The following is a 72,089-nucleotide window of genomic DNA, read 5'->3' as shown; positions in this document are numbered from 1 at the left end:
TCCTTAAAAAACTAAAAATAGAGTTACTGTATGATCCAGCAATCCCAGTCCTGGGCATATATCAGGAAAAGAAAAAAGCTCTAATTCGAGAAGATACATGCACCCCAAAGTTCACAGCAGCACTACTTACAATAGCCAAGACATGGAAGCAACCTAAATGTCCATCAACAGATGAATGGGTAAAGAAGATGTGGTACATATATACAGTGGAATATTACTCAGTCATAAAAAAGAATGAAATAATGCCATTTGCAGCAACATGGGTAGACCTAGAGATTATTATACTAAGGGAAGTAAGTTAGACAGAGAAAGACAAATATCATATGATACCACTTATATGTGGAATTTAAAAAATGATACAAATGAGCTTATTTACAAAACAGAAATAGACTCACAGACATAGAAAACAAACTTATGGTTACCAGAGGGGAAAGGGGGCGGGAGGGATAAATTAGGAGTTTGGGATTAACAGATACAAACTACTATATATAAAATAGATAAACAACAAGGACCTACTGTATAGCACAGGGAACTATATTCAATATCTTGTAATAACCTATAATGGAAAAGAATCTGAAAAGGGATATATATATATATCTGAATCACTTTTCTGTACACCTGAAACGAATACAACATTGTAAATCAACCATATTTCAAAAAAAATTGCTGAAGGCGCAAACGGCCCTGAAGAAGGGGAGTCTGAGAGACGCCCTCAGCTTGTTCCTACCTTGACACCCTCTCCCTAGAGCATTAGCAGCATAAAGATTCTTGTAGTCCCCCCAAAAGCCACATTCTTTTGTGTCTCAGTGTTTTACAGCTTTTTCGCATCTGCCACCTGCATACCTTCATCTAGGCCTCCACTCCCACCGCTCAACTATTTTCCTGGCAAACCATTTCCCTTTTAAAAAAGAATCATCTAATCATCTCCAACATGAGCCGGTTTTTTTTTTTTTTCTTTTTTCCTGGAAATCCCTCCCAAATTTGGACACGCTTTGTTTTATGGTCCTATTGCACTTGGCACAGACTTCCATTAACTAAAGAACATTTTTAAAGCCTTTCTGTGCATTAGTTTTCTCCTCTGATGAAAGGAATGATAAACTGCTTGTCTCTGGTTTTGAGGAGTAAATGGGTTAATGCATTTGTAACACTTAGAAAAACACTTAGAAATGGAGCATTCGATGCATGATGTCAGAAGTGGTTGCAGCCTGCATCCCTCTGAATTGCACGTATCTGGTTATTGTTCTTTCTTCCTTAATGCTCTATGGGAACCCTACAAATAACAAACATATTTTGTCCATCACCTGCTCCCCAGCTCCCAGCATAAGACAGGGCACAAATTTGATGTTCAGTTTGCTAAGGACTGAGTGAGTGAACAAGAAAGTTTTCTTTTTGTGGGAGGGAGCCAGCCAATCTCCATCTTTCTGGAAAAAGCAGTGAGGAAGTGGAAGCGGGGCTGCAGTGGAAGAAATGCAAACTGGAAAAGAGGAAGTTATTCAAGACCTCCCAATTCTCTCTCCCCAATCCACAAAAACCAACATTGACAAATAAGTAAGCATCTTTGTAACGATTACCTCTCTGCGTGTTTGGGGTGGGTTGAAAATCAGGGCATACGGGTTCTAATCCTGCTTTTGCCCTAGACTCTGTGAATGGCCTTGTGTGAGCCCCTGAGACAAGGCGTTAGCTTCCCAGTCCATAAAACCCAGGAGGATGGGTTGACTGATACCTTGGGTTCTTAGCATCTCACTATTTTTAAAAATAAATAAATGATAGAATGAAAACAAGATATTCTGTGGATCTAAGGACTCGTAATCTTCCTTGGGACTCAGAGATGCGAGAGGACAATCATGAAAGGTCGTAATTAGTGCCAGAGGGGCAGGCCTGATCCTGGGACAGTGGCTGCCTGGATCTGAGAAAAGTGGGGAGCAGAGGCCTCTGGATCTAGGCAGGCTTGGCACCTAGTCCTCACCTCGTCACCTGAGAACCATGAGCCCTTCACCAAGCTGTTGGAACTCTCCAAGCCTCAACGTTCTCATCTGTAAAATGGGTGGGGGTGGGATGGAACCCACCCCACAGGGTAGTTATGAGAATGATGCATGGACCTGGTACATAGTAGCCTCTCTCCCCATTGTGATTATTCATGGAGAGAAGAGTCCCTGTTGACTACAGTCATCAGGAGGTGAGATTTCAGATGAAATATGAAAAAAGGATACTGATCAGCTAAGCACAGAGAGGTGAGGAATGAGACACGTCTAAGGCTAGGAAATGATGATGATGATGATGTGATGATGGTGGTGGTGGCTTTCTATGCATCACACAGTCTCATCGGATTCTCAAAACAACCCTATAAAGCAAGTGCTAGGAGTTGTCCCCTTGCATGTTAGAGACCGAGGCTCAGAGAAGTTAAGTAACTCGCCCAAGGTCACACAGTGAGTACATGGCTGTGCTGAGACTGCAATGCACGTGGACCAGTAGTTGAGCACATACGTTCTCCCACCTCTATGAGAGTCTGAGAAAAGCCTTGAACACAAGACTAACACCTCTGAACACTTAGCTGCAGGGATGTGGCGGCCTTTAAAGAGCAGCAGAGAATGCCCAGGACTAGAGTCAGGCTCCAGACCCCTTGTCCAAGTGGAGGAAGGGCAGCTCAGCTCGGAGAAGCTTCTACAATGCCGGGGTCGCCTGGTGCTGAGTCACAGCTCTCATGATCCTGGCTGGCAAATTGGAGACACCCTTAATTGGATGCTGAAAAAACTCCTCCTGCCGCACAATGGCTCCAACAGAAGAGTTATAGCTGTTTACTGTAACACACAGACAGTCCCATTAACAAGAATGATGGGAGGCTGCTCGCCGCCGGCATTACTCTTAGCAAAAGACTTGACAAATATGCTTTGTAAATTAAGGCGCTCCAACAGAGAAAACATATATAACACTCCCTCTCCCCACCCCCACCCACCGTTCCCCTTTCGAGGGAGACTTCGCATGTTGAGTCCTTTATACATTATTCAAGGCTCCATATTCTGACTGCGTTCATCAATAGTGGTGCCGATGGCAGGGAGAAGCTTGTATCAACTGACAAATGTAGACAAAGAAGGCTGCTTAACCCAGGAACAGTGGGTCAGAGAACAAACAGGGAAATTGACGGAGCCCGCCATATTTCTGTGGAGACGCAGAAGTAAACGAACCCCATACGTCACAGCTTATCAAGTACAGTAGGAGGCGATCGTGAAGGGAGCCGCATGGTCTCCTTAAGGGATGCTGATGGATCGTTCGCACACAGCTTTTGTTCTAGGCTGGGGTTTGTCTTATCTACAGAGGGTCAGAGGCATCTTCAGGGTGAGAGTCACAGGAAGCGTGCCCACTTCAGGCACTGGAGCGGCCTCTGCTGCTGGAGACTGATGGAGATGCTCAATCACCCTGGCCACTGGGTACAAGGACAAGTGTGCCCCCTGGACCAAAAGAGGTAGGGGGGTGCAGTGGTTCTGAGTCTGGGCTTTGGCATCGGTTATATTGGGTTCTTCTCTGTCATTTAGCAGCTTGTGGACACACTGGTGGACCAAGCCTCTGATAGCTCATCTGGGAAGTAGGATAATAATAGTACCTGCCTCACACGAGTGGAGTCAGGATTGATTTAACGTGCAGAGCCCTTGGAAGAGAGTGCGGCAACCCGTCGTACTCAGCAAATGCTAATTAATACGCATCTCGTGAGGCGGTGAGCTTGCCTTTACTGGAGGTTTTAAGCAGAGGACGACCTGCCTTCCCGGGGCAATCCTGGGAGGTAGGGGTGGAGTGTTTAGGATGCTGGCGTTGGAGTCCTGTTTCTGCCAGATCGCTGTTCACGGGAGCTTGTCAAGTCGCATGATCTCTGAGATTCAGTTCCCCTTCTGTCAAATGGAGAAGTACATAGATAATGTCTATAAAGTACAAGGTGGTGTGTTCTCCCTAGAGAAGGCCTTCGGAGACTGGTGGTCATTGATATTTTCCAAGTGAGGAGAGGAGCTTGGGGCAGAGCCCTCCGAGTTGTCTTCAGCCCCAAGAGCCCTGGATGCATGGAGAAGAATTCCATTGATTCTCTCGGGACAGTGGCAGAGCTGTCGGAGATGGGCATCCCCTTCCTCCCAAGCCAGAGCAAATGAAGAGGACGATGATAAAATAAAATAAAAATACAGTGCGTTAAGGACCTATTGTTCATTAAACTCCTTCAATTTTCTCATTCAAAGCTCACAACGATCGCATCAGTTGTTATTACTACCCCCGTTTTGCCAACTATCGCCAACACCAAAAAGCTCTCAAGCAGGAAAAGTAGGGGAGAACTAGTAGAGTTGATTCTGAGTCCAAAAGGGACCACAGAAGGCTGATGGCCCCATCCCTGGCTCTGCCCCTGTGGAGAGAGATTAAAAGTCTCCGTCAAAATGTCCTTTTTTCCCTCCCATCAGCAGGTTCAGAACGGCCCATTTTAAGCGAGGTTGGACAAACTCATTCTGTTCCCAGCCAGACATCAATACAAAGTAAAATCTCCCAAGTTTCTGCAAGGAAAATTCGCTTTTGTCTTTTTCAGTGAGCTCACGCCTAGGAAGGAAAAAGGGTGCTGATGTCAGAGGCAAGGCCTGCGGTTAGCAGGTTAGCACAGGTCTGTTCCTGGCAGGAGCCTGGGCTGGGGTGTTGGGGAGGATGGAGGGGGTGCACACACTCCCGTGGGCTGAGGGGTGATGGGCTGACAGCCCAGAGAGACCACTAGATTATGGAAGACACGCTCTGACTCTCCAGAAGGGGGGAAGGTACCCATGACTGCAAAGACCACCAGGACACCCACTGTATTTCATTAGTACACGGCAGGTGAGACAGACTACTTAACGTCAATACGTGGTCTCAGGCATTTCTTTCAATGCCCTCTCGGGGAAATTAACATCCTTTTCGCCGCAAAGGACGCTCTGGACCTCCCAAGTTCACACAGCCAACAAGCAGCGGACCCAGGACAAGGGCTGCTTCTGTTGCCCTCACCCGTTGTGCTTGTTTTTCTCTCTGTCTGGAGCTGCACCGTCCGTTGGAAATAGAATGCGTCCCACGAATGTGTGCCATGGAGGCAATTTTTACATTTTGTAGTCGCCACGTTAAGAAAAAGAAACAGGAAATTCATTTTAGACCTATCTTTTATTTCACCCCAGTTATCCAAAATAGTATCGTCTCAATATCTGATCAGTATTAAAAATTATTAATGAGATATTTTACATTCTTTGCTTCATACTCGGTCTTCAAGATCCGGTGTCGATTCTACACTGATGGCCACCTCAATTGGGACTGGCCATAGGGCAAGTGCTCAGTGGCCGCATGTGGCTGGATAGTGCAGGTCTGGGCCTCTCGGCTCAGAAGTCACCCCCTCAGAGAGCCTGCCCTGAACCCCCTAACCAGAATGCTGCCCCACTCTCCTGTGTCCTCCATCACATCATCCTATTTAATTGCCTACTGGTGCAGGTCCCTTCCTGCTGGTGTTGCTATTGCTGTATGCTTGTTTTTCCTTTTATTATCTGTCTCCCTCAACAGAATATAAATCCCGAAAGGCAGTTACTGCTGCGTCCCAGGCGGAGAGAACAGTGCATGGGACCCGGGAGGTGCTCAGAAAATAAAGTATGCGTTGAACAGGTGAGTGAATGGACAGCTGAATAAAAGGAGGTCTGAATCCGAGGCTAATCGGAAGGGCTATGTCAGGACCCACCACACCATTGAGTACGTCCCCCTTCCCTGCACCCACCCCCACCCTGGCCCCCCACCAGGTAGCATCTCCTCACTCCTGTAATTTATAAACTGAAGTTTCCCTCCCCCAGCCATCTTTCTTCATATTCCAAGAGTGGATGGCCTGTTGCCTATTCTAAGTTCTTTCTGAGCTGGTACTTAAACAAAAAGAAAGATCCAGGGTCTGTGTGTATCTATTCCTCATCTATGCTAATTTGCCCATTCTTATGTAATTTGTAAGGTGGCAAAGTCCTGCTGTACTATCTCAGTCTGGGGAGCCAGGGCTGTTTATCAACTGCTGTCTGCTGCAGCCATTGAATAATTCTTGGCTGTCTGTAAACAGCAATCTACCAGATTCATTAAATCTGATGCATACAGCCATTCACCGTACAGATGAACCTAGTACAACAGCCTGGGATGAGGGACCCTACACATTCTGTATTCCTGGAGTCACTCTTTGGCCCTCAGTCCACGATGAAAGGAAGGGTAAACTTCCTCAGGGGAATGACAACCTTTGCTAGTCAAAGCTTGAACTAGAGACCTGTCCTATTGTGAATGCAAGTTGTCCAGCATGGTGATACATATATGATATGGATGTCTCTCTGGGATTCCTTCTAGCTTAGAAACCTGTATTGGATATGCAGGTCTCCTTCATTGGACCCTGAACTCTTTGTGGGATCATCTTTGTAACTACAGCTCCTATCCCAGGGCCTGACACATAGGATACGTTTGCTGAAAGAATAAATGAACCTGGTGAGTCTACAAACCATTCATTCATTCATTCATTCATTCATTCTTTATGGTCTTTATTGAGCATCTACTATGTGCTGAATCCTGTTCTAGGCATCTGAGACAAGTCCCCTCCCTGTCCTCTTGGAGCTCACCTGCTTGCAGGGAGTTGAATTTACTTTGTGAAATAGTTTTTCTCTTTTCCAAAGGAGTACCAAAAGGTTATTTTGTTCCTGTTATTGTTGCTAACACCCCTGTGACCATTTTGCACGGTAAGAGCATGGACTCGGCCGTCTGACACCCCTGGAGTCAGATCCTGGCTCTGTCATTTACCCTCTGGTCCGCTTCCCCATCTATAAAGGGAGATAATGATAGTTCCCACATCAAGGTGTGGTTGGGGCATGGAATGAGACAGTGCTTCTGAACTGCAGAACGTGGTTCCTGGCCCGGGCATCACAAGCATGAGAGGCATGTTTTGACACTAGGTAGGATCGTGTTTGGTAGGAAATGAGGCTGAAGAGTGAGTTTGAGACTGGGCCAGAGGAACCACAGACTGACCCAGGTGGGTGATTTCCATAGACTGGGATTGCCGTGTGGGTCTTGGGAAGAGGCCAAGAAGGTGCCATGAAAACAGTTGCAGGATTTCTGGTGTTAAGTAATTAACACTTGGATGCCATGAAGATGCAGAATTGCCAAGAAACAGGACAGCAGGCCCCTGTGACCAGGAAGAACCACAGGAAGAACCCCTGTCTGGACATTCCCAGAGATAGTTGTCCACTGGCTTCTGATGGGGGAAGGAGGAAGGGTGGGACACCCCCTACCAGAGCTCAGTCCTCTCTCCAGAAAAATGTAGATTTCCAGAACCCCATGGGACTAGGAGGGCTGCCCCAGGATGGCAGGGAGAGCAAAAGTCTTGGAGTGAGAATGCAATATGGCACAGAATGTTCCAGAGCATTCTGGAGTCTTCAGAGCCTGTGCTCTGAAGGCAGATTATCCAGGTTGGGTTCCTGGCCCTGTCACTTATAACTGGGTGACTTTGGCAAGTCACTTACTCTCAATCAGCCTCAGATTTCCCATCTGTAAAAAAGGAGGTAATACCCACTTCGTGGTGCTTTTGTGAGGTTAAAATGGAATAATTTGTATAAAGCACTTACGACAGTGCATTGTACATAGGAATCCCCCAATAAACCCTCTACAGAAGTCCCTTTCCCCATAATCTCTCATCTTCTGTCTTTTGTATCCCCACCTCTCCACGGTCTTCCCTTTATCCCGATAACCCACCTTGGATTCAGGCCAATGAGTCTCATTGCTGGGATCCTCAGAGTTTCTTCAGAGAGGTGCAAATACAAGATGGATAAATCTTTATCTTGCTAATATTGGTAACTGCTCATAGCATAACCTGAGTATATTATTGGGCTATAAGTTTCCCCTGCCACTGCACCGGCCCCCCCGCTGGTGGAAGCTGTGGGGTGGTGAAGGAGGTAAAAGAAAAATCAGGGAAAAATGGATCCTCTATTTCAAGTAAAAAATAAATAATTGCAATTCTCTATTATATATACTGTTTATTATTTAGTGCCACACAGTTGCTAACAGCTTTAGCCAAATTGGAATCACAAGTGATGTGTGTTGTATTCTTTTTATCAAATTATTTTCGAAACATCCCAACAATCATATTTTAGGAAAGAAAAAAAATGTGTATTAGTGAAAGGTTCTCATGAAGGAAATTCAGCTGAAAGGATAAACTGCTGATTTTTATTTTAATTAAGAGAAAACAGTAAAGACATTTTTAAAAAAAGGAAGCCTGGGACCCTAAGATAAAATGGGATGATAAACTGGCAAAGTTTCAATTTCTCTGTTGGATTTTGGATCTGGCTTTTATTTTTAAGGCTGGTGCTGAAAGCTGGCATTTTGACAGGAACATGGAGTGTTTGTCACTATCTGGGAAAGAGATAGATGTTGAATGACATTTTGGAAGAAATGTATACATTTTGGGTCTAAGTGCTTTCTCCTTACCAGGAAAATTCCACTAGCAATAAGTGATTGGTTATCTTTTCTTAAAAAATATATATATATTTTTTATTTTATTTATTTATTTTTGGCTACATTAGGTCTTCGTTGCAGCGTGCGGGTTTCTCATTGCGGTGGCTTCTCTTGTTGCGGAGCACGAGCTCTAGGTGCACAGGCTTCAGTAGTTGTGGCACGCAGGCTTCAGGAGTTGTGGCGCACCGGCTCAGTAGTTGTGGCTCGCGGGCTCTAGAGCACAGTCTCAGTAGTTGTGGTGCACGGGCTTAGTTGCTCCGCAGCATGTGGGATCTTCCCGGACCAGGGATCGAACCCATGTCCCCTGCATTGGCAGGCGGATTCTTAATCACTGCGCCACCAGGGAAGCCCTGATTGGTTATCTTGAGTTTCCAATTCTCATGGCTATTTAAATGAAAACAGAATTAAAGTGTTTTTTCTTTCTCTTTTACCTTTGGGGAAAGTGGAAAGATTTCTCTATGGGCAGCATCCTTTGCAGATAAGGGCAAGGCTAGAAAAACTCAGTGGAGCCTTCTCTGTCCCCAGAGGTGAAGTAATTGGGCGGGGGGTGGGGGGGCATAGAATACACTCCTCGTGGGGCAGCTGAGGTCCACGATCAGGGAGGAGATTGTTTCTGTCTCCAAGCCCCACTTATTCATGCAAATAACTCAAGCGAGAAACATGGCAACAGTAAGAAAGGATGTCAAGAACGTCACCCAGGAGACCTGGGTTTCTCAAGCTGTGCTACTTTCCAGCTGTGAGACACTGGGCAGGTCGCTTCCCATACCTGGCTTCTTTGTTAAAGTCAAGTATAGTGGAATAGACACTCTTCCCCTTGCTGTGAGGACCAAGTGTGCTGAAATACTGGGGACACTCTAGAATACAATGCAGATATATGCAGCTGTGATTATGGCGCTGTTTGTGGCGCTGAAGGGGCAAGAAAAAGCCTGCAATTAGATGGAGGGACAAACAAGAGGAAGATGAAGGCCAGCCTGGGGATGCAGGTTGACTGCTCCTACTTTCTGGTGAGTAGAGGGGTGGCTTATACCTGTTACACCGAGTTAGATTTAGGTGTAGTTTCTTTCCTCGGATTTTACTCTACCAAAAACTCAGACACTGCCTTCCTTGTCTAGATTGCTGAATAGTTATAAAAGGTTACTGACCTGCCGTAAATAAGAGGTCAAGGTCTCTGCTCGTGGCAGCCTAACTTCAGGGGTTGCTTTGCATAATGCCCACTCTTGGCCTTCCACACATGGTTTCTCTTTTGCTGCCCTGAGCTTCTTTCCCTTGAGCCATGACCTCCTCTAGCTCCCAGGCAGACCAATAAAAAAATGCCAAACCCAAAGCCATTGAAACTTGGGGAGGTCATCCTTACAAAGACAAGAGTCTCCAGGGAAAAAAGTCAAGTGATGATTCCAGCTCCCAAGCAGAGAGGTCAGGCTCAGGAATCCCTTCATTTCGATGAACAGCAGTGCTTTGGATGTTTAGATGTTAATATTTTCTTAACTGAGTATCCGTGGCAAAATTCCCTCAAGGATTTTTGGTAATCATTTTCAATGTTCTTGGGCTAATTCCTGTGTAATATTTATGAAGATCCTGACAATGTTGAACTTTCTGTGAGCCCTGTACTCCCTAGAAAACAGTGATGCTTAAGAAATACTCTCACCCTTTAGTTTCCCAGGGAAATGGATAACCACAAAGGACTACCTTGCTCTCGCGTGTCCCAAGATAAGCCGCACCCCGACTTCCCTCAGTGACTCAGATATGACCGTTCCCCATGCTCTCATAATTCTGTAAGACTTGTGAATGACTTCTTTGCCTCCTTGCCTTTGTAGAACCTGAGACCCCCTTCCTTTCCAAGGAGACATTCTCATTAATGAACATTCTCCCTATTGCAACAGCCTGAATGAAATTGTCTCCTTAATTGCCTGGAACATTTTGTCTTTGACAACCCAAGTTGAGTAATTTTTTCCAAACCAGAGGGAAATTCAGGTCCCCATCAAGGCCATAAGAGACTAGAAGCAAGAAGGTTATGGGGAATCAGCAGGGAAGTCCTTAAAAAAATGAGCTACAGCTAGATAGAGGAAGGAACAAAAGGAAAATTTGCATGCAAATGGATCAGCACTCAAACCTTTCTGTTTTAAGGCAAGCATCACATCCTTGGCAATGAGAAGAGAAAGGATGTGGGGTAATAAAAGATCCCTTGTTGGTACATACATTTTTCTCTATTTTATTACAATCATAAGTCCTACGATATATGTCAACCTTCTGGGGACCCTGGACACCAACGAGAGCATCAGACTGGGAATTGTGGAATATCTCCAAAGTGTTTGACTTTGGGAGCAATGCCCTTGGATGCTAGAGTTTCCCAAGATTCCAATCTGAAAGCCGGAAATGTCTGGGAATTTCACCCCTCACCCCAATGGCTGCTGCCAATGACTAGTGAGAAAATACGAAGTCTGGTGCCTTTGACTCAAGGCCTGGGGATGATTTTTGGTCCAGAGAGGGGTATGGGTTAGGGCTGAATTTGGAACTTCACCCACAACTGCTCCTTGAAAGCTTTTTCCCCTTCCCTGTTGTAATGTCTCCACTCCCTTATCGGACCCTTTCCTTAATGAATCACGTGCCCTTGAATCTTTGGTTTAGAGTCTGCTTCTGAGTGACCTGACCTAAGACACTCGATTGACCCATCATTTTGAAGGAAGGAAAAAAGGAGGGAGAGGAGGGGAGAAAAGAAGGCAGGACATAAGGGGTAAATACTTTCTTCACAGGAAGACAACTGTGGGGCAATGGGAAGAATCCTTGATTTGCCATCAGCAGCCCTGCTTTCCAATTCCAGTTCTGCCACTTTGCAGCTCTTTAACGTTGGTCATGTTGCTTCCCTAACCTGAGTCTCAATTTTCTCTCAGTAAAGACTTCACTGACTCAAGTCTGGTGCCATAATTAAGTAAGGGAATGCTTTTGAGTGGACCCAGCACCCAGCCAGACCAGCTCATTCAAACACACCATGGTCTTTCAAGTGAAGACCACAGGAGAACCTTTCTTCTCTAGTGTGACATTGATCCCAACATTTCCCCCCTTGTTCCGAAAAGAAGTGTTTACCTACATCTTTCTCCTCCTCAACTATGACCTGTGGGTCTAGGTAGTAGAAACTAAAGCAGAGAAAAACAGTGTGGACGTGGTTCAGTAGATGTCGAAGTCTCAGGGGCACCAGAATCACCTGGGGTCTTTGTTAAAAATACAGATTCCCAGGTTCCCCCAGGAGATTCTGGTTCAGGGGATATGAGCTGGCCCCAGAAGTCTAAGTTTTTTATAAGCTCTCTGAACCCAACGCTGGCGGTCCATAGACCTTAGTTTTAGAGGCTTGGCCCTAAGTTCAGAGACCAACTGTTCACCAGCCCAGCTCTCTCTGTCTCTGATGTTCTGAGTTCTGTTTGCCTGTGTGCATTGCAGTGCCCGGCCAGCTCTTTCCAGCCCAGGCTGGACACTCAGTGTCACTCGCAGACCCCAGCTTCTTTGCTGAGCTCTCCAATCTGGCTGCCTCTCGGTCTATTGGGCCCCGTTGGGTTGACACTTTGTTCTGCACGTTGATGAATTCATTCCTGGATGTCAATGAGCCCTTGTCCATTTAGGGCAAAACAAATGAGCTGATGTTTCTGAAGAACCCTGAGATGACACAGACGATCAATCACAGCACGCCGTGGGTCCACCTAGCCTTGGAAGGTGACAGATCCATTACAGCTGATTAAGACCAAGAATGACAAGAAGACAAGGCCCGGCCTCACCTACGACACCTGTGATGTGGCCAGAGTCCAGCCTCTGACTTTGACCTTGAATGCTGTCACTGTTAGTCATCACATGTTTGCACACCTAGGCATTTACGCCTCAACCAGTGTATTGGGTCATTATATTCAATGCTCACTGCAGCTTGGTCAATGGTGTCAATTTCCTGAAGTTTCCAAAACACAGCCTCCTTTCCCATCCACATCATCCTGCTGGTCATAGGATGGGAAGAAAATGCATTTATTGTTCATAAGACTTTCTTGTTTACAGGTTATCCATTGAGAAGCACTGAAATCTAGTCCAGAGGTCAGCAGACTTCTTCTGCAAAGGGCTAAATATTTCAGGCTTTGTCAGCCAGATGGTCTGTGTGGCAGTTTCTCAACTTCGCCATCGTAGCACGAAAGTAGCCACAGACAACGGGGCTAACAGAAGTGGGTATGGCTGTGTTGTAATCAAACTCCAGGCGGTAGACCAGGTTTGGTTCATGGGCCATAGTCTGTGACTATCCCATCTTTATCCATCTTTATTCATTCAACAAATATTTATTGAGCATCTCCACGTGCACCAGCATCTCCAGGCACTGTCTTAGGCATTGGGGATACAGCAATGGGGCAAGACTGATACAGTCCCCGCCCTCCTGGAGCCTATCATTAGATAGTGGGGAGCAGATAATCAATAATCATACAGTGAAATGTTTAATCGTTATTGGTGCAGGTGCTCTGAAGGAGAAGAGCAAGCTGGGTTGAAAGTGAGTAACAGGAGGCATGGGGGTTTAGAGAAGTGATGGCGAAAAGGAGGGCAAGCAGGGGATGGGCCATGATGTAGGAGGAGGAATAAGGGAGGTCCTGAGGGGGAAGGAATTTGGCTCTTCAAGAGACTCAGTGCAACTGTTGCCCCGAGAAGGAGGAAGAGAAGTGTCAGATCCAGAGTTTGGAGCGTCTAGCTAAATGTTTTATACCTTCCCCTTAGAAGCAATGGGAAGTCTCCAAAGTGTTTTAAAGCGGGAGAATGGCACGAGTAGAATTAGGTTTCAGAACAATTTATCTGGCCACAGTTTGGAGAACAGACAGGGGACAGTAATAACTCCAAGATGAAGGCTCCTGCAGTACGTGTTCAATTTTGTTACGACACAAACTCTCACTCCTCCTTTTTGCCAATCTCACTCTTGAAATCCGGGATTAAAGTGTCTATGTCTGAGGGCACTGCAATGAGGCAAGGCTGCCCACTCACTGTGAATGCACATCCTTGGTGCTGCTTCTGGTCTTGGGAAACAGTGTTTCTGTTGTGCTGGGCACAGGGTTCCGATGGGGAAGGGTGGGTGCTGAGGCTGGAGAGCTGGGCTGGAGTCAGATAGGGCAGAGCCTGTTAATTATAAGGGATTAGACTTGTAGAAAACATAGCCCTTCCCTCTTGCCACCGTGAGGCTCTGCATTTCAAGGCCACCTAGACCTTCTAAAGCTTTGCTTATGGCCAATTCAAGTAATGATCATTTTGCTGATGTCTTTCGAAGATGCTATGAATATGAATATGCTGCAGAGTGTCTGCATATTCTAAGGCGTTTAATATCTCTACTTGGAATGCACTGATATGTAGATCATTAAGCAGAACAGACCTTCTTGCTGAAAGGAGTACTAATTGCAGTTTTCGAATGCCATTTTCATTTGCCATTTGGCAGGGATACTAGAGTCACGGTCTTCCTATTTCTATTAAGCACAAGGGCTGGGACAAAGTCATCCTAGCTTCTTGTAGGCGAGCCTGCATTTCAGTCTGTCAGCACTGTGACTATTTAGGCAATCAGGAGAGATGCGAAGCCAGTCTCTGAGATGGCCCCCAAGGATCACCCCTCCTGCTACTTACACACTTGTGGTGCGTCCTCTCACACTATACCAGGGTTGATCTCGGACCACCCGCGTTTGGCCGAGGTGATGATCTGTTACTTCTGGGACTAGGTTATAGAAGAAGATATCACAGCTTCTATTTTGGTCATGCTCTTTCTCTTGGATCACTCACTTGGGGAAGAACTGGCTTCTGGCTCGTGAGTGGTTCTATGGAGAGAGAAACGGGAGCCTGTAGCCCACAGCCGGGTGAGGGAGCTTGGACCTGGACCCCAGCCTCAGTCAAGTCTTCAGATGACAGTAGTTCCAGTCAGTGGCTTAAGAGTAACCACATGAGAGATTTCTAGCCAGAGGCAGCCAGATAAGCTTCATCCAGATTCTTAGCCCTCAGAAACTATGAGATAATCAATGTTTGTTGTCTTCAGTTCTAAGTTTTGGGAAAACTTGTTACACAGTAACAGATAAGGAATACAAGAGACAAACGCGTTGGCACCTTCAACAATTTATCCTTGTATGGATGTCCATGACAAGTCTGGCAAGAGGACCCTCTTGTCTGGAGGGTGGAGACTGAGGCAGAATCTGGGGCAGGGAGTTGGATGTCCTTACTGTGGCTACTAAGAAGTTGGGTGGCCTGGGGCAAGTCACTTTCCTTTCCGGACCTTGTTTTCCCTTGTTATAAAAGAAAGAAGTTGGACAAGATGAGATGCAGAGTCCCTTCTTTGATGCTTGGGTGTTCGGTTGGTGGATGTAACAAATAGCTGTTACCCCACATGGGCACACAGGCATGTGTGTGCACACACAACATGGGAAGAGTTAAACTAGCAATGAATAGGTGTTAAGCTACAGGTCAGGCATTTATCACACAGGCATTACCAATGAATCTTCACAACAACCCATAAAAGTAGGTGGTTCTATCACCATTTACTAGACCAGGAAATTGAGGCTCAGAAAGCTTAATTTTAATCAGGGACTTCATTTTCTATTGCTTCAAAACACATTACCATAAATTTAATGGCTTAAAACAACATCCACTTATGACCTCACAGTTTCTGTGGGTTAGGAGTCTAGGCATGGGCCCTCTGCTCAGGGTTTTAGAAGTCTGTGATCAAGGTGTCACTCAGGGCTGCATTTTTTTAAAAATTTATTTTATTTTATTTATTTATTTTTGGCTGCGTTTGGTCTTCGTTGCTGCGCACGGGCTTTCTCTAGTTTCTGCGAGTGGGGGCTACTCTTCGTTGCAGTGCGTGGGCTTCTCATTGCGGTGGCTTCTCTTGTTGCAGAACACAGGCTCTAGGCCCACGGGCTTCAGTAGTTGCGGCGGGCAGGTTCAGTAGTTGTGGCACACGGGCTTAGTTGCTCCGCGGCATGTGCGATCTTCCCGGACCAGGGATTGAACCCGTGTCCCCTGCATTGGCAGGTGGATTCTTAACCACTGCGCCACCAGGGAAGTCCTCCAGGCTGCATTTTTATCTGTGATCAGGGTCCTCTTCCAAGCTCTCCCAAGAGACTGGGGGAACCTAGTTCATTGCAGTTGTAGGACTGAAGCCCTCAGCTCTCAGAGGCAGCCTTTCCCTGTAAGCAGTTCGTAACATGGCTCTTTGATTTTTCCAGGCCAGCAAGAGAGCACCTCTCCCTCCGGAAAGGACTCAGTCCTTCTTTGAAAGACTTCCACCTGCTTAGGTCAGGCTCATCACAATAATATCCCTTTTGATGAACTCAGAACCAGCCGAGTTTTGATCTTAATTATATCTTGAAAAACCCCTTCACCTTTGCCATATAATGTAACCTAATCGTGGGAATGACACCCCGTTATACTCGCAGGTCCTGTCCACACTCAAGAGGAGGGAATAATCCAGATCGTGGACCCCGTGAGTATGGGGTAAATCTTCAGGCCGTCTTAGAATTCTGCCTACCACAGACACACAAGTAGGAAATGGTGAACCTGGAATTCAGATTCAGGTCTTTTTAACTCCAATGTTCGTGTCTGAAACCACTGACCATAGATTCTCGACTGAGAGTTTTTGGGGGCTTTGTCTTGGTATACCAAGTGCTTAGCACTTAATAACGGCTCCAATATCTATCATAGTCCTGCTCAGGATGCTTTCGATTGCCAGGGACAGAAATCGAAGACAAGGTAGCTTAAGAAACCAAGAGAACTTGACCACTAACTGGGAAGTCTGGGGTCAGATACAGGGGTGTGAGCAATATTCCCGGGTCTCTGTTTTTCTCATTTCTGTGCTCTGCGGCTGTATCCTGACGTAGCCTCTCCTCATGTGGTGATAAAAAGGGCCACTGGCGGCTTATAATCTTACATACTCATGGCTCAAGATCCAAAAGGAAAGGAGAACTTTTCCATCACAGTATCCATATATCAAAATTTATGGGCCTAGAGATGGTCATACTAAGTGAAGTAAGTCAGACAAAGACAAATATTATATGATATCACTTATATGTGGACTTGAAAAAATAGTACTAATGAACTTATTTACAAAACTGAAACATAGACTCGCAGACATACAAAACAAACTGATGGTTACCAAAGGGGAAGGGTTGGGGGGAGGGATAAACTGGGAGTATGTGATTAACAGATGCACACTACCATATATAAAATAGATAAACAACAAGTATTTACTGTATAGCACAGGACACTATATTCAATATCTTGCAATAAACTATAATGGAAAAGAATCAGAAAAAAGAATATATATATATATATATATATATATATATATATATCTCCAAATCACTTTTTTGTACACCTGAAACTAACACCACAATATTGTAAATCAACTATAATTAAAAAAAATTTTAAAGAAGACTCTAATTGGCCTGAGTTATGTCCTTTCTGGATCTAAACTATCTGCAGGAAGAAGTCCTCTGATTGGTCAGCCTCAGTCCCATGATCACTGTCTAGCGGAAGGAAGGGCAGTGAAGGATACCACGATTAACGGTTCCCAGGGACAACGTGGAGTATCCAAAGTGTGGCCCCTGAAAGAAGAGGTAGGCGCTGTTACCAAAAGGAGGAAGCGATGTTGGGCTGATAAGAACACTGGCTACACACAAAGCTGAGAGATAAAGCTCTTCAACCTTGTTCATTGGGCAAAATGGTTATACAAACACCTCTGAGTGCCTATGGAGACTTAACCTTTCAATCATACAAAACTGAGAAAGTGAATACACATTTTTCATTCTGTCTTTCAATTCTTAAGCATCCAGATTACTGAGATGAGGGTGGGGATTGGACTCAATGTGTGGAATGAACAAACGGATGCCCTCCCCAGGGCTAATTATTTCAGAAACTTTGTAGGTGAGTTCATTGCCAAGGTTTAGATTCGTTAAACTTATCTTAGCCCTGGGGAAACTTCTCCATGACATCCTAGGTTTTTAAATGAGCATAACTCCAGGTGGACCACATTAGCACACATTCTCTGTGTTGTGGTGGTCTAACCCCAAGGAGCTAATACAACTTAATAGTATGGTTTGGAAAAGGTGGAACATATCCTTAGGATGGGACTAACCTTTATTTTATGAGCATTTCCATAAAGTGATGGAAGAATCCATCAAAGAGGGCTCATGGCAGGCTCAGGATAACTAAATCCTCTCTTCACCAGGAGAGGGTTCCCTCTGCAAATTATCCCCCCACCCCAACCCTAATTTCTGGGAAGCACCTCATTTCTACCTGTTTGCTTGTGTCTCTTTGCCTGTGTCTTTATTTCTGCTTTATCTAAATCACATGGATATTTTATCACTTTGCTCTTAAAAGCTTTTCACTTCATTTGGGCTGCTTTTAAGGCTTCACATTTGGGAACCTCTCTAGAGAAAGAACTCAGGCTCCTCCAAAATCTTGTCTGAAAATGATTCAACAGTTGTGACAAGTCAGAGATCTTTCCATCTTTTGCTTCCATGGGGAGAGGGAAGTGGAACCATGACCAACTTTCTATGAAATTTAATTTTCCAAAGGGGTGACTCCATCTTGCAGCTAGGCATGCAGGAAATATGCAGTGGGAGATGCTGAGGTATTACAAGGACAGCTTATAATACCTCAGCATTATAAGGTAACCCAGGGCTTACCTTTGCCTTGTTAATCATCCAAAACTCACTGCCCTCCTTCATTTCCTGCTGTGCTCACTCTCTCAATCCCATCTCACCTACCCCACCCCAAAGTCATAGGAAACAAGCATGGGTGGGAAAAAAAAAGTCAAATATGCAATTGAAATGGGAAAATATAAAAGAATGAGCACCGCCTGTTAACATGTTAGTCCAATGAATTTGATAGAGTCATGAAAGCTTTTTCATAGTCCCTGGTATTGTGGTCAGCAGATTTTAAGTTGCCCCCAGTGATTTCCACCTCCCGGTATTCATGCCCCTGGGTAATCTCCTCTCCTCAAGTGTGGACTTGACCTAGGGACTCACTTCTAGCCAGTAGAACAGGGCAGAAATGATGGGATGTTACTTCTGACAATAGGTTACACATAGATGGTGGCTTCTGTCTCCAGCACACTTTATAGGCTCACGTGTCCACCTGCCAGGATGTGAGCTGCCCTGGGAGGCCGTGTGGCTAGGAATTGGGCCTGGGCTCTGGCTGACAACCAAGGAGGAGCTGAGGACCTCAGCCCAACAGTCCAGGGACTGAGTCCTGGCAACAACCCTACTATAGAGTTTGGAAGTGAATCCTCCCTCAAGATGAGATTACAGCTTAGACCAAGACATTGATCGAAGCCTTGTGAGGGGTCTCAGGGCAGAGGTGTCCAGCTGAGCTGCACTCAGATTCCTGACCGACAGAGATGAAGAAAACAAATGAGTATTGTTTAAAGCCACTAAGTTTTGGGATACTTTGTTATGCAGATACAGATAATCTATCTATCTATCTATCAATCATCTATCTATCTATCATCGTCTATCTATCTATCATCTATCTGTCATCTTCATCTATATATCTCTCTATATATCATCTCTCATCCATGTATCATCTATCTCTCATCTACCTATCTCCTAGCTATCTATCATCTATGTATCTATCATCTCTCATCTATGTAACATCTATCTATTGATCTGTCATCTATCTATCTATCTATCTATCTATCTATCTATCTATTTATCTATCTATCTGACATCTCTCTTTCTCTCTCAGTCTACACACTTGTCAGGTAAATATGCTTCTCTTTTACAGAAACTGAGGCTCAGGGAACTGAGTAACTTGCACCATATGACATAGAAGAGAGGGGTAGTATTAGTTGAGACTCTACTCTTTACGTGACACTTTATTCTGTGCCCCCATTCTGTGCCCTTGATGAATCCTCTTCTCATCCCTGTGAGGTATTTTTATTCTCCATTTAAAAGTGAAAAAACTGGAGATAAGAGAGGTTCAGTATCCTTCCTAAAGCCACATAATTCGTACATAGAGTAGCTAGGATTCACAATCTTCATTTACTTATTTTGGTGGGGGTAGGGTGTTGTACTGATTTTAATCCTTCTTCCATAAAGAGATGGCCTCATTAGCCATTTCTTTTTGGTGCTTTCCTTCCCTCCTCTTCATGCTCTAAGTCAGAATTGGGAAACGTGAAAATCTTTCATTTCAGAAAACGCTAAAAGAGGAGACGCAGTGTATTAAATCCCAGTGTGCATCCTCTCTTCTAATGAAAAATGAAACTAGCATTTGGGCACTTCCTGTGTGCTCAGTACTATGGTTATCCTCCAATTACAGAAGAGAAAACCGAGGCTCAGAAGTTTATTTGTTTCCTAGCTTACAGCCAGCAAGTGGCAGATTTGGAATCAAGCCAGACTCAAGAACTGCCGTGCTATGTAGCCTCCCTCCTCCTCCTCCTCCTCCCCTCTCCTGAGCATCCTGTTCCCAGTGTCCCAAAATGGGCGTGACTCTCAAGGAGGGTACCCTGTGAGGACCCTCATTATTCACTACCTGTCAGACAACTGCGTTCAGGGGAGGACTAGGAGGCACAGATCATTTAAGAGAGTTCCCGTGAAGAATAATCCGATACAGTGTGACCCCTTATGAAGACTATCATTCTGTGAAGAAGAACTTGCAAGAGGAATTCCAGGCTGATGCTTCTCAGACAGAAACAAAATAATAACTACAATAAATACGAGGTCCCTGCAGGCAAACGCAGACCCAATTCCAGTTGACTAGACATGGGTGAACATAGCATCCCTAATGTATATATTTCCAAATCTCAATACACATCAGGCCCTGGGTACCTACTGTGTATACATCACTGCGATGGATACCAGGGTAGAGAATGGACAGTGAGCTCCACCCTCTGGGAGGTCAGAGGGTATTGGGCATCCAGCAGAGGCATATATCAGCAATTTAGCACAACATACTTAAAATAATATGTAAGCTAGAGCTATAATATGTAAGGAGACTAATTCCTCCTCTCAACAGCCCCCCTTCTTGTTTTCCCCATCTAGGTAATTGGAACACTCTCTACTCTGCTGCTCTAAATGGGAGCCCAGAAGATTCTCATTTAAGTGTTGTTCTCACTCATGAACTTGAGTTGGTTTCTGTTTTCCTAGTTTTAGGCACTCTGGTTTCCCTGGATGGGCCCAGAGCTTGCAGGTGATGACCTGCACCAAAGGTATAGTGAAGTCCTGATGAAAGCAGGGGTGGTCATAAGCGCTAAATCTTCTTACTGGTTCTGCCACATCAACTTCTGGAAAGAGGCTCACTGGTAGTAAAGTCTTCTAACAAAGAGAGAAACCTTGGGCCCGATAAAGAAGAAGTAGGTGGGTGTGGACATTTCTAAGATATTCCCCAGGTTTTATTTTAAGTGAAATAAAACTTAAAGTTTTATGGCTCTTTACCAAAGATTCTGTGTAGATCTGCTTTCTTGGAAAGAGCCACTCATTGGGTTGGGTTTGGGGAAATACATCTCAGTGTGATACACATTATACTAGAGATAAGCCCAAGGTGCTGTGTTTAGAAAGGCAGAATCGGGACACATAAGCCAGCCTGAGGAGGTAGGAAAACCCCTGGAGGAACAAAGGATACTGAATCAGTCTCGAAGACTAGAAGTCCGTAAGTCATGGAGGTCAGCGGAGGGTGTTGGAGGAAGACGGAGCAGTGTGTACGACAGTTTGGCAGCCTGGTCTTTAGAGAGGCAGTGGGAAGCCATTGGATGGTTTAAAACAGAAGTGTTCCATGATCAGACTTCACATGGCAGGAACATCATTGTGTTGGTTATTTAGGGACTGGCCTGGGCTGGCGGGGGAGACTGGAGAGGAAGAGAAGAGGAGACCAGAGAGGCATCAATTACAGGTGAGAGATGATATTGGTAAAGGATAAAGATAGTGGGGGTGGGGAAGATGGGAGGAATAGAGAGATTTTGCTGGCGAAATTCACTGAAGTTGATTGACATCATGATGTCTTGTTGATGACCATATTCCTTTATGGCATCCCATAAGAGTTCAACACATCTGTAGTAAATGAATGAAAGAATGAATGTTGGGGCCATGAACTGGTAGATCTTTAGACTGGAGATGGTGATATCAAGCTGTCCTAGTTCAGTAACACAAGCAATTAAGATGACTTAAAAAAATTAATCCCTCCCCGCCCCAAAAGAAATCAGTCCCTCCTGGGTGCCATGTTTATTGAATAATTTTCTAATTTTTAATTTTACTTGTTAATTAGCATTCAGTGATGAGGTGTGGAAAGTCTTATTTCTTCTTTTTTTAAATTAATTTTTATTGGAGTATAGTTGATTTACAATGTTGTGCTAGTTTCTGCTGTACAGCAAAGTGATCAGTTATACATACACATATATCCACTCATTTTTAGATTCTTTTCCCGTATAGGTCATTACAGAGTATTGAGTAGAGTCCCCTGTGCTATACAGTTCTTATTTCTTATACAAGAATCTACTGACATCTGGTTTTTACATGGAACCCTTAAGGATCTGGTCATGGGGGTACTGGGCATCTTTGGGTACCCCCACAGGTGAATTGTTGTACTTAAGAATATCAGGCCCTATTTAGGTGACTAGTCAGGCTGTTTCTCCATTGTAATCTAGCTCCATTATTTCTATGATATTCCAAGGAACTGACAGTAAGTTTTAACTTTGCAACTCTGAAGCAATGATTATATCACTCAAGGAAGGACCACTGTTGGGAACATCTTAGAAGAATGGACTTAAGAAATGGTAGTGGTCAGAGTGAAGGGACATAACCTAGGGAGTTCTCTATCTAGATTCGTCACAATGATTTTCAACTAGGAGTAATTTTATTCCCACCAAAAGATATTTGAGAGTGTCTGGAGACCTTTTTTTGTTGTCACAACTGGTGGGGAGGAGTGCCACTGGCTTCTAGTTGATAGAGGCCAGGGATGCTACTAAACATCCGACAGTGTAAAGGACAGCCTCTCTCAAGATGAAATTATCTGGCCTCAAATGTCAATAATGTCAAGATTGAGAAACCCTGATCTAGACATACATCTGAGAAAGAGGAAATGTTGCATTAAAGAAAGAAGGTCCCGGGGCTTCCCTGGTGGCGCAGTGGTTGAGAATCTGCCTGCCAATGCAGGGGACACGAGTTCGAGCCCTGGTCTGGGAAGATCCCACATTCCGCGGAGCAACTAGGCCCGTGAGCCACAACTACTGAGCCTGCATGTCTGGAGCCTGTGCTCGGCAACAAGAGAGGCCGCGACAGTGAGAGGCCCACGCACCGCGATTAAGAGTGGTCCCCGCTCGCCGCAACTAGAGAAAGCCCTTGCACAGAAATGAAGACCCAACACAGCCAAAAATAAATAAATAAATAAATAAATAAATAAATAAATTGATTAATTAAAAATAAAAGAAAGAAGGTCCCAATACTGGATTCTAGTCCAACTCTGACACTAACTCACTGTGTGACTTTTCTAAGTCATTGAACTTCTCTGGACCTCAGGGTTCTCACCTATTGCCTGGGGAGACTGGAGTTCCTTCTAGATCCTCGATTCTCTCCCAGTTCTGAAATGTTATGAATCTGTGACTGCCTCCAGGGTCTTCTCATTATCTCTAAGAAATCTGCTTTCAGTCTGGCTTATAGATTGTTTTGAGGAGAGATCATGTCAGGCACTTCCCTTACTGATGGCTTGACCCTCAAAATTACTTTGAAAAGTTTTCCAAATATGTGCATCATGCAGAAGGACATTAAATGCAAGGGCGATAAGTTCTTTCTTTGGAGAAAGTGTTGTTTCACATTTTTTCTTCTGAAATTCAATAGCCTGAACTCAACCTCACTACCCAGGAGAAAATGAGGAAAAAAGATTAGAAGCCAGAAGTAAAATCTGAGAATCAAGGTTTGAAGAGCCAAGGATTCTTCAGTCCATGTTTCCATGCAAAACAGGGAATTTAACATTTGTTCTATTTACTGCCACTCAAGAGTTGCTGTTAAGATTAAACAAGATTTTACTCAAATAGTTTCAATAAACATTTATTGATTGAGAGCTAGGTCCCAGGCATGAGTTGTATATTGAAAAGAATTTTGGATAGTGTAGAATATTGAATAAACATAAGAATCATTACTAACCACTTATAAAATAATGTGCAAGGTGTGAGGAAATGCCAACTGATGGGCAAATTAGTTAGAGTGCAATTTATAAAGTCCTCTCTTGTCCTCCTGGGTCACTTCACACTGGGATGTATGATCATTAAATATGACCCTCAAAGGCACTATGTCTAGAGGAGGGGATATTACTTAATTTGAAGACAAGATTTTAAACAAGGGCCAAACTGTTTTATCTGCTTGGATTTGGGTCTCTAATTACACCCACTGATCGTCAAGTAATGAATCTAACAATGACCTCATAAATTGTTCAGTGGCAATGAGTTTCCTTTCTGTCCTTTTTCATCATAAAATGAGGCTGATGCCTTTTCCAATTAGTTATGGCAATTCTATGTCTATCACAGAGATGAGACAAAGGAGGAGAATCAGGCTGTGCTCTTAGGGGGACTTGGATTAGAGTCTCTGGTGTGCTGAGCTGTGTGTCCCTAAACCTGCCCTTCTCCCTCTCTGATCCTTGTTGGAGAAAGTATGATGCTGCATCAGATGATTTCTCAAGTCTTTTCTAACTCCCCAATTCCAGGATTCTAAGTAAAATTCATTTGTGACATTGAAAACAAGACATTATGAAAATGGTCAAACCCTGCATTTCTCCCAATGGAAGATTATTTTCTATATTGTTCCAAAGTAAGGTGATATAGTTAAGCCACATCTAGTTTCTGGTCATAATAAATAGTAAAATAGGTTTAAATCATAGCTTGGGAAATTTGGGATAGAGAAGAAAGGCCGTCTTAATGGTAATTGTAAGGAGGATAAGCCATTGCATACCTTCCCAAAGATGTGGTGTGGGTTTTGCTAGTTGAAATTATTAAAGGGAAGCTAGAAGATTTTTTTATTATGTATCAATATTTGGCTAAGTGCATGTTATGGACTGCATGTGTGTATCCCCTTAAAATTCATATGAGGAAATCCTAACCCTCAGTGTGCGGTATTAGGAGGTGGGGCCTTTGGGAGGTGACTAGGTCATGAGGGTGGAGCTCTCTTACTCATGGGATTAGTGCCCTTATCAGAAGAGACCTGAGAGTTTGCTTGCTCTCTGCTTTCCATCATGTGAGGTCACAGCAAGAAGATAGCCATCTGCAAACCAGGAAGTGGGTTCTTACAGACATCGAATCTTCAGGCAGCTTGTGAAGAAATAAATCTCTGTTAAGTCACCCAGTCTGTGGTGGTATTTTTGTTATAACAGCCTGAACTGACTAACAAGGTGCATTTCTTTCTAAATGGAAGGAAGAAGGTTGGCCACAGAATAGAATGTGGAAAATTTTCAGTGATGCAGCCCAGCCCAAGGACCACTAAACCAGCTCATAATATCAGATGAGCTGCATTTGAGAACCAGACCTTGCTGGATCCCTACTTGCTTTTATTTTCTCTAAGAACTTGATGCTGTGACTTTAGTATCTATTCCCAGCTTCCATCTTCTCCAGAGTTGTCCCTCCTGGAATCCAGATCTTACATTTCCACTATTTATGAAACCTAGTTCTTTTCATGTCTCAAATCCCTGGAATAACTAGGCCAGCCCTGGTTTCCTGGAACCCAACCACCGCTCCTGACGTTAGGTCACAGAGGAAAGCAAAGAGCCCATGTACAGCTCGGAACCATCCTGGAGTAAAGGAAGCTCTTTACCACAAGTTTGTCTCTTACTATAAACTCTTTCTTTATAAAAGTTTTCAACTTAGTCTTTTGAAGATTTCTCCACCCCTCCCCGCATTTGAATTCCTGTTCAATTTCATAATGGAAGTCAATGGAAAAATGGATTCATCTGCAGATCACTTCCTGGGAACACCTTTATTCCGAAAAGCAGGATCAAAGCAATTCTAAAGTTGGACATCTGTAGTAAGTAAAAATATCTAAAATTGTTACACTAGGTTATACTCCTGATTTATTGAAAGGCAAGCAGGAAAGTGAGCTGCCCAACACTATGGCATGTTTCTTCACGGAAAATATGCATTAGGTTAAATAGGGTAAATGGAGAGAAAGAACAAAAATGCAGGTAGAAGCTACCTTTTAATTCTTTTGCCAACCCTGTTGTTTTTTCTCTTCCCTTCCCTCTAGCCCCTCCCCTCTCCTCTACCCCCTTCACTCTTCCTTCCCTTCTCTTCCCATCTATTCTCAAGTTTATACTGATTTTATTTTGAGAAACTAATTGGAGTTGGGAGCAGGGAAACAGGGAGATCAATTAAAAGCCCATCAAAGACATCCAGGTGAGGGATGATGGCAGCTTGGCTGGGGAGGTAGCCGTGAAGTTGAAGAGATGAGGGTGGATTTGAGCAATCTTAAGATTACACGGAGGGCACTTGATAATGGATTGGATATGGGAGGGCGAGGTAGGAGGGGAAAGATGTGTTGAAGTCCAGCTGCTGTTACCCACCCCGGAGGCCGCCCTCACTGCCATGCACACAGGACCTGGGAGGAGTCTAGGGCTCCCCCACCCACAGGAGCAGCTCTAGGAAATACAATCTGAGGGACCCTCTGTAGCCCAGGGCTTCCGTGGGAGCCCTTCCTTGGCAGAGAAGCTCCTGGTTCTCCCCTCTTTTGAGAGTGGCTGCCTCATTTCAAGACATCAGACAACTAGTTCTCAAAGACACCTCTGGTGAGAGGAAGAAAACAAGGGAAAAGAGGAAGAAGGACAGGAGGTGATAATTCAATTGATTATGGATCACACATGCAAACACAAATTGTCCCAGAGAAAAACCTGATTAAAACCTTGTAGTGACTTCTCATAGGGTTTTCCTATAGCCCATAAGACCATGAATTGCAAACTTAAAATTTGTTAGCTCTTCCAAAAATTCCCTATAAGAGCATTTTGATTCAATGCACATGGATATAACACCTCTTATGTGTCAGACGTTGGAATTACCTAGATGAACACGACACAACACATCTGCCCTGTAGGATTATAATCCGATAGTGTGAACAGATGTGTAAATGACTATTTGACACTGTAGTCTAATACTTGCACAAAAAGACTTATAAGGTAATGAGGTAGCTGAGTGGTAACAGTGATGAAGTCTGCCAATGGTGTAGCCGGGGGGAAATCAAGGCAGGCTTTATGGAGGAGGTGACATCTGAGTGGGTGTCAGAGGTTGAATGGATATTTTTATGTCAATCGAGGCTTCTGAAAGGTATACTCTTTCTTTCTTTTAGTATTCAAATTTTTTCCCTTTTGACCCTGAAATTTATTTAGGGGTTTTCCTTGATAAAATAAAAAATTCACAAGTGTGCAAATGGTTGTCCAAAGATGTTCTTTGCAGTATTGTTTATAATGAGAAGCTAGAAACCACCACCTAAAATGCTCATGAATGGGGCACAGAATTGTATAAATCATAGTATGTATGTAAATCAAATACCTAAGCTAAAATGGTATAGATCTATATTTACTGCAATAGAAAAATCCCTGATAAATTTTTGACTGAGAAACAAGCAAAGAAATAACAACACAAACCCAGCTAACAGAAGAGTATGAGTGATATGAGACCATTTATATAATGTTCTGGGCATTTCTTTGATGTTTTATGGTATTAAGAGAGAGGCCAACTCTTTCTGAGCAGGCTTTTGGACTTTCCAAGGGGTCCTGAATTCCTAAAGACAGAGGGCGGGTGTCCAGGGCATATTCAGAAAATTTAAGATAAAAGGATAAAAAGCTATTTTTGCAAATAGCTTGCAAAAATGGATATAATCGGAAAGCAATTAAATGGTTTTGGTTGTTCTCCGGGACTGGAGCTGCCCCCGATTTCAGCTTGAGAAAACACAGCCTTGGTTGACTCGGCACTTAATCCCAGATGAAGTCCATCAAAGTGGAAAATTTCACTGTGATTTATTTTTTTCCAGATGTAAATATATAGCAATAATGCAGTTATAAAACTGGCATTGTATTAAACCATAAATTATATTTGACACATAATAATGCTGAATTACTATGGAAGTCCATCAACGTGCAGTGGCATTGCCAACACACGGGCCGTTGCTGCTTGCACCAGCACTGTTGCTTGCTCTGCAATGAATAAAGTTCTGGGGATTTTTGCTGTCAGGGTAAAAATGGAATAAACTCCAACCGAGATGAGATGTGTCAGAGTCGGGCTGGGGCTGAGGGCCCCAGAACATGGGGATTCATTCCTTTGCTTATTTATTCATTCAGTCCATCCTTACTGAAGACTGGACTGTGCAATGCTAGGCTCTGAGGGTGGAGAAGACAGACCCGATTGGCCTCTGCCCTCCAGCAGAGAACACAGGGATTCAAAAATGAATTGCACGACTCATTACTTAAATACGGTAAATTTGTGTAGTCATTCCTTGGAGATTTGGTCCCCTCACTGGCACTGGCACTGCCAATAGTAAAGTAAGGCTAGGGACCAGTCTAGATGGAGAGGGGGAAATTAACCAGAGTGGATGGAACTAGAGTTCAAGAACAGGAATGTTGTCTACACAGCTGCAGTTCAGGTCAAGGAATCTGAATTAGCCCACAGATTGAAGGGGTCAGGATGAGGCTAGTTAAGAGATGCTTCCAGACCAAGAACTTTAAACAAGTTCATAATAGCTAGCAGCCCATGAGTCCACACCCGCTTTTTTGGTTGCTTTGTTTTAATTTCTGATTCCCCATTGTCAATGCCAATGCCTTGCTTAGGGAGCATTCGATAAGCAGTTATTGAAAGAATGAATGAACTAAAAATGCAATAGCATGGAGTGCTAAGTATTGTTATTATAATATTATAATGACGGTCACAATGGGGGCTTAGTCTGCATGGCAGGAATATCTGGACAGATCATCCAGGGGTCTGTTTATGTAAGTCTCTCACTAAGTTTCCTGGGAAAGGGGTGCAGGGAACTCTGGAGCTGACATCCAGCTTTCCTAGAGGGCTCATTAATAACACTCTTAGAGAGAGAACCAGAGACCACAGAACTCCCAGGGATGAGCATTTCACTGTGAGGCATGAATTGTGACACCAGTCTGGCATCGTTTGTGGTCAGCGGAGAGGCAGGGGGACATTTTTGAGAGTTTTAGCTTTCTGGGGAAAGCACTTCCTGTCTCTTCTGAGAAAGAAAACTATGACATAGAAGGACCCAGGGGGGCACCCTTTGGAGGAGAATATAAACAGAAATAACTTGAGAGGAAACTCTTCTCTGTGACCACTTCTTCAGAAGCAGAGCATTGAAACAGCAACTAAGGACCGTGGAGCAGGACTGCAGGGGCACCGGGTGAGTCTGGAGGCCAGTGGTGGGAACAGAGGTGGCACACACATAGGGACTGTATATCAGGTGCTGGGGAAACAGAAGTGGATAAGGCACGAATGGCCCCTGCTCTCCAGCTGAGTGTGGTCCCACATTGTCGGGCTGCTCTCAGTGTTGTGGAAGGAGGGGGTCTCTAGTTCAGTATGGCGGTGGGCACCTGGGGAGGGATATTAAGGGAAAGTTCCAAAAGGAGGTGAGGGTTGGGAATTAAGGGATAAGCAAGCGCCAGCTGAAGAGAAGGGTAAGGACACTTCAGGCAGGGAGATTACATTTCTGAAAGAGGGGGAGTGGGTGAGAATCAGTATGGCTTGTGGGAGGAATTCTAAACAGTTGATGTTGCTGAGAATAAAATGATAGAGAGAGGAGGAGGTGAGGCTGGGAAGAGAACAAGGCTGGTTTTATTCAGTCTGCAGGTCCTTCGGGGCGTGAACTGGTCTAGGAACCGGAGATATCGCGGAGCTTAGAATCCAAAGGGAGTTGACTGCCATGCTTAGGAGTTTGGGTTTTCTCATGGGGCAATGGGGAGCCACTGATGGTTTAAGCAGGAGAGTAGTGACATCATATTTGCATTTTAGAATCATTCCTCTGGCTGCAGTATGGAAATGGGGTATGCGGGGGAGAGATGGAGGTGGGAGGCATAGTCACTAGAAACCAGCAAGAGAGATGACGAGGATTTGAAGGAAGGTCTCCCCACACCTCTGGTTTCCCAAGGTGGGTGTGGACCTGAGAAACAGGGCTGCTAGGTGACTGCAGGCAGAAGGATGAAGTCCCATCCTTCAGTTCTGGTTCTGTAGGAGCGACAATTAGGTGCCGAGGAAAAAGGAAAACATTTATCTGCCCCATCTCCTTGGCGGTGCTTTTGTGCTGCGAAAATTATGTAGTCAATAAGAGGCAGGTGTGATTTATTTCATCTGGTACTCCCCAAACCCGGGGTGGTCAGGGCAGCAATGCAGACCGCAAGCTGGCTAGAGGAGATGAGAAAACCAACCCCAATTTGGGAGGCAGGTTACTCCTAATTGAACTGTTGAGGGAATTTTGATTAACGACCCCGCCAAAGCAGTGAAATGAACAAATCATGCTTGAGGCTGAAAGGCTGTTTCCAGAGGGACAGTAACAGAGCTCAAATCCCATTGATGCTGGTGGTTGGGAAGGTGGCTGGAGCACGAGCGGGAAGCTCAGTCTCTCTCCCGTCTCTGGGTGGGTTGGAGGAGCAATAACCATGGTTAGCGTGGTCACCATTCAGTTCTTAAAAAAGCAGAAAAGAGCTGTATTCTGTGAGCAAGGAGAAAGGACCAAGCTGCTACCTAAGGCTGAAGGTTAAAGACATCCTTTTCAGCCACAGCGATGGGTGAATGGATTCTAATAGAGAAGACAGCGGCCTGCACGGCTGCTCAAACCAAACGCCAGGGGGGAAATGAGGGGCAGGGCATTTTGTTCTGTGCAGTGATCTTTTTTTCTTCTAAGGGTTAGCACCCCTAGGATCGCTGTCTGTTCAGATATCCTGCCCAGCCTCCTGGGCTCTAGGTTGGTGCCCCCCCATCCCACGGAGTCAGAGCGTTTGCAAGAAAAAGCCCATCAAATCCAAATTGGCACAGGACCTTTCAGGGCACTAGGGGACCAATTCCAACTTCACGCACTCAGCATCTGTCTTTTTGTGGAGAAGAACAGAATGAGCTCTCTGGGAAAAGGAAACAGATCTTAATGGTCGGCATTACCGTCCCCATTTGACAAATGAGGAAACTGAGGCTGTGATTTTGTGATTTAGAATAAGAAATTTGTATTTGGTCTTCTTCCTATTTCTGGCACAGAGCTCCTAAAACCCTTGGAATTTCCTAGTGATGGAGAGCATTAAAGGTGACTCTTGTTATGTTAATAAGGTGACTTTGGGACCTCACCCAGGGATGGGAGCTGGTTGCCAGGGGAACCAACCATGTGATTAGAGGGTTGGAACTTTCAGTCCCACCCTCCCTGACCTCTGGGTTGGAGGTTGAATCAGTTGCCAACGGCCAGTGTTTTAATCAATCATGCCTGGGTAACAAAGCCTCTGTAAAATCCAAAAGGATGGGGTTTGGAGAGCTTCTGGGTTGGAAAACAAGGAGACTTGGGTAGAGAGGGCATGGAAGCTTGGCACCTTTTCCCCACACCTTGCTCTATACGTCCCTTCCATCTGGCTGTTCCTGAATTATATCCTTTTGTAATAAACTGGCCATCTAGTCAGTAAAATGTTTCTCTGAGTGCTGTGCGTCACTCAAGCAAATTAATCAAACCCAAGGAGGGGGTCATTGGAACCTCGGATGTATAGCCAGGTGGTCAGAAGCACAGGACTTGAGATTGGCATCTGAAGGTGGTGGGGGGCAGTCTTATAGGACTGAGCCCTTAACCTGTGGGATGTGATTCTGTCTCCATGTAGACAGTTTCAGAGCAGAGTTGAATTGTAGGATACCCAGCTGGTGTCGGAGAGTTGCCTGGTGGTGTGAAGGAATCCCCCCAACGCCACCCGCCAACCCCCCCCCCCGCCCCGCAATATACATTGTAGTTGGTTCCAGAATCTTAGTTGGTGATCAGAAGTGAAATCAGAGTCAGAATCTTCAAGGCTAAGAGAGGTTAGTTAACTTACCCCATGTACATTTGAGGCATTGACAAAGCCAGGGTAACTTTAGGCACCTTAGTATTAACACTGGGTTTAGGAAGGCAAAGGGGGCCTTTGGTATGCCTCTTACCATCCACCCAAGAGAGCTAACTGCTTCTTTCAGGAATAGGAAGGAACAACACCTTCAACCAGCGCTTTTTGGCAACCCATCACCCCAGGGCAAAGCAAACTCTAAAAAGGAGATTTTTTTGACTTAAAACAAATTAGTGAGCTCTATTTATACTCAGAAAATTTCCTTGATGACTCTTCTTTGGAGCAGAAAGGATCTGAGAGTGGGATGACCTGCCCTTCTGCCAAGGGAAGAATTTCTCTTTGTGCCAAGACAAGAGGAGGGGGAGGAGAGAGTGGGGATGGTGAGATGGGTTTGCTTATTACCAGTAGCACAAGTGGTGGTACACAGACCTCCCTTGGGCATCCACACGTCTTCCTTAACTGCCACCAATAGCTAGCATGGGATGCTGGGAGTGTGTCACCAGAGGAGGGGCTGTGATTTGTGCAGGACGGATGCAGAACAGAACAGGTGGTGGGTCTGTGCAGAAGCAGAGAGAAACATGAGGAAGTGGTCTCTAGAACTCTCAGAAATCAAGGGGGGCACTTTGGGTTATCATAGCTCATGGTACTGGGGACCCGTCCGCATTGAAACAAATCCCTGGGAAGGGGAGCAGGGAGACACCAGCCCCAGTTTGGATTATGTCAATTATTAAATTCATGATTATTTTGAAGCATGGTAGGCAGGTGAATTATATACAGTAAGGGATCTGACCCAGACTAGGGGTGGAGATCAGAAAAGGCTTTAGCTGAAATGCAATGAAGTAGTAAGAGCTGAAGCAGGGCAGGGCTGGGGAGAGGTGATCAAAGCAGAGGGGGCACGTGCAGATCCCTGTGGGGGTGGGGGTAGGAAGAGAAAGGTCCATTCTAAGAACTCTGAGCATAAACACAGAAATGTATAGCTTGCTTTTCTGCCTACATGCATCTCCTCCCGTTCTACAAATCAGGTTAGATGGAAGGACAGAAACCTCTGTGTTCAAGCTGGGGGAGACCCTCTGCCATCAATTACCTCTTCTGTGCTTAGGGAGAACAGGCAGGTAATTTAGTAATTGCATTGGCTAAAGCCAAAGGACCTTTGTGTGTGTGTGTGTGTGTGTGTGTGTGTGTGTGTGTGTGTGTGTGTGTGTGTGTGTGTGTGTGTGTGTGTGTGTGTGTGTGTGTGTGTGTGTGTGTGTGTGTGTGTGTGTGTGTGTGTGTGTGTGTGTGTGTGTGTGTGTGACAACAAATCTATAAATATATATTCCTGACTTGTACTTTCAGATTTCTCTGCAGTATTGGAAAGGGACAAATATAGCAGATGAACAGTATTTGTATTGTCATATTTAAGAACTAGTGAATACTTTGGTTCAGAAGTTTCTAGTTTTTATTTTGTGCTTGGGTAGGCATTTTCAATTCTCAGATGGGCAATGGGATGAAATCATAATTTGCTGGTTACATCCGTACAACAGCTCACAAAGCATTATCTTGCAAGATGCTCTTGACCTCCCCGTGATGAAGGAATTCATTAATACAGGCATTCATTCACTAACTCATTCAACGAATATTCTTTGAGCTCCTACTACCTGCCGGGCATGTTTTTCAGTTCTGGGATCGGGATGCATATAACAGAAAAGGTTCAGGTCTTTGTGGAGCTAGAAATCTAGGGGGGAGTGAAGGTAGATGATTAAAACATAAGCAAATGAGTAAATGAAATGGATGGTGTGAGATGATAGCCAGTGAGTGGAGGAGTGGGTGATTGGGGGTGGGAGGGAGTGAAGCCAGGGAGGTGACATTTGAACTGATATTTGAAAGGTGAAGAGGATTAGTTGGCCATGGGAAGCTAGGAAGAGTTGGATTGTTCCAGCAAGAGTGTTCCAGACAGAGACAACATCAATGGGAAATCTCAGAGAGGTTGAATGGCTTTCCCAGGGTCACACAGATAAGGGATGGGTTTGCTCAAGATTCTACACTGAGTCTTTAAGTCAAGGGCTATTCTCCTATGTTATCTTCCCAACGGTCTCTGGCCTAATATTCATATTGCAGGATTATAGGGTGCTATAATATTTATTCCATTTTTCATTATTTAAACTTCAGTGTTTGTCATTTTAGGTGGTGAGGCTGATAGTTAGAACATATAACGTTTCTTTACTGGTACAAGTTATGGAAACTCATGGAGATGGGGATGTAGAGAAGGAGATCACAGCTTTCTTCCAGAGGGGCTGATGGCTTCCCAAGACCCCCAGTCTTCCCTGCAGGGAAAATCCCCTTTGTCGATTCTTTCTGTCTCCTCCCACCTAACTTTTCTGGAAGGTCTGGATACCTGTCTGTTCCAAGTATCTAATGCAATAAACCTCCAGAATGTTCCTGAGTTTGCTGGGAGAACAGGTGATGCAAAGGTAAATTTCCTACAGCAATTTAAATCATTGGTTTGCAAACTTTCTGTAAAGGGACAGATATAAAATATTTTCAGCTTTGCAAGTCCTGTAGTCTCTGTTCTAAAGACTCAACTCTCTCATATGGACATGGAAAAGCAGCCATGGTCAATTTGCAGATGAATGGGGGTGGCTGTGTTCCAATAAAACTTTATTTACAAAACAGGTGGTGGGCTGGCTTTGGACTGTGGGCTATAATTTGCTGACCTTTGCCCTAAATAATATAACAACTCCATGGGACAGGGAGGGATGAGGAAACTGAATAGTGAAGAGTCTAAAACATGAGCTAATGAGCTGATAAACTGTGATAAACCACAATGTTTGAATTAGGAATTAGGAGACTAGCTTCCACTGCTTGGCCATTAACTTACTATGTGACCTTAAATAGGTCTTTTAACCCCTCTGGGTCCAGTTATCTACACTGGCAACTTGGGCATTGGATTAGCTAAATTCTAAAGTCCATCTCTGGCTGCCATATCCTTTAGCCCATTTCAGACTGAGGGCAGTGGGCCTAAGAGAGGCACTGGGGTAACTGAAACATTTCCCAGAATTTATCTGCCATCACGCACTGCGATTTCAATGTTGGTTTAACTCCAGCAAAATATGCCACATGGGTATCTGTATGCAGATGCTGCTGTGATTAGCAAAATGCAAAGTCGTTTAAACATTTGCAGAATTCACTGTAGCTTTCTGCGACGATGCATTTTCTCAATCAATAGACACTGAAAATGCAACTCCTACTACATGAGGGTCTGCTCAATTTTTAGTGCTCTACTCAAAGTCAGGAATGCCAGGGCACTGCACTTGAAGTCAGGCAAACTTGGACTGGATATCCAGCTCCGCCCTGCATGGGCTCTGTGGTCTGGGGTCAAGGCTCTGTGGTCCACCCCTTTTAAGCCTCCATTTTTTTATCAGTGAAATGGGGATAAATGTTAAGTAGTTCCTAGTTTTATTTTTGGAATTAAATGAGAGAATATAGACAAGGCAATTAACATAGTGCCTGACATATAGGAAACACATATTAATGTTAGCTATTATTTTTGATATGATGATGATTATTAATATTAATAGTTATATATTACTATAGTACAGCAATAGGAGTAGGAGTGGTAATAAAACTGGAAGTATCAAGAGCTATTCAAGGTAATAAGAGTAGCAGGATGTCATAGGTGAATGTTCTGGACAACTGGTGACTTAATTGAGATACCACTAATCTACTGTAGTTTTTCTAAAGACCCATTTTCTCTTAAACACCTGAACTCAGACCCCTAGAGTCGTGAGATTTCTTTGAAAGTCTTTACCCATCATTCTGAAATCTGTGATTTGGAAAAGGACAGTTGGATATCATTCCTCTTGTGCACCACTGCTTTAACAGAAGAAAAGCATAATTGCAGTGAGTTTCAAACAAAAATGAATATATTACTTTATAGTCTAACACGGAGATCAGTGGGAGACCCCAAAGGCTGCCTGTTGACTTCCTGAGCATATAAAGAAAATAAATCATGGAGGACGCTGATAAATGAGCCACAGAGGGCATCCAGCCTGCCTGAGTGAAGCAAGCAGTTCTGCGTGTGGAGAGGGGAGTGGCTCGGAGCCTCTCACTTAAAGACTGGAATAGTGGATCTTAGTCTTGGAAAATTTCCTCCATGAGTTTCTTTTTTCCTCCATGAGTTTTTGTTTCTGTCAAGCTTGAAGGCCTTAAGATTTTGTTATACATTTTAAATCAATAAAATGCCTAATTGAATGGGGGCTGGAGTGGGCACGTGCATTTATATATTAGAACTCTGGAGTGCCCGGTATTTATTGTGTGTCTGTGTGTTAAGCACTTCATTTTACATCATTTTATATAATCCTTGCAACAAGCTTTCAAGCTGTATCCGTACCCCACTATTCAGACGAGGAATTGATCAGGACGCATTGAGCCATATGACGTAAACGTCAGAGTCCAGATTTGACTGACCCCAAAGCTGGCAACCTTCCTAGCATTTTCGAGTTTCTTAACATTGACGTGATGACCATTTGTGCCAAATTCCCTGGATTTCTAGTAAAGATGAAGATTACCGCACCCCACCTTACATTTACTGATTAAGAATCTCTACCAGGCATCTGCATCGTTAGTAAATTCCCCAGGAGATTCTTGTACACACAAACATTTGAGAATTACTGCACTACAATTTCTTATCTTTTAAGATATCTTCCACGTAACCCTGTGCTTAGGCATATGGGAACTGGCAAAGTTCCTTAGGTTCTCGGTTACTGTTAATCTTCCTCCAGCCAAGGAAATGGGAAACAGGACAGTTTTTCTTTTTCTCTACTCTGGAGGATTATTAATCATATGATGTCAATGGCTTTATTACATAGTAGGGTCAAGAATATTCTAAATATTTATAGTATATGGTGCTGTAGGATATCTCCTATAAATCATTGAAAATATTACACCTTGGAAGTAACTACACAAGAGTAGAGAGTTCTTTAGGATTATCATGAAGCAAAATTGCTAAATCAATTGGATATTAAATTTAGGGGTTTATAAGGTTAGATGATTTACTTAAAATGCTATACTTGTAATTCAAGTGAGTTGCCACTAGGAGTCAGGGATGTCCTTTTTATATATAATTTGATGATCAGATAAACAAAGTTTTTCCTTTGATAAGTTAAATTGAGAAGCATAAATTGGGATAATAGAATAATGAATTGCAATAATAGAATTGCAAATGGTTAGGGCTTGATGGGGCCAAGGAATCAAATATGAGAGTTGATGGAAATCTGTGAACAACAAATGATTAGTGAGCAGAACACAGTTTTATGAGTCTTAAGTAAAACTCTGAACTCTGTTGCCTAAGCAGACAAAAGAGTGGGACCCTAACTAAAAGTGGCTTCAAAAGTTACTCAAGAATTCTCCTCTTAGTCTGCCTCCCTTTCCATCTTTCTCTTTCTGGGTCGTCCTATCTGTATGCCTTAGTTTACTCTATCTTCTCCTCCATCTCTTAGTATTTGTTATGGGCTGAACTGTGTCCCCTCTGAATTCATATGTTGAAGTTCCCAGCCCCAGTACCTCAGAATGTGACTGTATTTGAAGATAGAGTCCTATAGATGTAATTAAGTTAACAAGAGGCCCTTAGGGTGGGTCTTATCCAAGATGACGGGTGTCCTTATAAGTAGAGAAAATCTGGACATCAATAGGTACAGAGGGAAGACAACGTGAAGACATTGGGAGAAGATGGACATTTACAAGCCAAGGAGAGAGGAAGAAACCAACCCTGCCAGCACCTTAATCTTGGACTCCCAGCCTCCAGGACCGTGAGGAAATACATTTCTGTTGTTTAAGCTGCCCAGTCTGTGGTACTTTATTATGGTAGCTGGAGCAAAACAACAATATTTCTCTGTACTGTCATTCTTTCTGGGTCTCTGTGACTTTTGGTTTCTCTCTGTGTCTCTCTGGGTATCACTGTGTAGTATTCTCTGACTCTGTCTGTATTTCTGTTTCTCTGTCTTTCTGTGTATCCCTCTCTATATATCACATGCTCTCTTTCTATGTCTATTTCTCCCCCTCTCTCTTTGTCTCCTTTGTTTATCTTATCATTCTCTTTCTTCCTTGGATAAAACATGATAACTCATGTGAAATGTTTAGAACATTGCCTGTCATATAGAAATTACTCAAAAAAGCTGATTCCTCTCTATTCTTTCTCTCTCTCTCTTTTTTCTTTCCTTCTTCACTATTTCCCTTCCATTCCTTTTCACTCACTCCCTAACTGGACATAAAATAAAACTGGAATTTATTTTTCAGGATTTATTGTCTTTACTGAATAAAGTTTTACAGCCCCCAATTCTAATTTTAAAGCAACTCACTTGGCTATTTTACATTTCTCAAAGGGGGAGAGAAAGGGTGACTAAATTGAATTGCCTTTTGTAAGTGACCTCGGTTTGATTTTGTTTCTTCTTTAGCTCCTTCTGAGACCTGCCTAAACTTCATTCATTCTAAACAAAGAATAAAATAAAGCCAAGCTTCATTTCAAGAAGAGGTTTGAAAATATTACTTCTGAGTATCAAGTTCCGGATTTTTTTCCTTCTTCACTTCTTTTTTCTGATGCAGGGAGCCCATAACTTTTAATCAGCCAAGCAGAAAGCTGACATTCACTTTCAAACAATTTAGGTAGGTGGAAAGGAAGAGTGGGACTTGAAAAATTAACAGTCATTGACTTACTTCTTTGGCACCTGTTTTGATTATTGAATTAAGAAAGTTCTGGCAGCTACAACTGGGCCTGCCAGATGCTGAAGAGCACATTTCAGGGAGGATGGAAAGGGATGTCAGAAGATGTGAGACTCATTCATTTAAAAAATAAACTGTCCGGATCAAGTTCTGTTTAGGCTGTCAGAACTGATCGCGAGCGTAATGAAACATCAAGAACATAGCGGCGAGGAGACATTGATAAAGCCCAAATACATCGTGAAATATAAAAATTTGCTGATTTTTAAGTCAGCACCCCTGAGTGTCAGTTTATCAGCTTGTGGAAACCACCGACATGTTGAAAGTAGTCCATTTTTCCGGCAGTTTCGTGCAGATTCGTCCACTGCTTTTCTGGAGGCTGTAAAAAATGCTCTCAGGGGACTGATCTGTCAGCCTCGGGATGAAGGGAAGGCCACAGCACCCGAGAGATCTTTGGGAGATAGATGGGGATGGGAGAAAATGCAGGCTCTCTGTCAGGGGTGGAATCACTCAGCATCGTTCTAGAAGAGGCAGGCAACTGCTTCCGTGAACCCTGAGCATCCATTACACACACATACACACACACACACACACACACACACACAGAAACGTACACTCCTGCATCACACGCACACACGGACACACATACGTGAAACGTTCATGTCCACACACACAACTATACGTGGACGCACACACATTCCTCCACTACAGACGGCAAACAAAATCACACGTTTGTACACAACCACGTTCAAGGGCAATGCCATACACCGCGTGGATCAAACACCTTTCCCGACCCCTGGTCCAGCCTGCTGGTGAGATGAAAAACTGGAATGCCTAACCAGAGCCAATAGGCACATTTTCCTCTGGAATGCTGGGGAGTTATTCCATTAAAAAATTGCTCTGCTAGCACAGACTTCCATTCATTTCCCACCTTTCAGCACAAATAAGGGCCTAATTCCACCTGTCAGTCATGTCCTGCATTGGTGGATTCACATGCCCAGCATAAGTATTTTGTGGACCAGGAGGCCTGTCCGGGGAACTTGGCAAGGACCTTGCAAGGCTGAACTGGATGAAATTCCCCAATATCATCTATACTTCATCTTGACCATGCTGGAGCTGTGTGTCCATGGAGGCTAGTTGGTGGTTTATCTGAGATTATGCCAGACTCCAGAATAAGTACAACACATCTTCCTAAAGCATGAGTAACTATATGTAGAATCAAACAATTTAAAACATCATCTTGTCTCTTGTCAAACAGTTTAACCAACTGTTTATATTAGGGAGCAGAATGTAAAATTTACATGCATTTTTAAGGGGAAAGTTGACAGGGCCTGGTATATTTTCTAATGGAGGGGGTTTTTGACTATCGTTTACATTTCACGCTATGAGTTTTCCTACTTCTTCTAGAAAGAATTTTTGCCATTTCTATTTTTCAGATTTGTTTATATATGTTTACTCAGTATTTTTTAAAAGACTTTATTGTTTTAGAGTAGTTTTAGGTTTAAAACAAAATGGAGAGGAAAGTACAGAGCTTTTCCATATACCCTCTGCCCTCACATAAGCAATAAAATGCATATATGTTTACTCTTCAATAATTTCTGGTCAATGTACACATACACCTATGAAACCACCACCCCAGTCAAGATATAGAATATTTCCGTCACTCAGTGAATTTCTTTTATGCTTCTTTGCAGTCTTTCTACCTCTTTTTACCCCAAACCACTGATCTGATTTCAATCAGCATAGTTTACTTTGCCTGTTCTGGAATTTATATAATAAAACTATAGTATCTGTATTTTTTCAATCAAGATAATGTTTTTGATTGAAACATTTTCATATATTTTGTTTTATATATGTGTGTGTGTGTGTATATATATATATATATATGTATATATATATATATATATATACACAGTTTAATTTCAAAGATATATATCCCACGATATGTTTATCCATTCACTGATGGATGGGCATTTGGGGTTATGTTCAATTTTTGACTATTATGAATAAAGCTGCTGTGAAAAACCTCAGGACAAGTCATTTTTGAAGATGTATGTGTTCATTTTTCTTGGATAAATACCCAGGACTATAATTGTTGAGTCCCATTTATGTTTAGCTTTGTAAAAAATTGCCAAGCAGTTTCACAAAGTGGTCATAAGATATTGCATCCTAACCAGTAATGTATGAGAATTCTATGACGAATCCTCATCCTTGCCAACACTTAGTATGGTTAGCCTTTCCAGTATAGTGAATATGCAATGATCTCTCATTGAGGTACTAATTTGCATTTCCTTGATGATTAAAGTGTTGAACTTTCCCCGTACTTCATATATCTTGCTTTGTGAAGTGTCCGTTCAAGTCTTTTGTCCATTAAAATAAAGTATTGTCTTTTTGTTATGAAGTTATAGGAGTTCTTTCTATATTATGGATGCAAGCCCTCTTTCATGTAGCTATTGCAAATATTTTCTCAAAGTTGTTGGCTTGCTGCTTTTATATTTTTAAAAGTGTCCTTTGATGAGAAGTTTGTAATGCTGATGAAGCTCAACTGAGATTTTTTCCTCTTGTGATTGATTAGTGCTTTTTATGTTTTCTCTAAGAAGTCTTTATCCTTAGGTTCTAAAGATATTCTCCATTGTTTTCTTCTAGAAGTTGCAAAATTTTAACTTACATGCTTGGATCTATGATTCACTTCAAATTAATTTTTATGTATGAAGTAAGATAGGAGTTGAGGTTCAGTTTTTGATGTTATTAATTAATAGAATTTAAACATATTTTCCAAATTTTTATTGGCAGTCTGTGAAATATAACTTCTTGAATATTGACCTTGAAATCTGTGGGGTTATTATTTCTTTTACTTATTATTTCTTTTTGTTTTTGGTAGATTCCTTATGATTATCTTGTAAATAATAATATCATTGGTGAATAAAACCAATTTTATTCTGTCCTTTACAATCTTTATGCTTTTTATTTCTTCCATGTATTATTGCATTGGAGAGGATCTCTCACATACTGAAATAGGAGGAAGGGTTTCAGTATTTCACCACTGAGAATGATGTTAATACTCAGGATTGTGTGTGTGTGTATGTGGTTGTTATTTGTTTTTTGTAGATGCCTTTTATCAGACAGAAGAAATTGTCTTCTAGTCCAAGTTTGCTGAGAATTTTTATCATAAAATGGATGATGAATTTTGTTAAACGCTTTCCTACATTTGTTGGGAGGTTCATATACATTTTCTCCATAATTTTGCTAATATGATAAGTTACACTAATTGTTTTTCACATGTTAGATCAACCTTGAATTCCCGGGATAAACCTTACCTGATCAAGATATGTTACACTTTTTAAATTATTGTTGGGTTTACATTGCTAATATTTCATCAGGAATTTCTACCTTTATGTTTATGCGGAATACAGGTGTGTCATTTTTTTCTGTTTTGGTAATGTCTTTATGAAATTTTGGTATTAAAATTATGTTGACCTCATAAAAGAAGGCAAGGCCTGTTCCATCCTCCTCTACATTCTGAGAAGAGCTTTGGTAGTACTGGTATTATTTCTTCCTTAAATATTCACTATAATTCACTAGTGAAGTCATCTGGGCCTAGAGTTTTATTTGTGGGAAGGTTGCTTAAGTTACAAATTCAACTTCTGTAAGAGATAAAGTATTACTCAAGTTTTAAAATTTCTTAAGTCAGTTTTGGTCATTTGGAGCTTCATCTAAAATGCCAAACTTATGGACAGAAAAATATTTATAATATTGCCTGATCATGCTTTTAATATCTGCAGGATTGTACTCATGTCTTCTCTTTCATTCCTGATCTTGATCATTTGTGTTTTCTCTCTTTATTCTAGATCAGTCTTGCCAGGGGAGTATCAATTTGTATTAATCTTTTCAAAAGATCAGTTGGGGGCTCTGTTAATTTTCTTCATTTTTAAATGTTTTCTATTTTATGCATAATATTTGTTTTTCCTCCCTCCCTCATTTCTTTTGCTTCTTTTGCGTTTAATTTCCTCTTCTTTTTCTAGCTTCTCTATGTGAAGGATAGACCGTTGATTTCCTGCCTTCCTTCTAATATGCTGAAAGAAACTCTGCTGTGGCTTGACCTGACATTGACTCAAGGTGTGATCCCAATTTTTGCCCTCAGGCCTCATTCTCTGCCAAGGTAGGTAAGAGTCAGTCTCCGTCCTTCTGGCCCTGTCTTGGCAGCCTTAACCTACTTTGCCTCCTGGCCGGGGAGTGGGTATCAGAGAGGCTCCAGATGGCCCCATTGTAAGCATTTGTTTTCAGTTACCGTATTTAGTCTTTTTTTTAAAAAATGTATTTATTTATTTATTTATTTCCTTTTGGCTGCATTGGGTCTTCGTTGCTGCGCATGGGCTTTCTCTAGTTGCTGCAAGTGGGGTTTACTCTTTGTTGTGATGGGCGGGTTTCTCATTGCAGTGGCTTCTCTTGTTGCCGAGCACGGGCTCTAGGTGCACGGGCTTCGGTAGTTGTGGCACACGGGCTCAGCAGTTGTGGCTCACAGGCTCTAGAGTGCAGGCTCAGTAGTTGAGGCACATGGGCTTAGTTGCTCCGCAGCATGTCGGATCTTCCTGGACCAGGGATCGAACCTGTGTCCCCTGCATTGACAGGAGGATCCTTAACCACTGTGCCATCAGGGAAGTCCCCATATTTAGTCTTTACAAATGTACGTGACAAGCATACTAGCCTCATCTTTCAAGGTTTGAAAAAATAATGGTGATATTGACTTATGTGCCTGATTTGTGACATCGCTGAGATTCAGATGCAGTCCTTGCTTGACTCTAAAGTCCAGTGTAAGTTGCACATGCCTCTCTTCTCATGTTAAAGTGATCACTCATTGAGACTCTACTAGATTTTACACTGTGTTAGGTGAAGTATAGAGCTTGCATCATTTAGTTGACACAGTGGTCTATGACATAGGTACTGTTTATACCCATTTAAAATTAAGATGATGGAGTCAGGGACTTGAGATGCCTTGCCCACACCGAATGTAATAAACCTAGGATTCAATATTAGGTATTCTTTTTAACATTCCAAATCCCATTCTCTTGACCTAAGATTTTATGTTCTACACACCAAGCAGACATTTTTGATGTTAAGGCCTCGTGAATTCATTAAGTGACCCATCCCCTTTACAGACAGGCAGAAAGAGATGGAATTTCACATCTCACAGGGTGGAGAGTTTGTACGTTACATGCATTCAAGCTGTTTAATTTAAACTTGACCCCCTACGTCTGGGGGTGGGTGTCTTACAAAGTTCATTTCTCTTTTAAAATAGAATATGTTCAACCTCAGAGGGCTTACATAACGCACTCAATTTCACCAGCTAGTGAGTGGCAGAGCTGGGATTTGAACCTAGGTTGATCTGACTTCAATACAAAAAAAGAAAGAAAGCTAAACGTTCAAAGAATACCAAGGAACTCGTGCAGGAGAGGGTACATCTTTGAGACTCGGTGATCAGTTTCCAATATTCTAAAAGCACTGAACATACATTCTCAGCACTGAATGGAAACAGGAGGAACGAGGGGGATGGTGGATCATCCGAATGGATTCCTAAAGGAATCTGTGCCATCATTCTGTCAGAACAGAGCAGATCTGGAAGAAAAGTGAAGCCATCTAGCTCAGCCTCTTCTTTTTACAGATGAGGAAGCTGCGGCTTCAAGGAGGGTCTTCTCTTCCCCTGTGGGTATTTGATGTGGCGGCTAATAGTAATCACGATGATCCCTTAAACTTAAATGGACTCTCTTAGGGGCATGTATGCTGTTTCAGTTCCGTTCCCGCAAGAACCAGGGGAGGTGAGTAGGGCAGACTTGTTTGCTGCTAGTTTATGCTGGGGAGGGACTGATTGAGACCCTGACCTTGAGAGATGACTAGCTCCAGTCCTGATCGAATATCAGTGCCTGCACTTGAACTCAGCGCTTCTTAATTCACATCCCAAAGACTTTAGAACAGAACACGACTGGTTGAGTGGAGCCCAGAGAAGGAGAAGATCTCATTAAGAATGTTCTCCAAAAAAGGGAACACTCTTACTCTGTTGGTGGGAATGTAAATTGGTACAGCCACTATGGAAAACAGTATGGATGTGCCTCAAGAAAGTTGCTATATGATCAAGCAATCCCACTCCTGGGCATATACCCAGACAAAACTATAATTTGAAAAGATATATGCCCCCCTGTGTTCATAGAAGCACTATTTCCAATAGCCAAGACATGGAAACAACCTAAATGTCCATCGACAGATAAATGGATAAAGTAGATGTGGTATAGATACACAATGGAATATTACTCAGCCATCAAAAAGAATGAAATAATGCCATTTGCAACAACATGGTTGGACCTAGAGATTATCATACTAAGTGAAGTAAGTTAGACAGAGAAAGACAAATACTGTATGATATCACTGGTATGTGGAATCTAAAATATGACACACATGAACTTACCTACGAAACAGAAACAAGTCACAGACATAGAGAACAGACTTGTGGTTGCCAAGGGAGGGGGGTGGGGGAGGGTTGGATTGTGAGTTAGGGAATAGCAGATGCAAACTATTATGTATAGAATCATGAACAACAAGGTCCTATTGTATAGCACAGGGAACTATACTCAATATCCTATAATAAACCATAATGGAAAAGAATATGGAAAAGAATGTATATATATTATATATATATGTATATATATGTGTATATATATGTATATATATATATATATATATATATATATATATATATATATATAAAAAACTGAATCAGTTTTCTGTACAGCACAAATTAACACAACATTGTAAATCAACTATACTTCAATGAAATTTAAAAAAAAAGAATGTTCACTGAAAACTTGATCAGGAGCAAATCAGGCGAGTTCCACCCAACCCACCCTGTTGGAGGCTTGTTTTCCACTTGAGAAAAAAGCAGGCGAGACTGTAGAACATGTTCACAGCTGTCTATGTCTTCCAGTAACTTTTTCTAACCTTTTCCCCATCTGCTTTTGCAGTAGGAAAAGTCATTTTCTCCATGTGATGGGTCTTCAATATCTCCTTTTCTACCTCCTAGATACTGTACTCCAAGATACTATACTAAATTACAGTGATTCATTATTCCTGTTAAACAATATCCTCAAATTACTGGCAAACCAAACAATTGTGAACAGTAAATTCAAACAGTAAAACACGGGCACATATTGGGTAAATGTTATTTTCCTGGACAAGAAAAGCTTTTGGCAAAGTGTTTAACTTGAATACAACAAAAGGCAATTTAACTTAGTAATACAGCTGGATGAAAAATGGGGACCTCGGGTTTAATAAGAAGGGGAGAAAGACACGCGTATATCATCCAAAAGGATAATTATGGGAAACTATTTTGTATGATCCAGCTAAATCAAAGCTTCTAATGCTTTCTTGCTCCTGTCAAAATAGGGAGATTTAAGGCCTTAAAAATGGGAAGTTTGCAGACTTCACTGCCAAGAAAAAATGATTTGTCTCTTGATAAATTACTATTGGGCTTTATACTTGGGAAAAAATACACTTACATTGAAATAAATGCCAAGGAATGGCTAGAGAATTTATATTATTCGTTCATATCTGTCACTGGATTGGTGGGGAGACAGCAGTCCCATTTAAAACGTCTCCCGGCTTGCTGACAGTATGCCACAGAGGCAAGATGGAAACCTCTGGTCATGGGGGCAGGCGCAGACCCCCGGGAGGCTGCACAGATCTGGTAGTGCACTGCTTTACTTATTTTGCTCCCCAGAACACAAGTATCCAATCCCCTCTGGATTTCATACTTCAGGAAGAACCCGCAAATATGGACACGTGTCTTGTAAAGATTCTGAACATTTCTGTGGGTTCCTGTACCTGTCCTAAACAAATCCGCCTTCCAATGCTGAAGGGGAACAGGAAAAGGAAAGAAAAACTTTGGCAACCACAATGCCACTGGGTTGTCAATTACAAGGGTCTGGTGAGGACCGTGAAAACCTGTCTCTTCATCACCTCCATCAGTCTTGATAACAGGATTAGAGAGCACATCACCATTGGCATAGGGACCCCAGACTCCAGCTTCACTTCTTTTACAGCCTGTGTAGAACTTTGGCAAAACAGGTAACAACTCCGGGTCTCAGTTTCCCCATCTGTAAAATGGTGGGTTTGGACAAACAACTTTTTCCTTACCAGAATTTCTGCAAAATACTTCATTCGTGATGCATTTTTATACAAAATGGCGCTCTATAGCACAGATTAAAGAGGAACTGCTCCAGCCAAAGCAGAGTGCTTCTTCATTTCTTATCTTTCCCCGCCTCCTGGGGACCCCTAAGCCGATCTATAGGACTCTAAGGCTTCAGAGAATACACTTTGAGAATCACTAATCTGGGTACTTTCTAGGGATCCATCCTGTATGAATACACCATGGTTCTGGGGCTGATCTGCTCCTGAAACAATTAACTTAGGCTGTGGAATGCTCAGATAGCTCTGCCTGGCATTCTTTTCCTCCACGGTTGTAGTGTGTGTGTGTGTGTGTGTGTGTGTGTGTGTGTGTGTGCGTGTGTGTGAGCGTGTGCGTGTGTGTGTGTGGTGGGGGGGGGATCTTCTTGACAAACGCCAGGTTCCCAAGGTTTCATTGCCATGGCTCACCGCAAGGTAATTTCCCCGCTCCCAGGCTGAGGCAAAAACATACAGAACAGTCTTGGGGGGAAGCTATGTCAAAAATCCAAATGAGAATTATCATCCAAATATTTACCTTCAGAAATTTGGAAGCTTTAGTGCTTGCCAAAGGCCGACTGATTAGTATTTATCAATTCCATATTCCAGTAAATTCTGGAGCGCTTTCTTTTCCAAATGAAACAATGCAAACACACTGGAATCTTCCAATAGCTGGATGATGACTCATCTGCTATAAAAATAAATGAATGAAAGAAACTAAATACATGCTTTGGGAAAAAGAGACTCTGGATAGTTCCTTTTTTTTTTTTTTTTTTGGATTTTCTTGATGCTAAAAAAAAGCGCATCTTCATTTTTAAGTTGCAAATCTTTCTAAGATGTCTAGATCAATTTTCTACCCGAGTAACACCAATTTAAAGCGTTCCCTTCCTAAATCTTTTCTTGTAGTTTACAAAGTACTGCACATTTCACAAAGCACTTTTTAGTTTATAAGCATAGTTTACAGTAGACTTTATAGTTTATAAGGTGCTATCTCCTTTCCAAGGTACTTTACAGTTTACACTTACAAGCATTTCTGCCTTTACAGCCTTTTACGGTTTACACATTCTTGTGTATAAGCCACTTTATCATTTCCAAAGTATCTGGCATCTTATAAAGCCCTCTTATAATTACAAAGCACTTTGTAGCTTACCAAATGCCTTGCAATTTGTAAAATGATTCCAAACCCATAACCACATTTAGTTTTAGCAGATGCGAGTGACATAATTGCATCTTTCTTTGATGCTTCTAAGGATCATGCTGGGCGTGAGAGTCATAATTATGAACTTGCCTTTACTGAACACAGACCGAGTGTCCCATAGATGCTTGTTATTGCTTGATTGATTAAGAATATCATTGCTCTAAACTGATATACTTGATGAAGGCCAACAAGTTTGGTCTTGATCAATGGTTCTCCATAGGGGTGATTTTACCAGAGACCTCTGGCAATATATGGAGACATACTTGGTTGTCACAACTTGGGGAAGGCATCCTACTGGCATCTAGTGGGTAGAGGCCAGGGATGTTGTTAAACATCCCACAACGCACATCACAACTCCCATAACAAAGAACTATCCATCTCATAATGTCAATAATGCCAGGGTTCAGAAGCCCTGGTCTTGATAAAGGTCAGACCATCTGACAATTTCATACTACTTATCTCTTGCATTAGAAGAATGCTTTGTGGGACTTCCCTGGTGGTCCAGTGGTTAAGACTCTGTGCTTCCACTGCAGGGAGCATGGGTTCGATCCCTGGTTGGGGAACTAAGACCCTGCAAGCCACGTGGCGTGGCCTAAATAAATAAATAAATAAAAGGATGCTTTCAGTTGCGAGTAACAGGAAAACAGCCTCAAGCTGGCTTAAACATTACATCCATGTATTATCTCCCCTAACTGGAAATCAAGAGGAAAGTCAGGCTACAGGGCTAGGTGATTAAGATGCTGACTCATGGCTTTGAGGACCCTGATTCTCTCCTTTTCTACATTTTTTTTTCAGCCTCAGCTCATGCTATCATGGCTGTCACCAGCAATTGGGGCAATCTGCCTCTGTTCATATTCAAAGGCAAGAAAGCTGCCTTTTGTTTCCCAGAATTCCAGAAAGACTCTTTGTGGGTGAATAAACACCCACATTGTACTCTGACTTCCTTAACTGAAGAATGTATACAAACTACCATGGACACAGCCTTATATATAGCCTATGGTTTCTCCGCCTCTATCCTTCCTTGGGCACTAACTTTTGGCTGATGACTAGGGCTTCTGCAAGAACAAAAACATAATAAAATCACTTGTTCCCACTGGAAACGGTTCCTGTGAAATATCTGAGTAGATTTACACACAGAAATTCACACTGTTTCCCAGCCTGGAATTCTGAACCATAAATCCTTCCCCCACACATTACACATGCACACGTACACATACTATCCCTCTTGCAAATTAAAAGTCATATATATCTTGCCAAAGAATTTCTGACATGCAACTTCAGCATTCAGAGCCTCAGGCAAGCTTTGTGTCTACCATGTGATGTATAACTGGCTAGGGAGGTTGCAAAACCCAGAATTCAATGACTAGTCAACAGGGCTTGAGATACTGCGGGCAAAGCTCGCTCTCCCTTGTCTAAACAATCTTATCAGCAGGAGGTACCTTATCTAGGGACATATGGCTGAGATCCAGGACTCTACATTAAAGGTGAATAATGATTTGTATTGTAGCATCTTCATGATCAAGCAGATACTCTCACTTTCCTATTTAACTGTTTTCACATTTGATTTGGGGATACTGCTAAGTTCCGAGGGGTAGTCTTTAGGTCATCTCTGTGACATGGAATCGGACTATTGGATACTCATCTGCAAAAGCCTTCAAAGGAGGACTTCCCTGGTGGCGCAGGACTTCCCTGGTGGCGCAGTGGTTAAGAATCCACCTGCCAATGCAGGGGACACGGGTTCGAGCCCTGGTCCGGGAAGATCCCACATGCTGTGGAGCAACTAAGCCTGTGTGCCACAACTACTGAGCCTGTGCTCTAGAGCCTATGAGCCACAACTACTGAGCCCATGTGCCACAACTACTGAAGCCCATGCGCCTAGAGCCTGTGCTCTGCAACAAGAGAAGTCACCACAATGAGAAGCCAGTGCACCACAACGAAGAGTAGCCCCCGCTCACCGCAACTAGAGAAAGCCTGAGCAACTAGAGAAAGCCTGAGCGCAGCAACAAAGACCAAATGCAGCCAAAAATAAATAAATAATTTTATTAAAAAAAAAAAAAAAGCCTTCAAAGGTTTCCAATTACATGCAGGACAAGCTCAGAACCCTTAGCCTGACTTTCACAGTCTGCCCCCTAAACACTTCTTTCAGCATTATCTCACTGACTACTGTTTGCCTCCGACAAGTATCATCTATGCCTTTCAGACTGATCTCTTAGTTATATTTCAAATAAGTTTTCTGTGTTTCTGAATTACAGAACCTGGAATATAGCAGGCATTAAAAAGCAACATGCCATATGACCCAGCAATCCCACTCCTGGGCATACATCCAGAGAAAATTCTAATTCGAAAAGATACATGCACCCCAATATTCACTGCAGCACTGTTTACAATAGCCAAGACATGGAAGCAACCTAAAAGTCCATCGACAGATGAATGGATAAAGAAGATGTGGTATGTATACAATGGAACACTACTCAGTCATAAAAAAGAATGCAATAATGCCATTTGTAGCAATATGGATGGACCTGGAGATTATCATACTAAGTGAAGTTAAGTCAGAGAGAGAAAGGCAAACATCATATGATATCACTTAAATGTGGAATCTAAAATATGATACAAATGAACTTATTTACAAAACAGAAACAGACTCACAGACATAGAAAACAAACTTATGGTTACCAAAGGGGAAAGGGGGGAGGGGAGGGATAAATTAGGAGTCTGGGATTCACAGATACAAACTACTGTATGTAAAATAGATACTAAACAACAAGGTCTTATTGTATACCACAGGGAACTGTATTCAATATCCTGTAATAAACCATAATGGAAAAGAATCTTAAAAAGTATGTATAACTGAATCACTTTGCTGTATACCAGAAACTAACACAACACTGTGAATCAACTATACTTCAATAATAAAAAAAATAAGCAACAGACTTGGGTCTAAATTATGACTCTACCATGTATAGGCCATATGACCCTGGAAAAATTACATATGTAGTGAAATTCAGTTTTACTTGTCCAGAAAATGATGATAATAATACCTTGTGGCATAGATGTGAGTGTTAAGTAAGATAATTATTTAATATGATTTGATCAGTGTCTGCCAGGAAGAAGGTGTTTAATAAAGTTACTATTTTTCCTTTACGTTCTTACCTGCCTGTATTGACTTCTCTTGTATGTTTCTATTTCTGCTTTATTTGAAGGAAGGTGCACTTTACTTCTCCTGTCAATCCTTCAAAGTCTATAATACATCCTGTTCTATATCCTCTTAGCTCATTGTACTTTTCCTTTAGCACTTATCACAATTTTAATTTATACTAATTTGTGGAAATAACTGTGTAGTATCTGTTCCCCTGGGTAGATTACATGTTGCCTAAGAGCAGATGTAGATTGCACCTCTGTATGCCTCACACCTAGAAAGTTTCTGACACATAATAGGTGTTAAATAAATATTGCATGAACGAATGATTGAAAGGACAGTTAAGATGAATTGAGTACTTCCTGGTACCAGGCAGGGTGCTAATTTCTTTATATACATAATCTCACAGCACTTTAATACCCTAGGTTTATAATTATCATTCCTATTTCCTAAATAAGAACCTGGGGCATAGGGGGTAAAGCAGCATGAGGAAATCACACCTCTAGGAAGAAGCAGAGTCAGGATTTGAATTTTTGTCATCTGACTCCAAGCCCAAGCTCCTAACCGTTATCATGATACCTTCTTTGCAAAGACGGAGGGTAATGGATCCATGGGTAATTTGAGTATCGTGTAATCCTGCTTTAAATCAGAGTGAGTCAACCAAACAGGAGTCAGAAAATATGAATCCCTTTTCTTTTCAGCAGCGTTTCTAGCCATGACGTCCTTTGATCTTCACATGAGACTTTGTTCTGTTGATGAAAAACGGGGCTCAGTGGGAGTAGGCGATTTGCTGAAGATCACTCATACAGTCACTGGTGTGGAAACAGAGCCAGAGACGCCTAGAACAATCAGTGGAGTAATCACACCAGGTCACTGCAGTCAACAGGCCTCCCCTCCCGCCTCCCGCAGTTTTGGGGGGGAGTAAGATATTGGTCCCCTCAGAGATAGCCAAGGAGGAGCCTGGTGCTATGGAAAAATGGCGTAGACTCGGAGTCAGGGGGCTGGGTTCTGGAGGCAGCCAGGTCACCTGGATCTGAGCTTCTGGCCCCACTGTCGCGGTTCTGCATTTCCATCTGAACAAGAGAAGCTTAGGTTGGCTGTTTTCTAAAAGCTTCAGTGGGATGTATTCAGCCAACAGATATTTATTGAGTGCCTACTAGGACCATGTCTGTCTTCCTCACCTCTATATTCCTTGTTTCTAGTACAGATTCTGATACATGGTAAGTGCTAAACAATTATCGAGTGAACGAGGGACTGTGAATGAATATGATAAGATAAAACAGCCAGTAACACCTAGTCAGTCCCTGCCCTTTGGTTGGCAGAGACAGGTAAGCCAGCTGCTAATGGTTTTGCACTCTGCTGAGTACTTTAATTGAAATAAATGCAGAGTGCTTAGGTTGCTCTGAGGTGGTCCAATTAATCCAGTTTGGGGGTGGACAGAAATTTAGGGAGGCCTTCTTGAAGGAGGTGACCTCTAATTACCATAAGGATGCATAGCAGGTAATCAGGGAAAGGAGATATGTAAGTACATGGGCAAAGCTGAGACGTGCAGAGGAAATCAGAAAGGTTGGTTGATCATCCCAGACAGGAGGGAAAGTTTGGGGAACACAGTGTAGCTCATTCAGTTGGCCTGCGGTTTAAAGTTCAGGTGGGGCAGAGGGGATAGGTGAGTCTGGAGAGTTAGGTAGAGGAAAGACAAAGAGTAAACCATCTTAAAGGGCTGAAACCAAGCAGGACCCTGTGGGGCCCTCCTGGGCACAATGCCTTTCCAGGTCCCCCATTTCCTTTTTTTAACATCTTTATTGGAGTATAATTGCTTTACAATGTTGTGTTAGTTTCTGCTGTATAACAAAGTGAATCAGCTATACATCTACATATATCCCCATATACCCTCCCTCTTGCGTCTCCCTCCCACCCTCCGTATCCCACCCCTCTAGGTGGTCACAGAGCACGGAGCGGATCTCCCTGTGCTATGCGGCTGCTTCCCACTAGCTATCTATTTTACATTTGGTAGTGTATATATGTCCATGCCACTCTCTCACTTCATCCCAGCTTACCCTTTCCCCTCCCCGTGTCCTCAAGTCCATTCTCTACCTCTGAGTCTTTATTCCTGTCCTGCCCCTAGGTTCATCAGAACCATTTTTTGTTTTTAGATTCCATATATATGTGTTAGCATACGGTATTTGTTTTTCTCTTTCTGACTTAACTTCACTCTGTATGACAGACTCTAGGTCCATCCACCTCACTACAAATAACTCAATTTTGTTTCTTTTTATGGCTGAGTAATATTCCATTGTATATATGTGCCATATCTTCTTTATCCATTCATCTGTCGGTGGACACTTAGGTTGCTTCCATGTCCTGGCTATTGTAAATAGTTCGGCAGTGAACATTATGGTACATGTCTCTTTTTGAATAATGTTTTTCTCAGGGTATATGCCCAGTAGTGGGATTGCTGGGTCATATGGTAGTTCTATGTTTAGTTTTTTAAGGAAATCCATACTGTTCTCCATAGTGGCTGTATCCATTTACATTCCCACCAACAGTGCAAGAGGGTTCCCTTTTCTCCACACCCTCTCCAGCATTTATTGTTTGTACATTTTTTGATGATGGCCATTCTGACTGGTGTGAGGTGATACCTCATTGTAGTTTTGATTTGCATTTCTCTGATGATTAGTGATGTTGAGCATCCTTTCATGTGTTTGTTGGCAATCTGTATATCTTCTTTGGAGAAATGTCTATTTAGGTCTTCTACCCATTTTGGGATTGGGTTGTTTGTTTTTTTGATATTGAGCTTCATGAGCTGATTGTAAATTTTGGAGATTAATCCTTTGCCAGTTGCTTCATTTGCAAATATTTTCTCCCATTCTGAGGGTTGTCTTTTCATCTTGTTTATGGTTTCCTTTGCTGTGCAAAAGCTTTTAAGTTTCATTAGGTCCCATTTGTTTATTTTTGCTTTTATTTCCATTTCTTTAGGAGGTGGGTCAAAAGGATCTTGCTGTGATTTATGTCATAGAGTGTTCTGCCTATGTTTTCCTCTAAGAGTTTTATAGTGTCTGGCCTCACATTTAGGTCTTTAATCCATTTTGAGTTTATTTTTGTGTATGGTGTTAGGGAGTGTTCTAATTCCATTCTTTTACATGTAGCTGTCCAGTTTTCCCAGCACCACTTATTGAAGAGGCCGTCTTTTCTTTTCTCTATTGTATATTCTTGCCTCCTTTATCAAAAAAATAATTGATATGTAGTCTCATAGCATTGTGGTTGGAAAAGATACTTGATATGATTTCAATTTTCTTAAATTTACCAAGGCTTTATTTGTGACCCAAGATGTGATCTATCCTGGAGAATGTTCCATGAGCACTTGAAAAGAAAGTGTATTCTGTTGTTTTTGGATGGAATGTCCTATAAATATCAATTAAGTCCATTTTGTTTAATGTATCATTTAAAGCTTGTGTTTCTTTATTTATTTTCATTTTGGATGATCTGTCCATTGGTGTAAGTGAGGTGTTAAAGTCCCCCACTATTATTGTGTTACTGTCGATTTCCCCTTTTTGGCTGTTAGCATTTGCCTTATGTATTGAGGTGCTCCTATGTTGGGTGAATAAATATTTACAATTGTTATATCTTCTCCTTGGATTGATCCCTTGATCATTATGTAGTGTCCTTCTTTGTCTCTTGTAATCATCTTTATTTTAAAGTCTCTTTTGTCTGATATGAGAATTGCTACTCCAGCTTTCTTTGATTTCCATTTGCATGGAATATCTTTTTCCATCCCCTCACTTTCAGTCTGTATGTGTCCCTAGGTCTGAAGTGGGTCTCTTGTAGACAGCATATATGTGGGTCTTGTTTTTGTATCCATTCAGCCAGTCTGTGTCTTTTGGTGGGAGCATTTAATCCATTTACATTCAAGGTAATTATCAATATGCATGTTCCTATTACCGTTTTCTTAACTGTTTTGGGTTTGTTATTGTAGGTCTTTTCCTTCTGTTGTGTTTCCTGCCTTGAGAAGTTCCGTTAGCATTTGTTGTAGAGCTGGTTTGGTGGTGCTGAATTCTCTTAGCTTTTGCTTGTCTGTAAAGGTTTTAATTTCTCCATCGAATCTGAATGAGATCCTTGCTCGGTAGAGTAATCTTGGTTGTAGGTTCTTCCCTTTCATCACTTTAAATATGTTCTGCCACTCCCTTCTGGATTGCAGAGTTTCTGCTGCAGGATCAGTTGTTAACCTTATGGGGTTTCCCTTGTATGTTATTTGTTGCTTTTCCCTTGCTGCTTTTAATATTTTTTCTTTGAATTTAATTTTTGATAGTTTGATTAATATGTGTCTTGGCGTGTTTATACTTGAATTTATCCTGTATGGGACTCTCTGCACTTCTAGACTTGACTATTTCCTTTCCCATGTTAGGGGAGTTTTCAACTATAATCTCTTCAAATATTTTCTCAGATCCTTTCTTTTTCTCTTCTTCTTCTGGGACCCCTATAATTCGAATGTTGGTGCATTTAATGTTGTTCCAGAGGTCTCTGAGACTCTCTTCAATTCCTTTCATTCTTTTTTCTTTATTCTGCTCTGCAGTAGTTATTTCCACTATTTTATCTTCCGGGTCACTTATCCATTCTTCTGCCTCAGTTATTGTGCTATTGATTTCTTCTAGAGTATTTTTAATTTCATTTATTGTGTTGTCCATCATTGTTTGTTTGCTCTTTAGTTCTTCTAGGTCCTTGTTAAATGTTTCTTGTATTTTCTCCATTCTATTTCCGAGATTTTGGATCATCTTTACTGTCATTACTTTGAATTCTTTTTCAGGTAGACTGCCTATTTCCTCTTCATTTGTTTGGTCTGGTGGGTTTTTACCTTGCTCTGTCATCTGTTGCATATTTCTCTGTCCTCTCATTTTGTTTAACTTACTGTGTTTGAGGTCTTTTTCACAGGCTGCAGGTTTGTAGTTCCCATTATTTTTGGTGTCTGCCCCCATTGGCTAAGGTTGGTTCAGTGGGTTGTGTAGGCTTCCTGGTGGAGGGGACTGGTGCCTGTGTTCTGGTGGGTGGGGCTGTATCTTGTCCTTCTGGTGGGCAGGGCCACTTCAGGTGGTGTTTTGGAGTGTCTGTGAACTTAGTAGGAATCTAGGCAGCCATTCTGCTAATGGGTGGGGTTGTGTTCCTGTCTTGCTAGTTGTTTGGCATGGGGTGTCCAGCACTAGAGCTTGCTGGCCATTGGGTGGAGCTGGGTCTTAGTGTTGAGAGGAAGATCTCTGGGAAAGCTCTCACTGATTGACATTGCATGGGGCTGGGAGGTCTCTGGTGGTCCAATGTCCTGGACTTGGCCCCCCCACCTCAGAGGCTCAGGCCTGACCCCTGGCTGGTGCACTAAGACCCTGCCAACCACACGGCTCAGAAGAAAAGGAAGAGAGAAAAAAACAGAAATAAAAGCAAAAACAAAAACAAAAAAACAAACAGACAGAACCCTAGGACAAATGGTAAAAGCAAACCTATACAGACAAAATCACACAAAGAAGCATACACATACACTTTCACAAAAAGAGAAAAAGGAAAAAAAAATATATATATATACATATAAAAAAAGGAAGAGAGAAACGAAACCAATAAACAAATCCACCAATGATAACAAGTACTAAGTATTATATTAAGATAAACATAAAACCAGAAACAAATTAGACGCAGAAAGCAAACCCCAAGTCTACGGTTGTTCCCAAAGTCCACCGCCTCAATTCTGGGAACATTCATTGTCTGTTCAGGTATTCTTCAGACGCAGGGTTTATCACGTTGATTGTGGGGACTTAATCTGCTGCTCCTTAGGCTGCACAGAGAAATTTCCCTTCCTCTTCTTTGTTTGCACAATTCTTGTGGTTTAGCTTTGGTTTTGGCCCTGTCTCTGCATGTAGGTCTACCTCAGTAGTCTTTTCCCCACCCAGACAGGAGGGGATTAAAGCAGCGGCTGATTAGGGCTCTCTTGCTCACTCAGGCTTGGGGGAGGGAGGGGTACAGTACTCCTAATTGGAATGTGGGGTGAGCCTGAGGTGGCAGAGGCCGGCGTGAAACTGAAACAGCCTAAGTCACGCCATGTGTTCTCCCAGGGAAGTTGTCTCTGGATCTCAGGACCCTGGCAGTGGTGTGCTTACACAGGCTCCCGGGGTGGAAGTGTGTGTGTGGATAGTGACCTGTGCTTGCACACAGGATTTTTGGTGACAGCAGCAGCAGCGTTAGAGGTTCATGCCCATCTCTGGGGTCCAAGCTGATAGCCGTGGCTCGCACCCGTCTCTGGAACTCATTTAGACGGTGCTCTGCCTTCTTTGGGCCCAGGGAGTGGGAATCCCCTCTCCTCGTGCAGCCCAAAACAAAGGTGTCTTGCCTCTCTGGCAGGTCCAGACTTTTTCCCAGACTCTCTCCTGGCTATCTGTGGTGCACTAGCCCCCTTCAGGCTGTGTTCACGTAGCCAACCCCAGTCCTCTCCCTGGGATCTGTCCTCCGAAACCCGAGCCTCAGCTCCCAGCCCCCACCCTTCCCGGCAGGTGAGCAGACAAGCCTCTCGGGCTGGTGAGTGCTGGTCGGCACCGATCCTCTGTGCGGGAATCTCTCCGCATTGCCCTCTGCACCCCTGTGGCTGCGCTCTCCTCCGTGGCTCCAAAGCTTCCCCCCGTCCACGCCCCCGTCTCTGCCAGTGAAGGGGCTTCCTAGTGTGTGGAAACTTTTCCTCCTTCACAGCTCCCTCCCAGAGGTGCAGGTCCCATCCCTATTCTTTTGTCTCTGTTTTTCCTTTTTTCTTTTGCCCTACCCAGGTACGTGGGGAGTTTCTTGCCCTTTGGGAAGTCTGAGGTCTTCTTCCAGCGTTCAGCAGGTGTTCTGTAGGAGTTGTTCCACATGTAGATGAAGTTTTGATGTATTTGTGGGGAGGAAGTTGATCTCCACTTCTCACTCTTCCACCAACTTGAAGGTCTCTCGGGTCCCCCATTTCTTATTTGCAGGATATAGACTTCAGCCTCCTAGACCTTCCTAAATACGAAAGGGCAGATTCAAATAGTTGCTAATCAGGGAAGGGAGGGAATGCAGAAACAAAGGAGGAGCAATTAAGAAACTTTAGTGAAGCCATTAAAGCAGGGTCCTGGTTCCTCCTCAAGGAATATATGTAACACTATCTTTGAGTTCTTCTGCTGGAACTATAGTCCCCATACAGGTGGAGGATGGTAACTTCAGCTGAGCACAAGATTCCTGGATCACCTCCTTGTTACCTCACCACCAACCAATCGGAAGGAAGTCACACACCGGGCAGCCTTTACCTCACATTTTGCCTATAAAAACTTCCCCAAAACCATAGGGGAGTTTGGGGTTTTTGAGCACGATCCACCTGTTCTCCTTGTTTGGCCCTGCAGTAAAGCTTTTTTTGTTCCAGACTCTGACGTTTCAGTTTGTTTGGCCTCACTGTGCATCGGGCACCCAGAACTTTGTTCAGTAACACAAGTATTCTAAACAGAGAGGGTTTAAAAATGACCACTCTGGTTACCATGCATAAAATTCTTTAGGGAACAAGTTGTAGAAGCAAGAAGACCAGTTTGGATGCTGTTGATATGGTCTAGGAATGAAGCAGGAGGAAAGGGGGCAGGGCACAACCTTTAAAAGAATGACATAGCCATAGGACATGACAAAGACTGGTTAGAACTAACTAGGTCCAAGATGGTGGAAGATTCAACTTCCAGTGGACCTTGAGCCTCATTGTACACTCATTGTAATACATTAGCTAAATGACACACCCACCAGTGCCGTGAAAGTTCTGAGGCCAACCATAAAAGGCCAAAAGTGGGCGGTGGCCCAGTTCCTGGAAATTTCCACCCCTTCCCTGAAATAATTGGAATAATCTTCCCACTCATTAGCCTGTGAAATTACCCAGTCCATAAAAACTAACCACACCATATTTCTGGGCTCCCTTGCCTTCTGAGATGGCCCGCACTCTGTCTGTGGAATGTGTTTCTCTCTAAATAAATCCACTTCTTACCTGTCACTTTGTCACTTACTAAATTCTTTCTGCGACCACACATCAAGAACCTCAGATTCACTGGGAACAGGAGGATATTTGTGTCTATGGATATTAGCAGGAGCGATGGGCATAACGATAAGAGGAGTGAATGAAATAAAATAATAGAGTGGGCCTTTTGAGCTCCCTTGTTAAATTCCAAGTTTACAAGACCCCAGGGAGAAGAGCAGAGAGGACTGATTTGAGGGTGGGAGCAGAGGTGATGCTCTGAATTCCCGGTTACTGGATTCCTACCTACAGCAGGGAAACAGCACCTGGGAGAGACAGGCAGACTGCATAGCCTGAGGCCCCTCTTCTCTCCCACCCCTCCTGTGCTGGGCTTTGGCTGGCATGGTCCCACCTGTTGCCATCAAAGGTGTATCCTGTGCTGTTATCTGCAGATTCCATGGTCCCTCTTGCCCTCACAATGTTGGAATGACACTCCTCATGATATCATGGCCACTCTGATCAGCATGGCTGATCTCACCATCTCCTTAAGTGGCATCTCTGCTGTTTATTTTATTTCCTTGACCCCTCCAGTTCTAAGGCAAACTCTCTGTCAATAGAGATTGTTCCCAGGGATTAGCTTTGGATCTATTTCTTCATCAGTTTGGAAGCAAAAGTCCCCAAAGCTTTTTCAGTATTGAGAAGACAGAGTGGTACACACAGAAAAGAGCCCTGGGGTGGCAGTGCACCTGAGCCCCAGTATGTGGCCCATGCTATGTTTCTTCCTCTGTGCTTTCCTTGCATCTTAAACACATTCCTATTATACAGTTCTTCATTCATTCATTCATTCATCATTCAATAGACACTTGAGATCAGTTGTTCTGTGGTTCCTTGACTCTTCTCTTAGTCTATAAGCACTCTGAGGGGCTGGTCACTTTTAATTTTAAGTTAATCACTGTCTTCCTGACACTAAGGCTAATAAGTACTTAATGGATAGTAAGGAAATGAATATGTTGCTAGATTCTGTACTTTGGGGCCCAGCAGCCTGGATTCAGAGACTGCTACTTAGCTCCGGGACCTTGAATAAGCCCCCTAACCTCCCTGAGTCTCAGTTTCTTCATCTGTAAAAAACGGGGATGCAAATGGTAACCACGCATATGTCCATGCAAAACAACTAAATTTCTGACACACTGATGGAGTGGAGGAAGGATATTTTAGCATTAAAATGCATGAGGTCATGCTTTGAGAGGTGGTCAAGTTTGAAGAGATGAAACCTTGTGTGCTAGTAGAATCTCCCCTGGGAAGAATCCAGAAGACCAGACCATATTCTCATCGAGGATTGTGAGAAGCTCATCCTTAGCAAGGACCTTCTTCCAGGAGTGGAGAATCCGTGGCTTTAATATGTGGTTCATGGATAATAAAAAAAGCAAAGAGAAAGAGGCAAATGGACCCCCTTCAGGGGCTAATTCTCTGTGGACTCAAAGGAGCTTTACAAGAAAAGTGTAAACATGGTGGACACAGCCACTGATCTAGTGAGCATACATGATCGGCTGTTGGTTTGACTATTTCTTCTTGGAAAGAGATGATACACCCTGTTTTAGACGTTGCTCATTGAGGGGCTGTCCATGTAAAACATCTCAGACTGTGTCTGGCCACGTAGAGGATTACACTGTTATCAAGCCATGGTGAATATTTTAAACGGGTCCCCTTAGTGCAAACACATGCAAAGATCCTCAAAGACACCCCCATTGTGGGGTGACTTCAGATACCTAAGCCCTGCTTAAGGAATGCAATTAGGATTGTTCATAGGAAAATAAATACATATGACCTAAGTATTTTCAGAAACACACTGTATTAGTTAGGGTTCTCCAGAGAAACAGAACCAATAGGATACATACAGAGATGGATATAAGAGGAGATTTACTATAGGAATTGGCTCACATGATTATGGAGGCCTAGAGGTTCCATGATCTGCTGCCTGCAAGATGGAGAACCAGAAAATCTGGGGGTGTAATTCAATGTGGGTCCAAAGGCCCAAGAATGGGCGTACCAGTGTCCACGGGCAGGAGAAGATATCTCATCTTAAGCAGAGAAAGCAAATTTGCCCTTCCTCTGTCTTTTTCTTCTACAGTGTCTCCTACATATGAACCTTCAAGTTGTGAACTTCCAAAGATGCGAACGTGTCCCTGTATGCCAGCTGTTTTTATTTTTTGTGTTTTTCATGTATTATTTGTGTGAAAAGTATTATAAACCTATTACAGTACAGTACTATACAGCCAATTGTGTTAGTTGGGTACCTGGGCTAACTTTGTTGGACTTACGAACAAATTGGACTTATGAACTTGCTCTCGGAATGGAACTCATTCGTATGTAGGGGACTTACTGTATTCAGATCGTCAGTGGATTGGCTGGGATGCCCACCTGCATTCATGAGTCTAGTGATTAAAATCCTAATCTCTTCGGTAAATACCCTCATAGACACACCCAGAAATAACATTGGACCAGCTATTCGGGCATCCCTTAACCCGTCAAGTCAAGTTGACACAGAAAATTAACCATCACGTTTTGCAAAGTGAATTCCATCGCAAAATTGGGATGGGGTCAGGGAAGGTGGGAGGAGAGTGGTCCCACAGAGAAAAAAATAAGAATCACACTTTCCCCACTTCACATTAGCCCCTTGGATGAGCACCCAAGTCTCCTGCCTGGAGCATCTCTCACTGTTATTTTAATTTTATTTATTTATTTATTTATGGCTGCGTTGAGTCTTCGTTTCTGCGCGAGAGCTTTCTCCAGTTGCGGCAAGCGGGGGCCTCTCTTCATCGCGGTGCGCGGGCCTCTCACTGTCGCGGCCTCTCTTGTTGCGGAGCACAGGCTCCGGACGCGCAGGCTCAGCAGTTGTGGCTCACGGGCCTAGTCGCTCCGTGGCATGTGGGATCTTCCCAGACCAGGGCTCGAACCCGTGTCCCCTGCATTGGCAGGCAGACTCTCAACCACTGCGCCACCAGGGAAGCCCTCTCACTGTTATTTTAAATGACATACATACAGCAACGTCAAAGCTGAGAGAAACTTCTCAGTGGCTGACACATTTCACAGGGAGAAATGGACTTTAAAACTGTTTTCAACTAACAAATTGACAGTCTTAGCCTTCTCTCACCCAGGATGCCCTCCCTGGGCTGCATCACAGGGAGGCGGTGGATGAGAGCTGATACAATCTAATCCACTGCTTACAGAATTGGAGAGAGGGCTTTTCTAATCACCCACTAGAGAGTTCCCCCTCCCGACCCAATTTCCTCCTAAATCACACACTAGAGGTCAGAGAAAAGGGGTGATAAGCTGTCCACCATGAGGTGGGTTGAAAAGGCCTGATTCCATTCCATCAGAGGAGTGTCAGAGTTTATAAATTGTCATGTCTGTCTTTACCAAAAGGGAGAAAGTCTACCGTCTCACCAAAAAATGCATGTTTTCAACTTAGATTTATCATCTTTAATATTCTTGAAGAGTGGGAGAGAGACAGAGACAGAGACAGGTGGGGGTGGCAGGGGAGAAAGGGGTGCAGTGCATAAGGACAACTGACAGGTATAAAATAAGGACAGCCAGTCCTTCACGAAGCAGAGAGCTGGGACGGGGGATAGAGCAGGGGGAGGGAAGCAGGGAGCTGAAGAGCCCAGGCTTTGGTGCCTGACTGTGTGGGTTCGGATTCAGGCTGTGTGTGAATTTAGGTGAGTTACTTCACCTCTCTGAACTTCCTTATCTTGGAGATGGGGATGATGATAAGATAGACATAACTTTGTCAAGTTTTCTGAGACTTTCATGAGTTAATGTCATTAAGTATGTAGCATGGTGCCTGGCACATAGCAAGCACTTATTCAGGACTGGCTTGGGTGTACAAAACCCACTGAGTGAACGTCAGTAAACAGAGCATTGTCATAAAGAATTAGGATTAAGGGGCTTCCGTTGGCAAAATTCAAGGGCAGGCAGTGCCACCATGTTTCACTGAGAACTACTGACTCTGGGAACTGAAAAGCTATGCTGGAACCGAGCTCGCTTGGGCTCTCTCTCTCTCTCTCTCCATCATTATCACTTGCATATCTGTTTCATCTGCTTAATTCTCTTTTCCTAGAAAATGGGCTGTTTCCCTTTCCGCACCATTAAATGACTCATCATGATGGTCTCAACACGGCACCCACTGCCAAAGTGCGAGGGCAAGCGTCCGAGCCCAAATTTCCGGGAGCGATAATCTGATGAGCTCAGCTGAAGTGAGCTGTCCATCCCTGATCTAATCTCCAATCTCAGAAAAAGTATGGAGGGTTGAGGGTTATGGTTAAAAGATAAGGTTATACTCAGAGCTCGGGTGGTGGCTCAGAATCCTTAACACCCGAATCATCCTGCTGGAAATAGAACAACGTGGTAGTTGAGATCACAAGCTCCAGAGTCAGACTCCCTGGGTTCAAGTCCCAGTTCTGCCATTTCCTAAATGCATCTCCTTTGGAAGGTAACTTAATTTCTCTGTGCCGCAGTTTCTTCACATATAAAAGGCACTTGATAAAAAAGTTCCTAGCCCACTGGGTTATTCTTCTGGTTAAATGGGACATAAGTGGCACATAATAAGTACACAATAGTAGTAAGCACTTTATTATTACTCTTATATTTCTTGTTACTATGTAAACAATGTGGTTGGGAAAGGGCAACTCCGTAGAAAAAGCTTCAATACAACATGTGGACTCATCGCAAAGAGACTCTACATCAGCTTCAGAAGCCGTCTTGCCCGTCCTCCCGGGCAGGGCTTGGATTTCTCTCTGTGCTAAATCTGAGTTTCCTGTGGACGTGCACCCAGAGTGCTCTTCCCTTCTGGGGGCACGTGTGGAGCCAGGAAACATCCTCAATCTGTCCTAAGCACGTGCAACCCGATGCCACCACTGCCCCCCAGTCCCCCTTTCCTTCCCCTGCTGTGGTGTCAGTGGTGAGTGGTGATGGAAAATCAGGAGAGACAGAGCCCGTTAGACAGAACTGCAGGCGGAGAAGGTTTGCCAATTATGTTTTGTTTCTTTCTGTTTTCCCTGTGACTTTCAGGATACGCAGATTCTTTTGGGGACTCCCCCCTTGGTTCTGTGCCTATAAAATAAGTTTAATGGCTGAATTTTCTTTAAGCTAATCAGAGGCGGTGTAATTTATGCATACGAAGAGTATTGTAGCCAGATGTAATTTTGCTCCAAGTTGTGGCATTACAGTTAGAAATGGCTCTGCTGGCTGTGTTTTGTAGAATTTGCAGTTTATTTAACAGTTGACTGAGCAGTGACCTCAGATAAAATAACCATAATCAAAGAGTAGCTTTTTTAAAAAAAGAGATATAAAAACAAAGGTGGGAGAGGGCTTTGGAGAAACACTTGGCTCCAGTGCCGATGGGAAAGATGAGCGGGTGGCAAGGACCCCAAGGCAGGTGGGTACTGTTTAGTTAGTGCAAATGGCAGAAGGCTCTTTGACAAAGACAGGGGGCTGGCATCTTTGATAAAGACAGGAGGCTGGCATCTTTGATTTAGAAATCCCTCCCCAACTCCAGGGCTTTCTGTTTGGAGGTTCATTTGTCTTTGACTGAAAAGCAACAGATTATTTTGGCATTGTTCATGGAAGCTGGGACGTTTCTCATTCCTGGAGTCCCAGGATTGTACAGGAGAGATCTGTGGGGCACTTGAGGAGGGGCATCCAGCAGGGTAAGCCTGTGGCTTCAGAAGGGAGCAACGCCAGTCTTTCCAAAACCCTGACACTTTTAGAGTCGGCTTCATTTTATAGGGAAAGAAGAAGACCCCTTCTCTAGACACCAAGCCTGCCTCTGCCTATCTCAACCCCACGCCTTTTAAAAATGGAAGAATGCTTGGGTAGAGTCCAGGACAGACGATGGACCTCGTTCCGCTAGGGAGTGATGTTCGTGTCCGTGCATCCAGGCTGCATCCTCTTTTACTTGCATCCTGCCAGGGTCTGGTCCCTTGGAATAGATTGTCCACCTTTCTATTTTATGGCCACACCGCGAGGCATGCGGGATCTTAGTTCCCTGACCAGGGATTGAACCCACGCCCCCTGCCATGGAACTGTGGCGTCTTAACCACTGGACCGCCAGGGAAGTCCCAGATTGTCCATCTTTCTATGCTTCCTTCCTCCTGAATCCGCTGGGCCAGGGAGAGCTGAGGACCCACTCGTGCCTGGAGACATGTTCAATGCTGCAGCCCAATCTTTAACCATTGAAATCTGTGCAGCTGATATAAAGTGTTGATAAAGCTGAGTCCCCCTGTCTGTTCCTCTGTGTCCAGCAGGAGCTCCATGGGAATGGTGGGGTGAGGGCGGGTATTCACTAAAGAAAAAGGTTTTGTCTCTGGCTATGAAACTATTGAAATAACCACCCACTTCTCAACTCACAGCCTTAATGTATTCCAAATCTCATTCTTAATCGAACCAGGTCACTCCTTTGCTTGGATCCTTCAGAGCCTTCCTTTGGCCCTTAGGATCAAGTTTAAAATATTTTATCTGGGCATTTGAGATCTTTTGTGATCTGGCTCTGGTTTATAACCCACGTTTATTCCCTGTGAACCCTGTACCACCATTCCCCTCCCCAAACATCGTATTCCGTTTCAGTGATTCCAAAGTTCTTGGTCTTTTACGTGCACACAAAATATCTCAACATTTTCCATCTAGATAATCTCTACTCATTGCTCAAAGCTCGGTTCAGCTATCCCCGGCCCTAGGAAAGCATTCCCTTCTCCTGAGGGTTGGGCGAAATTTCTTCCTCTGTGATTCCGTTGCCCCCATGTCTTCTTTCATGACAGGCATGTTCATATCGACTGCAGCTTTCCTCTGTTATCTGTGTATCCTCCAAACCCAGGAGGTTGCCTTGCACATAGGAGATGCTCCAGATATATTTGTTAAATGAAGGCATAAAGAAACGTTCTCTAAGAGTTGTGATTAATGCATAGCGGGAGGCAAGAAAGGTGTGGCCATTAGGAAGGGAAAGAAGTAAAATCTCACACCAGGAATCGAAATACTTCTAGGTTGAAGAGGATCAAAAATAAGTATGCTGGGGCTTCCCTGGTGGCGCAGTGGTTGAGAATCTGCCTGCCAATGCAGGGGACACGGGTTCGAGCCCTGGTCTGGGAAGAGCCCACATGCCGCGGAGCGACTGGGCCCGTGAGCCACAATTGCTGAGCCTGCACATCTGGAGCCTGTGCTCCGCAACAAGAGAGGCCACGATAGTGAGAGGCCCGCGCGCCACGATGGAGAGGGGCCCCCACTTGCCGCAACTAGAGAAAGCCCTCGCACAGAAACGAAGACCCAACACAGCCAAAAATTAATTAATTAATTAATTATTTTTAAAAAAGTGCGCTGGCTGGTCTAAACTGTGTATATATTAGGCATAGTATATATTGCCTGTCACAATGCTTAAGGACTTTACCTGTATCATCTCATTGAATACTTATAGTGACACTGCAGTGTGGCGACTGTTGTTTTCCCTACTTAACTGATGAGGAAACTGAGGCTTAGAAAGGTTACATAGTGACTACACAGCAGGCCTAAGATTCAAACCTCTAGATTCTGGAGTCTGTACTTCTTTTTCCTTTTGGCTTTTTAAATATATTTTTTTCAAAACCTGGAATATTTTATATACTCAGAAAAGTACAGAGAATAAAACCATAAACACTCATACACCTACCAAGTAGACTTTGACAACTATTGACATATTTTTTTGAAAAGTCAGTTTTACAGCTCATTTCTTTTGTGGCTTTGTAACTTGGTTATTCTCTTAATATATTATGAGTATACTTTAAAATTAAATTTATTTCATAAACAACTTTCTCTTTTAAGTTAGAAGATTTTAGGTAAAGTTGAAGTCTCCTTTGACCACCACTTCTGATCCTGGTCCTCTCCCTTATGCCTTGAGATAACTACTGTTTGAGGCCTTTCTTTAGGTACCTTTGTACACTTGTACACATACCTGAAGTAAAGGTATTGTGTTTGCCATTTTTGTCCGTGTTCTTACATAAATTATGCCAGACTGTTAGGATTGTTTTGAAGCTTGGCATTGTATTTCTGAGATCCATCTACATTTATGAACATAGATTTGGCTTATTCCTTTCAACTGCTGAATTGTATTCTGTCACATGATTGTATTGCATTATATTTGTCCATTCTATTACTGACGGACCTTTAGGTTCATTCCATTACTGACGGACCCAGTCTTCTTATGCGTACGTGGAAGTGGTTCCCTTGGGTGGAGACCTGGAAGAGGAAATGCCGGATCATAGGAGAAGCACAGTTACAGTTTTAATGGCCTCTGCCAAAGAAACCTCCAAAGCGATTGTCTTCTTTCATATTTCTTCCAAAAGTGTATGAGAATACTCTTTTCTCTACAGTATCACCCAAACTTGATTTTGTCAGTGTTTTAATATTTGTAGATCAGATGAGTGAAAATGGAATCTTCTTGATTTAGTTTACATTTGGAAAAGTTAGATAGTTGAGCAACTTTTTTTTTATTTGATAAATGTGACATGTTACATTTTGTAAATTTAAGATGTACAGAGTGTTACCCTGATACATTTATACATTGTAATACGACTGCCACTGAGGCAATATTTATCACATTCCATCATTATAGCACAATATTATTGTCCGTATTCATCATACCCATTTCAATTCCCTCCTGCTCCATCAAAGACAGTATCTTGAGGTTGTTTTGTGTTACTCCCCATTCATGTTTTTCATTTTTATACTTTCACTACTTGAGTCTATACCCATTAACCATAAATGGTACTTTTGAGTGTTTTAGATAGTTATATAGATGGAATTATACTGTATGCATTCTTTTCAGCTTATTTACCTTATTGCTTTTCATTAAATAAATTTTTAACTTCAGAATAATGTTAGATTTACAGAAAAGTTGGGAGGATAGTACAGAAAGTTCCCATACACCCTTCACCTAGGTTTTTCCATTGTTTACATCTTACATCACCACCACGCATGGTCAAACAAACAAACAAAAATCTTGGCATATTATTATTAATTAAACTCCAGGCTTCACTTGAATTTCCTTAGTTTCTCTAATAATGTCCTTTCTGTGTTCCAGGATCCAATCCAGGATATCTCGTTGCATTTAGCTGTCACGTCTGCCCAGCCTCCTTCTGATTATGACCGTTTCTTAGTCTGCCCTTGTTCTTCTTGACCTTGGCAGTCTTGAGGAGGTCCAACCAGGTGTCCTGTACAACGTCCCCCTTTCTGGGTTTGTCCGATGTTTTCTCATGATCACACTGGGGTTATGGGCTTTGTGGGGGAAACCAAAGAGGTGTGGTGTCCTTCCCATCCCATCATATCAGGGCATTCGTGATATCCACAGGATGTCCCTGGTGATGTTAACCTAATTAACTTGGTTAGGGTGGTGTCTGCTAGGTTTTCCTACTGTACAGTTACTGCTTTTCCTCTCCCATACTCTAATTCTTTGGAAGCCAGTCACTAAGTCTAGCCCCCACTCAAGGGGTGGGGCTTCAAACTCCCCTCCTGGAGCGAGGTTGTCAATGCACAATAAATGGAATTCTTTTATAAGGCAAGTTTGTCTCTTCTCCCTCACTCATTTATTTACTCAGTCATTTGTCTATATCAGTATGGACTCACGGATATTTATTTTGTACTTTGGGTTCTAATCTAATACTACATTATCTGTTTTATCGCCCAACTTGTCCCAGCTTTGGCCACTGGGAACTCTTTGAATTTGACTCCCATGTCCCATTGATGTGGCCCCGTCCTTTTATTTTTCGAGCACTTCCTTATGTTCTGGTACTACAAATAAGATGCTCCATCTTATCTTTTACTTTCCTTTCAGCCATTTCTCTAAGTATCATTTTTTTAAAGATTTTTCTTTACTGTGGTAAAATATATATAATATAAAATGTGCCATTTTAACCATTTGTTAAGTGTACAGTTCAGTGCCAGGAAGTATAGTCACAATCATTTACAGGCACCACCACTAGACAGATTTCTTTCCTTTTGATAGCTGTATAGTATGCCCTTGTTAGAATGTAATATAACACATTTATTCATTCTCCCCTTGGTGGACAGTTAGGTTGATTCCAACTTTCACTGCTTCAGATAATGCTAACAACAAACATCTTTTTACCTGAATCCAAATGTGTATGGTTAAGAGCTTCTCTAAAGTATATTTCTAGAAGCATTAGATGCTGGGATACAGAAAATGACATCTTCATATATTCCAGGCATTGCCAAATCTGTCTCCAAAGTAGCGTGTAGTTTATATTCAAACTAGTTGCAGGGCCTGTGTTTCTACACATCCTTGCTGACCCTTGATATTATCTTGCCACTCTGATGGGCGGGTATCTTTGTTTTAATCTGCATTTTTCTGCTTACCTAGCAGGATGAGCTCCTTTCCACAAATTTCCTGGCCACTCAGGATTCCTCCTCTGTGAATTGCCTCTTCTCATGTTGGGCTGTTCATCTTTTCTTATTGATCAGTCGGACCTCTTTATACTCTGAAAACAAATCTACTCTTGGTCTTATGTGTTGTGAATATCTTCCCCAGCTGTGGCTGGTCTTTTAACTTTTGGTGTTTTATTTTTTTGTCACACGAAATATATTAAAGATTTTCTTTTGGCTCATAGGCCTTTAATCCATTCAGCATAAAACTTTTTCTATGGTGGGACTTAGGGATCTAATTTTGTCTTCCACAGTGTTTTTATTACATGTCATTGATTCCAAGATGTACTTTCTGCCTCCACATTTTGCCCTCTCTGAGACTGTGATGCATATTACTATCAGTGTAATAGCATAGCTTTTTTTCCCTCTCCTTATGGTATGTGAAACAGTACCTGTCTTACAATCAGTGGCAACTTAGAGTCAACGAAAGATGGAAATAGTCTAAGTTTATCCTAATTCTTCATACCTAGTAAGATGAACCTTCTGTTTCCCTTATCTGGGCACTTTTTTTCTTAAATTAATTAATTAATTACTTTATTTTTGGCTGTGTTGGGTCTTCGTTTCTGTGTGAGGGCTTTCTCCAGTTGCGGTGAGCGGGGGCCACTCTTCATGGCGGTGCGCGGGCCTCTCACTGTCGCGGCCTCTCCCGTTGGAGGCCTCTCACAGGCTCCAGACGCGCAGGCTCAGTAGCTGTGGCTCACGGGCCCAGCCGCTCCGCGGCACGTGGGATCTTCCCGGACCAGAGCTCGAACCCTTGTCCCCTGCATTGGCAGGCAGATTTTTAACCACTGCGCCACCAGGGAAGCCCTCTGGGCACTTACTGGTCTGATAATATTTCATAGGAATATTGGAATCACTTTGTCAAATTCTGAGAAGAACTCATAGTTTTGCTCTGCTTTTTTTTTAAATTGGAATTGCATTGACTCTATAGACTAGTTTCTTTGGGGGTGAAGGTCACGGTGAAGACATTGTCAGGGGCCTGAGTTGGTGAAAAGGCTGATATCCCAGGTTAAGTAGCTGGACCAAGTGACAAGGTGAGCAGCTGCAGACCCGGGATTCTGGGCCACGCTCCCCTTCCCCAAAGTCCCAATTCTTTCTATGATGGCATATCCCACTTGCTGGAATAAGCCACCTCCTGGAGCAATGAGACCCCCGTCCCTGGGTGTCTCCACGCTGCCACTAAGTGGCCACCTGATAGAGAGACAATTCTTCACGCGGGTGGAGATGAACTCTTAGGCTCTTCAGAGTGTAAAACTCCCTGAACAACAGTGGAAGCAGCAATGGATGCAGAAGCTGAAAGTAGAATCAGGAGAGAGAATTTCAGGGAAACTTTCTGGCAGAGCTAATTTTCTCTTCCCCAAGCTCAATGGGGAGAGGACGGCAGTGAACGGTTATTACAGTCCTTTCCTAGAAACTCCTTTAGGCCAACTAAGTGATCTGGTGAAATGTGGCACTTCAAGTTGTTTGTGACCAAATTATTGGTTTTTGACAAGCACTCTCTGTTGGATCTGAAATTTCTGGCTGCCTTTCTCTTCCTGCCTCTGTCTACTTTATTTCCGTCTCTTTGAAATCGAAACAATGTAACTCAGATTGGGACTCCAACCCGGCCTAAACTCAGATTGGGACTTGAACCCACGGTCTTTTAATTGAAATCACACACCTGGTCTCAGGACTTAATGAAGCTTGGGTTCTTGATGTCTGGCCGCAGAAAGAATTCAGTGAGAGACAAAGTGATAGGTAAGAAGTGGATTTATTTAGAGAGAAACACAATCCACAGACAGAGTGCGGGCCATCTCAGAAGGCGAGAGAGCCCTGAAATATGGTGTGGTTAGTTTTTATGGGCTGGGTAATTTCATAGGCTAATGAGTGGGAAGATTATTCTAACTATTTCAGGGCAGGGGGGATTTCCAGGAATTGGGCCACCACCCACTTTTTGGCTTTTTATGGTTGGCCTCAGAACTGTCATGGCACTGGTGGGTGTGTCATTTAGCTAATGTATTACAATGAGGGTATAATGAGGTTCAAGGTCCACTGGAAGTCGAATCTTCCACCATCTTGGACCTAGTTGGTTCTAACCAGTTTTTGTCATGTCCTATGGCTGTGTCATTCTTTTAAAGGTTGTGCCCTGCCCCCTGTCCTCCTGTTACATCTTCACACTATGCTTTTATATATCATCCAGCCTCTATTCCCTAATATGAAGTATCTGAGAGCCAAGGGTTGTGAACTATGAATGTTTCCTTCCATTGTGAATAGCAACAGCCTATATGGATATCCCCAAGATGCTGCACGTGGACCACTAGCAGGACACAGGTCTATTTTAGGGGGCATGCCAATAGACTTAAAAAATAATAAATAAATAAATAAATGAATAAGTGGTAGAAATAAAATTTGAGAATAATAGGAACTTGAAAAACCATTCTAGCATATCAAACCCAGATTTCTTGAGTAGTTCTGCTTGGGTAAAATCAACAACTCAATAAAAATAATAACAGTTGCGGTAGGATGAATAACGCCTCCACCCCCAAATATGTGCATATCCTAATCCCTGGAACCTGTAAATATGTTAGCTTATGTGGCAAAAGGGGCTTTGCAGCTGTGATTAAAGTCAAGATTTTTTTTTTTGAAAAGTCTTTATTGAATTTGTTACAATATGGCTTCTGTTTTATGTGTTGGTTTTTTGGCGGAGAGGCACGTGGGATCTTAGCTCCCTGACCAGGGATCAAACCCGCATTGGAAGGTGAAGTCTTAACCACTGGACCACCAGGGAAGTCCCTAAAGTCAAGATCTTGAGATGGGGAGATTATCCTGGATTATCCTGGTGGGCCCAAGATATCACAAAGGTTCTTATGAGAGGGAGGCAAGAGGGTCAGAGTTCGAGGGAAGGAAATGTGATCATGGAACCAGAGGTGAGAGAAGCAGAGAGGGGG

This window comes from Eschrichtius robustus, chromosome 16 (assembly GCF_028021215.1).
Source record: "Eschrichtius robustus isolate mEscRob2 chromosome 16, mEscRob2.pri, whole genome shotgun sequence".
Classification (NCBI taxonomy): Eukaryota; Metazoa; Chordata; class Mammalia; order Artiodactyla; family Eschrichtiidae; genus Eschrichtius; species Eschrichtius robustus.
This window is presented reverse-complemented; position numbering follows the sequence as displayed.